This window comes from Euleptes europaea, chromosome 21 (genome assembly GCF_029931775.1).
Source record: "Euleptes europaea isolate rEulEur1 chromosome 21, rEulEur1.hap1, whole genome shotgun sequence".
In the NCBI taxonomy this organism is placed as follows: domain Eukaryota; kingdom Metazoa; phylum Chordata; class Lepidosauria; order Squamata; family Sphaerodactylidae; genus Euleptes; species Euleptes europaea.
In genome coordinates, this window is record NC_079332.1 from 7,236,517 (window position 1) to 7,307,180 (window position 70,664).

At 52.1% G+C, this 70,664-nt stretch overlaps 1 protein-coding gene across 1 annotated transcript; it reads right to left on the minus strand.

The window, feature by feature from the left end:
* Nucleotides 1–6,272: 6,272 nt before the first annotated feature.
* Nucleotides 6,273–59,074, minus strand: SEPTIN12 (septin 12). The gene is made up of 11 exons (XM_056866486.1): nt 58,919–59,074; nt 44,404–45,756; nt 22,721–22,909; nt 17,264–17,389; nt 16,050–16,131; nt 14,916–15,053; nt 10,833–10,950; nt 10,606–10,701; nt 9,434–9,530; nt 7,157–7,208; nt 6,273–6,461 (listed from the first exon to the last, which is right to left on the minus strand). Exons 1-11 carry the CDS (start codon nt 58,971–58,973, stop codon nt 6,317–6,319), a joined length of 2,451 nt encoding a protein of 816 aa, XP_056722464.1. The 5' UTR covers nt 58,974–59,074; the 3' UTR covers nt 6,273–6,316.
* Between the last annotated feature and the right edge of the window lie 11,590 nt (nt 59,075–70,664).

The following is a 70,664-nucleotide window of genomic DNA, read 5'->3' on the forward strand; positions in this document are numbered from 1 at the left end:
CCTGTATGGCATTATACCCCACTGACGTCCGTCCCCTCCCCAAACCCTACCTTCCTCAGGCTCTACCTCCCAAATCTCTGGGAATTTTCCAACCCAGAGCTGGCAACACTAGTTGTCAATCCTGGAGATCGCCAGGCCCCACCTGTACCGTACCAAAAGGGGGACTGATTCACGAACAGTCCCACCCCGCCGCTACAACCACTCAAGCCGAGTATTGGTTCCCCCCCACCCCAATTTCCTACCGGCTAGGCAACGGACTGTGGGTGTTTCTAATTTGGCAGGTGTGTGAATACCGATGGTATCAGCCCCTTGTAGACCTTGGCACAGGGCCATTCTCGATACAGTTCAGTCCAAAGGTATTTCAACCCATTGGCAACAAAGCCCGGCTGCCCTTCTTTAGGCAACCCAACCCAGGCCACAGTAATCCCATTCAGCAGTGACTGGAGAGGCCCAGGCCGGTTGCCCAAAGCCTCCTTTGTTTCCCTGAGCAAACAAGGTGGTTTGTGTAATCGCCAAATCTAGCAATGCCCAACGAAGATGGCGGCTTACTTGTGTTGCGGAGCCGTTTATTTAGGCCTGCCTTTCAGGTTTGTTTTGTTGTTAAAACTCAGCTCCAACGGCAGGCACCAAGCTTGCCTCCTCTCAGACCTTCTCTGCAGCATTTTTTTTTAAAAACCATTGACTTGGAAACTATACAGATTTGGTTCAAATCCTGTGCCCAAGGAAGCCAAATTTTGCAAACCGTGAACAATACACGCAGATTAGTTAAAATGTGCACTTTTAACAGCCAGTTTCCTCTTGGCATGGAGAAGTGCTTGTAGGAAAACATTGCAGAAGGGTGAATTTCTTTTCCAGAGCCAAAGTGGAGCAATCCTAAACAGGTCTGCTTGGAAGTAAGTCCCTCTTTAGACAATGGGGTTTACTTCCAGGAGCGTGTCCTTAGGATTGCAGCCAGATACTTGCTTCGTTTGCCTACATTATCCAACTTCTGGGTGCCCTGATTCAACTCTTCCTATTTTTTAGAAACCTTACTAAGCACTGTCTATTTTCAGTATAATTTCTGAAACCATAAGAGGGGGAGAACAGAGAAAGATTCTGAGGGGCATAGTACTGAATTTTGTCCCAACTAATAGACCCCAATCTTATTTTTGGTCACACAGTAGGTTTTAAACAGGGGTGCTAGCCTCCAAGTGGGGTTCTCCCAGAATTACAACTGATTTCTAGACTACAAAGATCAGTTCCCCTGGAAGAAGAAGAGTTGGTTTTTTATATGCCGACTTTCTCTCCTACTTAAGGGAGACTCAAACCGGCTTGCAATCACATTCCCTTCCCCTCCCTGCAACAGACACCCTGTGAGGTAGGTGGGGCTGAGAGAGCTCTAAGAGAGCTGTGATTAGCCCAAGGTCACCCAGCTGGCTTCATGTGGAGGAGTGGGGGAAAAATCCAGTTCACCAGATTAGCCTAAGAACATAAGAAAAGCCCTGCTGGATCAGACCAAGGCCCATCAAGTCCAACAGTCTGTTCACACAGTGGCCAACCAGGTGCCTCCGCCGCTCATGTGGAGGAGAGGGGAATCAAACCTGGTTCTCCAGATCAGACTTCACCGCTCCAAACCACTACACCACGCTGACATTAGCGTTGCCAGACCTCCAGGTGGGACCTGGTGATCTCCTGGAATTACAACTGATCCTCGAAGCTTTAGTCTCGATCTAATTTGCCCCACTAATACAACTCTTGTTTTTTAAAAAAAACAAAAACAAGCAAGCAAAACAATAGGAGATCTGATCACAGATCCCCAATGTCTGGTCCATGCTCAACACATATATGAAGGCACATCAAGTGTATCCATAAGAGTATACATAGGCAACATCGCTTCTGGACCCTGATTTAAGCTTCAAGCTATGGGAACATAAAACAACAGGAAGGTGACTTTATCGCTGGCTGACAGAACTGCAGAACGACTGGAAGACAGAAGGCGATACAACATTGAGATTACAAGTTAGGAACGTGAGCTAAGCTCTCGTACGTATGGACTCAGCTCCAGTGGAAACAAGGTCACGGAAAAGATCTTCTCAGGTGCATGTTTGCATTGGGCCAGAGTGGTTTTCAGAAGATGCTGTAACATTTTAAAAAGCCTAGCTAGGGGGAAAAATGGGAATGTGTTAATTAAAGGCAAAACTCTGTTTGGGTCCAAACCCAGCAAACCCATAAAGGAAGCGTTTCATGGTAACCATAAATTTCAGGCAAATCTGATCTCCATTAGCTGCATGTGTAAACTCTCCACAGGGCTGGGTTCATTTGCTTGAAAAAGGATTCTCCCCGCAACACGAGAACCAACAAAGTGCTAGCACGGTACGGTGCAGCCTTGGAGGTACATGCGAGAAACCGAAAGTCTTGAGCCGCTCGTCCGATGATAGATTGGGCGACGGTCACGAGAGTCCCACACTCCGTGGGAGCCATCGCAGAACCTCGGGCAGGCGACCAATAAGCAGGCAGCCGCAAAGGAGAAGGAGGTCTCAAGACGCCAGAAGATCCCCGGGGGGGAGAAATCAAATCGGGGACCCGGCATTTGGGAAAAGTGTTGGTAGGGCGTCTCCAGCACAGGGCTACTGCGGGTCTCTGTCAAATTGAGTTGAGGGGGAGCTTAGCCTGGCAGAGGACGAGCGGCTACAAGAAGGATAAGTTGAAAACGGAGCATGTGCGGTGCAGCGTTTGGGTGCTGGGCTGCCTTGGGAGAATCCCCAGCCTGAGTGGATATGGTTATTCTTCCTAGATGGAAGAACGCCCTGAAGACAATGCTGGAAAACAGGACTAATCCAATTCGCCAGGGACTTGGGCTGGATTCGGAGGAAGCAAACGAGAGATGACTCATGTGACGGGAATCAGTGGCCACCCTTCACATACAGTTTCTCCCTCTTGGCAGATAGACTTTTCCAACTCTCCCCACAAAACACACATTGAACCAGGAGCTTCTCTGCCCCTTGTATGTTGTGTACATTTTCTCCACAACCGCTGCATTAGAAAATGAGCCCTTCTTGTTCCCTTCGAAAACACAAAGCACTTAATGAACTGGATCTGGTGGTGACACTCATCTGCCGCAACGGCCCCGTACGATTGGTTACAAGAGCCCGTGACCTCACCCCGGTCAGAAGTACTCTTTTGATGTCACCCACAAAACTGCATTAGTCACCACGGTTAATCTGATTCAAGGACAGTGACAGAAAATGCGGTCAAGGGCAGTGAGGGCAAAGAAGAGGAACGGCGTGGTAAAAAAACGGCATCTGAAGTTTCGCAGGAGCGTTTGCGATGAGTGCTGAAAGTGGACACAAAACCAGATGTGCTTTTAGGTACTAAAAAACAAACAAACCCCAACACTAAAAGAGGTAAGTGGTTTCGTCTCGATGGTTTACTCTGAAAACTGCACCGACTTGGAGTTACTCTCTTGAAGCAGCGGCGATGAAGGGAAACGTGATTTTATCCAGAGCACCCACCTCTGAGGAGTTAAAGGTAAAGGTCCCCTTTGCAAGCACCGGGTCATCCCTGACCCATGGGGGTGACGTCACATCCCGACGTTTACTAGGCAGACTTGGTTTGTGGGGTGGTTTGCCAGTGCCTTCCCCAGTCATCTTCCCTTGACCCCCAGCTGGGGACTCATTTTACTGACCTTGGAAGGATGGAAGGCTGAGTCAACCTTGAGCCGGCTACCTGAAACTGACTTCTGTTGGGATCGAACTCAGGTCGTGAGCAGAGCTTGGACTGCAGTACTGCAGCTTACCACTCTGCGCCACGGGGCTCTGAGGAGTTACAGCTCCCAAAATACCAAGGGAAGCGTGAGGTTTATTAACCTGGTTACATCAAAAAGAGATTGGTCACGATAAACATTTGCAATGGATGGTTCTTGTGAGTTCTGTGGAACATACAGCGATATACATATGGGGGAAAGGCAGAGGGGCAGACAATCTGCCCCATTTCTCTTTTGAAAGGCTGGAGTGGGCCAATTTATACAGCCACTCTTAAAAATCAAATTCTGTGGGTTCTTTAGTCGGTCGCAGATTGGATACAACAAGTTGACATACCACCGAGGAATTAAAACGGACCCCCCTAAAGCTCTCGAGAGACTGCTGGGGGTAAAGCCAGCGCACGTGAGCGCTGCTGGAAGGGAGGTGTAAAAGCTGACCAAACAGGCCTCCATTTAAGGATTGTTTGTTTGTCTTTGATCTTTAAAATAAGAAGGGATCTCCGTTTATGGAGCTGGAGACGAGCATTTCCCAAAGCTGATTATCTCCTTGCCGGAGGCTGCTGTGCTTTTGGTCCAGATCCAGCAAGAATATAAATCACTGTGCTTCATCAAAACCCAGAGTTCAAGAGAAATCTTATCTGCTTACAATTAACTGCATCCAGAGACTGTTGATAGGGCCATGACGTCGGCTCTTCCCTTTCAACGGAAAGCAGTTTGCATTGAAAAAGGGCGCCTCCTCCCCACATTACAAACAATGAAACAATGAAACTACAAACTACTCACACAAAGTAGGGGAAGATACTTTTGAGTTAAGTACGAGCAATTAAAAGCCATCGAAATTTAAAAGCCATCGGCTTCTCCTCTGCAAGCCTCCCCGATTACTTCAGAGCATCCAAAGAAATATTTGATTACCAGAATGCACGAAGACAAAGTCTTGGCGGGGGGGGGGGGGGGATCAAACTAGGCAATGCCGAAGTGGAAGGGCCCCAATCGTGGAAAAAGGGATGGGTGAGGGATGTGATTTTGGAAGCAAAAACAATCAAAGGCCCTCGGTTGACCTCCCAACAGCCCGTTTCCCTCATAGTGCTTTTCGCTTAGCCCAGGTCGCTTCCAACATTGGAACTCCATGCACTCGGAGAGAAGAGGGGCAGAGAGATGTCATCCACAGGGGAAAGGGGATTTCTGCCCTCCCTCGTGGTATTAAAAATGCCCTTCTTCCCCTTCCTGTGTGACAGGATGGCGCCAATTTGGGGATATTAAAAAAAGGGGCTTGGCCCTGTCTGCACAGAAGGGTTTTTATCGAAAAGGCACATGGGGTAACACAAGGACAATCCTCCAGTCACCCACTAGTGGTCTTCCTGCTGCTTCTGTCCCCAACACTTTCCTCTCCCCTCCTCTGAGAAGCCCGGCTAGTAGGAAGGGGCTTGTGGGGAAGGCATCTGTCAGCAGGAAGAGGATTTGGCCACACCTCCGGGTTTCCGAGTTTCCATGCAACGCCTGCCCCATCTCTGAAGCGGTAATACCTGCATGGGAGCTCTCCCACACCTGAACAATGCAATTTCTGGGACAGTTTTGGCCACTGGGGTCCTCAGAGGTTGTTCCTGCTCGCCATGTTTAGAAGGGGTGCCCGCCCGCCCCCGCCATCGCGAAGGAGTGTACAGACACCAGGCGGAAAACCTCTAAGTCACCCTTTAATGTGTTAACTGGAGACGGAGAATCTGCCCGACAGCGACGGGATCACAGCAGGAACTCTTGGGAAGTTCTCTCATATTGCCGTCAACAAGGGGTCAGGCTGAGGGATGCCCCGCTCTCCCCTGGGACGAGAGGCGTCAGCGAGTAGCTGATGTGAATCGTTTGGCAGCGTTTGTCTCCGTCTTGGGAGGCTTTGCCAATCCACCCCCCCCCCAAATCCTTACGAGTCTCGGAGAGAAGTCCGAAGAACTGGTCCAAGTCCCAGAAGAACATCAGAGGCCGAGGAAATTGTCTCTGTGGCGGCACGGCCACTGTACAAACAGGACTGGGAAACAGTCGCCGGGAGCTCCAACCTTGCTCGAGGGGGCGATTTTGGGAATCGTATCGCACAGACCCTTCGGCCGCTCTTGGGTGTTCTCCAATGAGCATAAAAGGGGCCACCTCAAGCCCTCCAGCACTCAGCAAGAGGGACAAAGAGGACAAGATGGCGGGACAGTGTCAGGGGCCAGGGTAGGAAATGCTGACGGATGATATGGTGAAACTGGACAAGTACGGGCCAGACCAATTGTCCCCAGAAGGGGGTACTGGGAGGGGATATTCCTGGGGGGACCAGAGGCCAGGCAAAAGGATCAGGTGAGATGCCCAGGTGGCTGCACGGTCCCATCCTTCAAGGGCCCCTCTGACCAGAGGCATCTAACTGTAAGGAAGACGGGCGGAGGGGGAAGGTGTCCGGTACTTAGGCTGCCAGAGAGGCTACATACGCTCAGAGGGGGTAGGGGAAGGAGGGGCAGGGGGAATGTCTTGCAGAGTAAGTCCACGGGGCGGGGGGGGGGAAAGGGATACGAGGCAGCAGAGCGGGAAGGGAGGCGGCGCTGCCCCCGCAGTTCAAAGGTGGCTTTCCGGCTCCCCATTGACCGAGCTCAACTGCTCACCGCCCTTGGCCGGCTGGTTGCTCTCGTGGAGGCGGTACATGCGGTACTGCTCGTAATGCACATTGTGGGTGATGTCTTTGAGGTCCTGGAGGTGAGACCTGGCAACCAACAGAAGAGGTTAGAGCTGCTTAGCAAAGGAACACTCCCCACCCACCCCAATCTGGCTGCCTCCTCCCCATTTCCCTAGCAGGAGCTGCCAAACTAGAATTGGGAACCCGCAGATCCGTGGGCGCCGGCCTTATGGGGTGAGCCACCGGGGCTACAGCTTGGAGCGTTCCCTGTTCATTAAGGGGTCTTCAGAGTGACTGGGCCCATCCAGGCTGGAGGTTGCCTCCCCCTGACCTGGACGGACTGTAGAGCTGGGTTTTTAAAATTTGGGCACCCAATCTGACTCCTGTTTTCTGACGCTCGCCTTTTGACCACCCCCCTCCCAGCCTGCAACTCCTCTTGACAGCTGCCTATGAGCCTGCTCTGACATGCCTGCCTGCCTGCCCCAGCCCTTAGACGTTTTTCGATGATTATGCCACGCTCCTTTGCCATTAGAAAGCTTCCAGGAAGGAACGCCATCTTGGTGCCATCCTGGCTGCCGGGAGACGTGAGGGAAGGAGCGGCCGCCGTAGCACCAGGCCCCCTCCTTCTGGACACTGTTCTGCTTCGTCGGCAGGGCTCTCAGGGCTCGGAGGGAGCAGAAGAGCAACCATCCACGCTCCCTCTTCCCAGGGGTCAGTTTTTACAAGCTCCCCACCCAGTACAAATTGTTCAGCTCCTCTGGAGGGAAAGGTCAGCAGCTCACCGAATTAAGAGGTCCCGCAGCAAAGGAAACTCGCAGTGGGCGGGGTTCTCCACTGAAAGAGAAGAACACAGGGAAACAGCTGAGCCGCCATGGTGGGAATCAGCTGGAGAGCACCTCCCACTGGCAGCCGACGGGAAAAGCATCTGGAGGAATGGAAGGACCCAGCCCCAAGCCCCCCAGGACAGTTCCCCGTAAGCTCCCCTTATTACTTTGGAGATCCCAGACGGAGATCCGGCGGCAGGCCCTGGTCGCTGCCACAGTCTGCAAAGCTGAGACAGGGAGGGTGCGATTTGCAGCAGGGAAACAGCAAGTGGGAGAAAGGTTCTCACCTCCCCCCTTTTTTTGTACACATGACTCCCCCCGCCCCCAGAAAACCTCTCCGAGCTGGAATCCCAGATGCACGTTTGCCATGTTGCAGGGAAAACAAAATTCTGGGGAAGGGTGGGAAAGAAGCAGCCAGGGGGGAAATTAGCCACCCACACAGTTATTCCCACTGCCAATTCCATCTTACCACCCGTCCCCTGGGAACTGGGCTCCCAGTCCAATTTCTGCCGTCGAGCACCTTGCTTGGCTCTTGGGTCTAATCAAATCCAGAGCTTTGAAAGGATGAGGGGCTGAGAGAGCCAGGGGGGGGGCAGCAGTTGGACTACGACCGAGGAGACTCGGGTTCAGATTCAGTTCCCCTCTCAGTTGGGCCAGTCGCACTCTCTCGGCCTAACCCTACCGCACAGGGTCGTTGTGAGGACAAAACACTGCAGGGGGAGAACTGCACACGCAGCCCAGAGCTCCTTGGTTAAAAATGCAAATAAGAAAAATGTCGGGGGGGAGGAGGGAAAACGAGTCTGAAAGGAGCCTGCTGAACACGAGAGGGCAGCAGATTCCCACTTTCAGTGAGCACAGCACAGCTGGGGAACACACATTTAGGCCCCTTTCCTCCCATCAGCAATGTGCCTCTTTTAGCAATCTGAGACTAAAGCGATGCCCCCACTCCTCCACATGAAGCCAGCTGGGTGACCTTGGGCAAGTTACAGCTCTCTTAGAGCTCTGTCAGCCCCACCTACCTCACAAGGTGTCTGTTGTGGGGAGGGGAAGGGAAGGTGATTGTAAGCCGGTTTGAGTCTCCCTTAAGTGGTAGAGAAAGTTGGCATACAAAAACTAACTCTTCTTCTTCTGTATTCTGAAACCGCTCACTTCACAGAACTCTGAATTCCCCTGGAAAAATCCAGCTGTGTCCATCGCCATGGGTGAAATCCCACTCATACATTTACTGGGTAGTATAGTTGGTAAATGTTTTGTGTTGTTTCGGTTGGTCCTAAGGACAAGTACTGCCCGGCTTCTGCCTGGGCTTTTGCTTCCCACCAGTGTGGCCACCTGCAATCTGGAAAGTACCTCAACCTTCTGCCAAAGAGGCGGCTTCCTCCACTGGGCAACATTTACCCGGCAACAGACCGTCTTTACAAGCATCCTTGCTCCCATCCCTAAATAATATTGCCTATTTGGCTTCCACAGACTCCTCATTTAGTGCACCAATTAAAATCAATCTCCAGCTTTATTAATATGACTGCCACATTCCCCTTCTGTTGTCAGCTCTTTAATGAAGCTCTCTGTTCCATTTTAATATTTTTTTAATTAGCTTTCACCTTGAAGAAGAGTTTTGAGGAACTCCAAAGCTGGTACGTTTTGTGCCGTTGGGCTAGTTCTAAAGAAAAGCATTACACGGCTTTTGTTCAGCAAATCGCCTCTTTACGTTTCGCAACTTCCCTCTTTCCTTTCACGGTTTGACCGCTTCTGCTTCTTGACCTAGCAAACGACTTCTTGTGCACTCATATTGACTCCAGTATGCTATGAGAGCCATTATATTAGCAGCCTTGAGACGCTTTCCCTCTCTGCTAAGATAGCCTTGCTGTCTCGTTGGAAGCTCATCCCTGGAATAGCTCATCTACGGCAGGGGAGGGAAAAAAGCCTCCCGAATTCTGCCTGCCAGAGGCGCGCCCCCCACTGTGTGCTGCTCCCCAACCTCTGGCCAGCTGCCTTTTTCCAGGTGGGCATGGCAGAACTCTCCTGGCCCGGGGATGGAGGTCAGGAGCAGCTGTCAGTGTGGAATGCGGGGCGGGGTGCATGTGGAGGCCGGAGGACAGCAGCAAACAAATGGGCTCTTTGGGGAGCGCCTCTCTGTTTGTCTGTCTCCATTCCTAGTAGAGTGCCAAGCCACACTGGGGCGGAGGAGTAGGGAGGGGGTCTTGGAGGCCTCTGGCCAATGTCCCAGGGCAGAGTTACCTTCAACGATCCCCCACTTGGTCTTGCGGCCCAAGACTTTCTTCCCGTTCACCTGATGCTCCTTGTCCGCTCCCACCACGGCAAAAGGGATTTTCTCCTAGGATGGAAGGAGGAGAGAGGGTTATCCAGGATATTTCCCTACAGTAGTCAACCTCCAGATGGGGGCTTAAGAGATTTCCCTAAATTACAGCTGCTCTCCAGATGACAGAGATCAGTTCCCCTGGAGAAAACTGCTTTGGAGGATGGGCTCAATGGCATTGTACCCTGCGGAGGTTCGTCCCCTCCCCAGGCTCCACCCAATGTAGAGTTGGCAACCCTTGATGAGGGTCAGATTCCACTACTCTGATCCCATTGGTGGCTCCAGGTATTGCAAGGCCTTGGGAAAAGATGAACGTTCCTCTCCATGGGGATTTTTGCATGGTAATTAGTAGCGCGTTCCAGGCTGAATTGCCCCGCATATTTTTTTGAATTTTGCACGCTGAACCGTCATTTCTGGAAGTGACTGCAAAGCTAGCGCAGACATGCTTCGCATTACAAAAGAGCCCACTTAACCCGACCTTTGGTGTTTGCAGAGAAGAATCCCCCTCAAGGAACCATGCAAAACAACAGAGGCATGTTAGCTATGCATATGCTAATGGCTGTGCAAACAAGAACAAAGGAGCAGGCGAGTGGGGGGGAGTGGTACTTCTCCTTTTGCGTCGGGACCGCGAAAAGGCATTTTTAAAGTCGTGTTTTTAAAAAGAGCTTTGCGCGAGCATCAAAATTGACCATGCAAAAATGGCCCATGAGTGGGTTCCCCTTCCCTCAGTCTTTTCCGACGCTCTTTTCCTTATCTGCTCCTGTTTTGGTTCCACCCCGCTCCCTTCTGAATATCGCACCGTTTGGCTTTTCGGACCAGTTGCCCGGACAATCCCAGCAGGTCAGGGGTCAAATCCTGAAAAGGAGACTATCCTGATGGCATGCAGATGACTGGATTTGGCTTCTGAGGACAAGAGAATCCCAAAGCAGACTGACGTTTGCTGCCTTCCCATCACCTTGCCGGGGCGGAGCCTTTCAACGCCGCCCGAAGTTGTCCCAAAAAGAAAAGAGTGGGGAGTCCCTGTGGCTCGGGGCTACCTGCAGCTAAGCACAGCGCCTTCCCCCCTCCCCCTGCCCAGCTTGCCCTCACTTACCCGTATCTTGTCATTCAAAAGCCTGTCGTCGGAGTCGTTGTCAAAGTCCTCCTGGGGGTAAACGTGGATGCCGTGAGCCTTCAGGTCCTTTTGGATCTGCAGGGATAAAACGGCGGGTCGTCAAGAGCGGGACCGGAGAGGCCAGAAGTCTTCGCTTGGTACGGAAGGGCAGCCTTCGGTGCCGGCTGGGTGAGGGAGGAGCAGTACCCTGTGGGCAGTACCCTTACCCTTTGTTTGAACTCTGCCCGCTCCTCCAGGGTCAGGGTGTCCGCTTTGGCAATGACGGGGACCATGTTGGTGATCTTGTTCAGCCGCCTCATGAACTCCAGGTCCAAGGGACGCAGCCTGCAGGGGGGAGACAAGCAGCCACGGACAGGGTTTATGTCGAGGGAGCCGCACTCCCTCTTTGGTTTCCCTCCAATGTGCTCCCCATGAGCCAGTGTGGTGTAGTGGTTAAGAGCAGTGGTTTGGAGCGGTGGACTCTGATCTGGAGAACCGGGTTGGATCCCCCACTCCTCCTGGTGAACTGGATTTGTTTCCCCACTCCTACATGTGAAGCCAGCTGGGTGACCTTGGGCTAGCCGAACTCTCTCAGCCCCACCTACCTCACAGGGTGTCTGTTGTGGGGAGGGGGAGGTGACTGTAAGCCGGTTTGAGTCTCCCTTAAGTGGTAGAGAATGTCAGCATATAAAAAACAACTCTTCTTCTTCTTCTTTGCTAATCCGAAGTTAGATCAGTTGGAAAGAAATGCGACACACTTGCTGTTGGCACAAGCATCTGGACTCCTCCCCTTTGGCCGCATGTCCGTGTTATATTTGATACCCAAGGCCTGTGATGGCTTGACCTGGCCGCCCCAAATCTGACCTCCATTCAGAGCTTTCTAGAGAACCATCCCTAAAAGTTTATGGGAGACTGGGGATTTCTAACACATTTATTTACTTCCTTTCTTAATAGCTTGTCTCTCTCCTCAAAGGGGACCCAAAGCGGCTCACATCATTCTCGTCTCCTCTGTTTCATCCCTGTGAGATAGGTTAGGCTAAGAATATGTGACTGGCCCAAGGTCACCCCGTGAGCTTCCGTGGCAGAGTGGGGATCTGAGCCTGAGTTTCCCAGGTCCTAGCCCAACGCTTTAACCACGACACCACATTGGCTCTCCATACCAATTTCAACTTCCTCGTTCCTGCTAATTCGGCCCCCAAATGCCCATTTCATTTTTTGCTTCTCCTTTCTACAAACCAAATCATACAGAGGAGGGTGCCGAATTGTTTTCTGTTGCCCCAGAAGGTCAGACCAGAACCAACGGGTTGAAATTAAATCAAAAGAGTTTCCGTCTAGACATTAGGAAGAACTTTCTAACAGTTAGAGCGGTTCCTCGGGAGGTGGTGAGCTCTCCTTCCCTGGAGGTTTTTAAGAAGAGGCTAGATGGCCATCTGTCAGCAATGCTGATTCTGTGACCTTAGGCAGATGATGAGAGTGAGGGCATCTTGGCCATCTTCTGGGCATGGAGTAGGGGGTCACTGGGTGTGTGTGTGGGGGAGGTAGTTGTGAGTTTCCTGCATTGTGCAGGGGGTTGGACTAGATGACCCTGGAGGTCCCTTCCAACTCTATGATTCTATGATTCTACTGCAGGATCCAAGCCTCGATGTGTGCATGACATACAGTACACAGAATGTATAAACACCTTTTAAAAATCATGCAACCTACAAGACAAACAAATCTGCATCAGAAAGCAGAGAGCTGAAACAACAGCTGACAAAAAAAAATACAGATAAAGGAACGTCAAGAGGAAACAAACGAGGGAGAATTCCCTCCTCCCTACAAACGTGCACGGATCCATTGTTCGTTCTAATCAAAGCTTACTCAATGCCGGAGCCTGCGTAAGGCGCCGTTTGCTAAACCAGAGATTAGTTTAACCGTTTTTGCAAAATCCAATCTAAAGGCACAAAGACGGCTGGCACAGAAACAGGGGGATTTCCTGATAGGATCAATTAGGATTGATAGGAAAGATGCCTCACTCAAAGGCTGAAGGGGGGGTGTCATCTAAAGAGGATTTGGCCCACACTGGGCATGTCCTTCTCAGCTCTGGGCTGGCCAATCAAGAGGACCAGCTATCCATCATCCTCCGACTGGACTGGTTTTTGTACGGCCGGCTCACAAATGTCATTTTAACATGCAACCTCAGAGCTGACTCATGCGCCGCAAGCTCAGATATCTGGCTCCTGAAAGAAAGGGGTCTCCTCTGCATTATTGTCTTGCAAATTTGAAGAAGAGTTGGTTTTCATATGCCGACTTTCTCTACCACTTAAGGGAGACTCAAACCGGCTTACAATCACCTTCCCTTCCCCTCCCCACAACAGACACCCTGTGAGGTAGGTGGGGCTGAGAGAGCTCTTAATGGAACAGTAACTTGCCCAAGGTCACCCAGCTGGCTTCGTGTGGAGGAGCTTGGAAACAAATCCAGTTCATTAGATTAGCTTTTGCCGCTCATGTGGAGGAGTGGGGAATCAAACCTGGTTCTCCAGATCACACTCCACCGCTCCAACCAACCACTACACCACGCTGGCTCTCTATTTGCTGACAGTATCCCGAGTCTTTTGCCTTCTCCTGTCCCCTCACGCCATGAGGGGGTCAGGGGCCAGCTCTCCCCCCCACTAGCCCCTTAGTGCCCTCCTACTAGAGAAGCCCGCCTTGCTCCCTGAAAAGCCCCTTATTCGGCCAGGATTGCGGCAACTTTCTCCCACAGAAGCTGTGGGACACATGCTCAAAAACAGCAATAGGGCCAGCAGCACCCACACATCTCCCCATTGGGGGGGGGGGCTAGAGAGAAAGGAGAATGAACAGCCTGGCAGTTCCTTCGGAACGATGGAGGAGAAAGGTTCGTTTTAATTAAAAATGACAGAGATTCCTGGCAGGTACTGAGGTATGTGAGGCACGAGCCCTCTCGAGCAGCCCTGGCACGCCTCTCTGGGGAAACCTGAAGGCTCAGATGACTAGAAAGGTATGGGGTGGGGGAGCCTGCTGTGAAGAGGGGTTCCTGTCCAGGAGCCGAATGCCTGCAAGTATGTTTGGGGGCATACTTCAGTCTTGCCCTTCCTCCTTGGGGAGGGGCTGTGGCTCAGTGGAAGACCCTCCGCTCGGCATGCAGACGCTCCCAGGTTCAATCCCCGGCATCTCCAGCTAAAAGGATCAGGGGTTAGATGCTGTGAAAGACCGCTATCTGGGACCCAGGGGAGCAGCTGCCAGTCAGAGTAGACAATCCTGGCCTTGAAGGAGCAATGGTCTGATTCAGTATAAGGAAGCTTCATGAGTGTTCATGGGGCAGGCAATGAGGGTACAAGGATATCGCCCCTTGGTCTCCGTAAATCCCCACCTATCACCGTTTGTCCCGTCCTTCCTCCAGGGAGTTCTGGGTAGTGTAAATGGTTCTCTGTTCCTCACAACAACCCCGTGAGGTGGGGCAAGCCGGGGAGAGAGCGAGATCAAATGGCCCCAAGCTTAACAGCAAAACAGGGATTAAGACCAGGGTTTCCCAGATCCCAGTCCAACCCCCACGCCACTTCTGTATCCCAAGTGTTCTCGCTGCGAAGCATAACCAGCATCTCGTGTGGCTTGCGCAAGCTTTGAATTTGGGCTGGCAGCCTGAAATTATCCTTTTCACAAGGAACTGGCCCTTCATCTCTCTAAACACAGAGCAAAACATGAAATTGGTTTTTCTAGCCCTTACGGCTACAAAGAAACATGCAAACGTTTGTGAGTGAAATCTCCAGAGCCAAAAAGAGGAACCTCAAGAGAATTTATGGAGGTCAGAGGGAGGGACTTTAATGTCCCCCCTCCCCATGTCTTGCAGCTGTGCTATAATGTCACAATGCTCTGGTGCAGATGGCAGAGAAAGAAAAGCCCCAGAGTCACCCAGCACTGCCACATTCATAGAATCATAGATCACAGAATCATAGAGTTGGAAGGGACCACCAGGGTCATCTAGTCCAACCCCCTGCACAATGCAGGAAATTCACCACTACCCCCACACACACACCCAATGACCCCTACTCCATGCCCAGATGGCCAAGGTGACCTCCCTCTCATCATCTGCCTAAGGTCATAGAATCAGCAAGGCTGACAGATGGCCATCTAGCCTCTGCTTAAAAACCTCCAGGGAAGGAGAACTTACCACCTCCCAAGGAAGCCTGTACCACTAAGGAACCGCTTCAACCGTTAGAAAATTCTTCCTAATGTCTAGGCGGAAACTCTTTTGATTTAATTTCAACCTTAGACGAGGAAAGCAGACGAGTCCCCCCCCCCCGGGGACTTACCAGTGACCCGTGGGCGGCACGAAATACACGCAGGCGTGTACGCGAGTGTCGGGGATTTTCCTCTTGCGGTTGATGAGAATCTCTTCTCTCAAGTAGCGCTCATATTGCTCATTGATGTACTCAAGGATCGGCTCCCAGCTAGGGGACAGAGACAGAGAGGAAGAGAGAGTTTGCGTAAGGTCAGGGGAAGCGTGGGGCCTTGCTGGAGCATCGTTTCGGACACGCAGTCTGTCCTTCTTTCACAACAAGTCATAGAACCATAGAATCATAGAGTTGAAGGGACCACTTGGGTCATCTAGTCCAACCACCTACACAATCCAAGAAACTCACAACTACCTCCCCTCACCCACACACACAGTGACCCCTACTCCATGCCCAGAAGATGGCCAAGGTGCCCTCCTTCTCATCATCTGCCTAAGGTCATAGAATCAGCATTTCTGACAGATGGCCATCTAGCCTCTGCTTAAAAACCTCCAGGGAAGGAGAGCCCACCACCTCCTGAGGAAGCCTGTTCCACTGAGGAACCGCTCTAAACGGTTAGAAAATTTTACCTAGTGTCTAGACGGAAACTCTATTGATTTAATTTCAACCCATTGGTTCTGGTCCAACCTTCTGGGGCAACAGAAAACAACTCCGCACCATCCTCTATATGACAGCCCTTCAGGTACTTGAAGCTGGTTATCATATCCCCTCTCAGTCTTCTCGTCTTCAGGCTAAACATACCCAGCTCCTTCAACCTTTCCTCACAGGACTTGGTCTCCAGACCCCTCACCATCTTTGTTGCCCTCCTCTGGACCCGTTCCAGCTTGTCTACATCTTTCTTAAATTGCAGTGCCCAAAACTGAACACAGTACTCTAGGTGAGGTCTAACCACAGCAGAGTGATCCAGATGTCCTGGCCCAGAGTAGCAATTTCTGTCATTTTGTTTTGTTTTGTTATGGGGAAGTTGCATTTCCCCCAGCACTTAAATCCACAAAGTTTTTTGTCCCTGGCAGAATAAAGATCTCCAGCCACTCTCCTCGATAAAGTAATCCCTGCAGTTGCGTTGCGAAATTAAGACGCATGGCTTGAAATCTAACATGGGAAGAGCTGCCGCCTGGAGTCCAAGACTGTAGAAACCGAGCTCTTCCGTACCAGTTTTGATTGTTAATCTGATCCCCGAATCCTGGAGTGTCCGTCACCGTCAGCTTCAGCTTCACACCCTTCTCTTCGATGACTGCCCGGGACAGAGAGTGCACAGTTAGCCTCGAACAGCTTTCCCAGGCCCAGACCAAATCCGCCCTCTGCTTTATCCGGCTTACTTTTGGATTTAAGAGGCAGTGGCAACACCCGGGCCTAGCAGGGGCAGGCCACAACTCAGGGTTAAAACACCCGCAAGTGCATGTCGAAGGACTCGGGTTCAATCCCTGCCCCTGCCCAGTTAAAGGACCAGGTTGGCAGATAATGTGAAAAGACCTCACCCTGAAAACCCGGAGAACCACTGCCTGTCAGAGCAGCCCATGAGTCTGAGGTGGTTCAGGGAAGAGTCCTGTGTTGAGGCTAACGTGGGATGCTGCGGACACTGCAGGAGGTCTACGGGACCTCCAAATATGGGTCCAGGCTGGGAGACCCCCTCCGCCTTCCAGAACAACAGCAGCCGCTCCTAAGGCAGGCTTTGGCTTCCTCAGGACATAACCGCGGCAATATCCTAATGGGAGGATTGGAGGCTCACAGCACAGCCTTTGTTGACAGGAGCTCAGATTGATGCACCTGGTGAGTGAAGGGTGACCTCAAGGGAGGGGGGCAATGCAGGGCAATGGCAGTCCGTTCCAGGGACATAGCAGCTTGTTGCTCAAACCAGGAAGAAGGCACGGCAGATTTAAGGAGGAGGTGGGCAGTTCCGCCAGACTTGTGCCAGCCAATTTCCCTATTGGGCCTCCCAGAAACTTCCTTGGCCACTGACAGCTAGGGTTGCCAGGTCCCTCTTTGCCACCGGCGGGAGGTTTTTGGGGCAGAGCTTGAGGAGGGCGGAGTTTGGGGAGGGGAGGGACTTCAATGCCATAGAGTCCAATAGCCAAAGCGGCCGTTTTCTCCAGGGGAACTGATCTCTATCGGCTGGAGATCACTTGTAAGAGGAGGAGATCTCCAGCTAGTACCTGGAGGTTGGCAACCCTACTGACAGCCCAGCCAGTTCAGGACCCAATACGGGCCCTGGCGCAAGTGAGAGAGGGGGAGGCAGCTGGACCTGGAGTAGAACAGTCATACCAGGGGAGTAATATTGGGCTTGGTGCTGATCAGAATGGGGAGAAAGGGGAGGGGGCCTTCCTTCAGATGGCAAAACCATAAGAAGGTTCTCCCCGATTCCTTACCGTGGGTGACAGAGAGGAGCTGCACCGTCTTCGGGATGCGTTCCTCGTAACCCGGGCAGGACTTGCGGCTCACCTTGGATTTGAAGAGAGTGTTCACCATGGTCGACTTGCCCAGGCCGCTCTGTCCTGGGGCGGGGAAAAGGGAAGAGGACCGTGTGAGACCCCCCTGACGTCTGAAGAGGCGGTAGGCTTAAGAACCTTTTGTATGCAGGAAGGCTTGCCGGTGAAACGAAGGATCGGCTCGGATCGGTTCACAACATACCAGGTGAAATGCTGGTTCTGTCCGAGGTGCTAAAAAGGCCGTTCATGCACACAAAGGAGTTGAACCTTTGAATGTATGAATGGGGGACGGACCCAGCAGGGCCCCGTAAGGAGGCAAACTGCAAACCAACCCTATTGGTCGGTGTAAATTAGAACTGGCGCTATCCCCTGCCAAACACTGAAAGAAAAACGTATTTAACCGTGGAACGACATACAACATGGGGCCCTCTGCCTGTGGGTTGAAAAAATAAATCACATATATGAGAAGAAGAAGAGTTGGTTTTTATATGCCGACTTTCTCTACCACTTAAGGAAGAATGAAACTGGATTACAATCGCCTTCCCTTCCCCTCCCCACAACAGACATCCTGTGAGGTAGGTGGGGCTGAGAGAGTGTGACTAGCCCAAGGTCACCCAACTGGCTTCATGTGGAGGAGTGGGGAAACAAATCCAGTTCCCCAGATTAGCCTCCTGGGGGAGGAGTGGGGGATCAGACTCCACCGCTCCAAGCCACTGCTCTTAACCACTACACCACGCTGACTCTGATACGAATCACGGCTGTGGGCATCAAATCGTGTGGCCCAGTGCTCCTTCAAACAACAAAGAAAACCTAATGGAAAAGTCAGGAAGAGTTCCCGCCCGGCGTTCGTCCTGACACTCTAGCTTCCCAAGCGCAAGGAAGGTTTTAACCCTCCTCTCCCCCAGCCCCCCGTGCAATTTTCTTGACCTCCCATTGGCCCCATGGGGAGGAAAACATGTAGGATTCTCCTTCCGTGTAGCAAACAGTAGCTCCAGGGTGGGAACTGAGGTAGGCGACATTATGTAGGGAAGAAAGGTAAGCCTGTCCTCCCCCCGCGGCCCTGATCTGAATTAAGGCCGAAGTATTAAAAACAATCACAGGAGATGAGTTCATGGATATCCCACGATCTGTTAACATTTCTCCAAGAAGTGAGGGCTTTCTTCCAAAAAGTAAAGACATTGGGCAGAAGAAAAAAGGAGGACAATCTTGGTCGGAGTCTTCTTCCTCTTTCATCTGCCCGCGGAAGGCTTCCATTAAACACAGAAACGTGCGTAATTCTACGCCATATTTCCCCCGATGAAGGTTGTTGTGAAATCCAGAACTTCGCATATTATGGCCGACACATAATTTTATCTGCCTGTTAGGTCAAAGGGCATCTCTTTTCCTTTGGGATGAACGTGGAAAACTGAGCATACTTTCCCCCCATCTCCAGCAGCCTTTATCTTATGCGCATGAATCAAACAGTGTCAGTTTTTGTAAAAGTATAAATATATATTGGGGGGGGCTCTCCTTGCTGGTTGGGCCCCCTTCCCCTCTTGCTTGCTTTCCAGGCGCTTTCCCCAAAGAGGGCTTATCTGGCTTCGAGGGGTTTTCCTCTCCCTGTCACAGGCCGCTCCGCTCTCCCCACCCTCTCCGCACGCATACCCCCTTCTAAGTTCAAAAACGTCAAACTTGTCCACATATGGAGAAGGGGGTGGGGGGAAAAAAAAGAATTTCCCAGGATTGATCGAAACCAGATGTGCAGCCTCCAGTAAGAGGTCGGCGGAGCCACAGCTGGAACGGCTTTCGGCTTTCCTGCTCTTGGCTCCTAACTGGCCAGCGCCGCCCCCCGATGGCTTCGGCACCGCACGGAGGGAGGTTGTACCGGGGGCAGGAGTGCCTGGCTGGCATCCCAGTAGGGGAAACGATGGGGCAGGCCCAGGGAAGGCAGAAGCTTCCCTTTTGGCTGGAGGCGGCAGGAATATCCTGGTTCTAACAGCAACGCCTGGCAGGGCTTGTTCGTGGCCGGATCCGAAACGCCTCTACTCAGACGTCTGCCCTACAGAGCTCAGGGAGCTTCGCTGCTCAGCTTACCTGTGCAGCGAGGACTAGAACCTTGATTTGTTTTTGGCGGGAGAGGTTGGAAGGAAGCCACGTGCGGCAGCTTTTGTGGCCAGCTGAGAGCCAGTGTGGTGCAGTGGTGGTTAAGAGTGTCGGACTACAGTGTCTGGGAGACCCAGGTTCGAATCCCCGCTCTGCCATGGAAGCTCACTGAGTGACCTTAGGCCTTGGGCCAGTCACACACTCTCAGCCTAACCTATCTCTAGGGTTGCCAACCTTTAGGTAGTAAGCAACCAAAATTAGCACCACTGTACTGCTACCACAGGTTAGGAAATTAGCACAGGACTGGCTGAAATAACTACTGGATAACAATCTAGTAAACAAGTGTATTAAAGTGCATAAAGTGAAATAAATAAATATATACAACAATATCTTAGACAGTCCAAATGGTACTATTTTCAAATATTCAATGTAGATCAAGCTGGTTGTGAAGAGGGACCTGGCAACCCTACCTCCCTCACAGGGTTGTTGTGAGGATAAAATGGAGGAGCTGAGAATGATGCAAGCCGCTTTGGGTCCACGTTGGGGAGAAACGCAGGGTATAAATCACAGAAATAAATATTAACTTTGCTTTTTAATCCCGTCCGTCTGCAGAAACGAGCTCAGGGTGACATTCGTGGTCCCCCCCACCTTACAACAACCCAGTGAGGTAGGTTCTTCAAAATGACAGCGACTGGAGCACAGGCGTCCAGCGGGCTCCCTTGATCAAGTGGGGATCTGAGCCCAGGACCCTCTAGTCCTAGATGGAAACGCCAACCCCATAGAGAAGCACAGGGTTTTGGGGGATATTTCAGCAATGAACGAGCTCCTTTTCTTATCAGGCCGTGTGGATATAGGACCTGCCTGCTCTTCCAAAGGCAGAGCATCTCTCCGGACCCCCTTCTTCTCCACCAGGGCTGCCACATCCCGGCTCCTCAGCCCCGTCTCTGTAGCAGGAACGCAAACAGCCCAGCTGAGCTGTGCCGCAGCTCCAGGCCTCCTGGGAAAATCCCGGGAGTCTGTCGTTTTGCACCTGTCGTCTGGGCTCTTTGCGGGCCGGGAAGCTCACGGAGAGGATTTATCGGGCTCCTTGCGTGCTCCTGACTCTGCAGAGCTCTTAGAAAAGGTTATCCCTATAATCCCCTCCTCTCCAGAGGATGCTGCAGGCCCCAAACAAAATCATCCTTCTTACTTGGGATTACTTTCTGGCATCTCCAGGCCGGGCCCCCCAACTTTTGATCTGGGGATATTTATGGCTGAATTGATCAGAGGGCCGGGTGGCTTTGGAAAGGAGAGCCGCACAAAGACTTGGCCGCTGTTCTGGGCTCAGGAGAAGGGATTTGAGGGGAGCCGGGCGGTGGGAAAAGGCAGGAGGTGGCTAGGAAAGGTTCAGAGCGCTCTCACGGCTCGGTACCGGCCCAAGGACGCAGCAGGGTGGCGGTTGGGACTGTAACCCCAACCAGCCTCACAAGGTTGTTGTGAGAATCAAGGGGGAATGAGGGACCGTGCATGCCTATTGGAGATCCTTGGAGGAAAGGCTGACAAATTGTATGAGTGGATGGTGAAGGGAGAGATCTGGTCTGTAGTCCCTGGGAATGCTGAGAAGACGAAGGTGATAGTGGCAGATGTGGGGATGGTGGAAAAAATTAAGCCGTAATATAGGATGCATACCCCTTCCTCGTCCCCCAGAGCTGGGAGGCTTCAACCGACACATGTTGCCGCCCCTTCCTCCACTGATATGTGACAAGGAAAGGAACGAGGAAAGGCAAGGATCCCCCGAAGACTTTTGTGATATCAGCACAAAGGGATCCTAGTCCCAGAGAAGACACTGGGAAGCAACATTAACTGGGCCCGCCTGCCCTTGCAGGAAGCGTGCCTGCCCGCTGTTGAGCTGGTTGAGAAAATAACTTTTGATGCTTTTGACAGGAAGCGTGCCACCAACTTTAAACCAGAAGAAAAAGGCAACTGTGCTCCAGGAACTGGGAAACACAATTCTGGTGATTCCAGGTGCAGAGAAAACACCCAGTTTGAGCTCCCATGTGCTTCTTCTCCCCAACCCCACTCTGACGGATTGCTATGCACCAACAGGTCTTTTCCTGCATTCATACATTAAAACATGAGCACAGCTTTCTGGATGCTGGCAAAAAAGCTCTCTGCCCTCTGCCCAGCTGCCGATTCTCCAGGGAGGCCGGTGTTTTGCAGAGTCAACAGATTTGCTGGCCTGCACCGGGGAGGCCTGCAGGATCTCAAGTGAAACGGGCAGAGGAGAGACGGGCTCGTGGCTTCCTGTGTGGCAGAAGCCGCCTGTAAGTGGAGACTTCCAAGCTCCCGGCCCTGTTGGCCCTCCAAAAGGCACCAAAAGGCAAACAATCCTTCCAGTGTCAAGTTGGTCCCAATGGTGTCTGGCCATGTGTCTGGCTTCTGACAACAGGGCCTTCCCCTGCCACCTCCTCTCCAGGGCCGATGTGTGCACTAAAAATAAGCCCCTCAATTCCTGTTCTCGAGGAGAACCCGCATCTGCAGCACCGCCTGCATTCTCTGCAGTAGAACTCACAACGCTCGTGCGCCGTTACGTGCTTTTCGGTTGGCCTGGTTAAACAGCACGGTGTGGCTTTGTCTTTACAGGCAGTCCCCACATGCCAGGGACTGGAAGCAAAAGGGTTTCCCGGCTGGAAACAGTTCCTCCAAAAAGGGATTTGAGCCTAGAGTTTGTCCAGGAATTAAGCACACTCTCCCGCATTCCCATTGCATCCATTCCGCCCCAGAGGTGTTTTATAGCACAGAATCGTAGAATCATAGAGTTGGAAGGGACTACCAGGGTCATCTAGTCCAACCCCCTGCACTGTGCAGGAAATTCACAACTACCTCCCTCCCCCACACACCCTCAGTGACCCCTACGTGCCCAGAAGATGCCCAAGATGCCCTCCCTCTCATCATCTGCCTAAGGTCATAGAATCAACATTGCTGACAGATGGCCCTCTAGCCTCTGCTTAGAAACCTCCAGGGAAGGAGAGCTCCCCACCTCCCGAGGAAGCCTGTTCCACTGAGGAACCGCTCTAACAGTTAGGAAATTCTTCCTAATGTCTAGACAGAAACTCTTTTGATTTAATTTCAACCTGCTGGTTCTGGTCCGACCTTCTGGGGCACCAGAAAACAACTCGGCACCATCCTCTATATGACAGCCCTTCGTCCTTGAAGATGGTTATCTTCTCCCCTCTCAGTCTTCTCCTCTCCAGGCTAAACATATCCAGCTCCTTCAACCTTTCCTCATAGGACTTGGTCTCCTAGTGGCAAGCACGCGTGTGTGAGGGGGCTCACCTACGACCATGATGTTGAACTCAAACCCCGTCTTCATGGTCTTGATCCGCATCTGGTCCAGGACTGCCTCGATCCCCACATAGCCAAACAGCTCCCGGTCCCCAGCTCCAGGGGCAGGGGCGTCCCGGGGTGGCGTCCCTCGAGCCGGCTGGTCTTCCATGCTAATCCACAAAGGCTCCAGGCTGCTGTCTGAAAGGGGAAGAGAAAGGGAGACTCTTGAGCCAGGTATTCGGCTTCCTCCGAAGGGACTTTCTCTTCTGCTTGCTTCCTTATTGCGCTTCTGCAATGAGTAAGGTTGCCAGCTCTAGGCTACGAAATACCTGGAGTCCTCAAAACCCATGAGTAAAACTAACCGAGCCCATCCTGACTTTTCCTGAAGGCGTGGGAAATTCCTGGAGATTTGAGGGCATTGCCTGGGTGGGGACAGGATGCCGCAGAAACAACTCTCCAAAGCAGCTGCTTTCTCCGGGGGAACCGACCTCTGCCCCCTGGAGATCATCTGTATTTTTGGGAGATCTCCAGGGGACAGAATCCTCCTTCCAAAGGCTGGCAACCCTGGGTTGCTCAACACACACCCGGCCCATTCTAACAGGCCAGCCTGATCCTGCACAGTCAGTCCTGTCCCGCCCTGCACACGCTACCCTGTGGAAGCAGTAAACAGGCTGTAACCATTAACCATAATTAATAATGGGCTTTGAACACATGACGCTGCCTTCTGCTGACTCAGACCCTTGGTCCATCCAAGTCAGTATTGTCTACTCAGACCGGCAGCAGCTCTCCAGGGTCAGGTGGAGGTCTTTAACATCACCTACTTGCCTAGTCCCTTTAACTGGAGATGCTGGGGACCTTCTGTATGCCAAGCGGATGCTCTACCGCTGAGCCACAGCTTCCTTCATTGTCACTCCGGTAAAGCATCCAAAGCCATCCCCAGGTAGTGAGGGCACCAGCAACGGGTTTGTCTTTAAACGGGAGGAGAAGTGAGTGTGGGGAACTCAAGGAATGTACTGGAAGAGCACACCAGCAGCAAAAGAGGTCAGAGAGAAAGCAGCCCCCCCCCCCACCTTGCCGGCTGCATTCAGCCTGGCCTCACACAAGACGGGACTGTGCTCCCTGGGAGAGCCGTAAAACAAAAAGGAGAAGTGGATGAAGATACGCAACACACACACACACACACGCACAACCTCCCTGGCAACTTTTCTGACAGGGAAAGCACAGCGCGGCCAACAGATCTGAATATGCAGCCCCCCTGGGGGCAGTCTCTAAGGGTCTACGCAGAGGGGCTTGGCCGTGTGCCCGGGACTGGGGGAAGCTTTGCTGAAGCGCTACATTTTCCCAGGACTGAAGAGGCCTCCAGGCTGCCTGACCCACTGACAGAGCCTGCGTGATTTGCAGGAAACGGGCTGGGGGCTGGGGACATAAGTCTGAGAGTAAGTATTTGTTAGACTATGCCGACGTGCAACGTACGCCCCTCAGAAAAGGAAACAGAAGGGTCGACCAGGTGTTACATAGCAGATCTGTGACTGGATTCGCAGGTACACTGCCGCTGAACATGGAGGGTCCACTCAGCCTTCACGGCTAAAAGTCCTCTCCTATACAATACGCTGCACATGGCGCAGCACATGGCGCATCACCCACACACACACACAGTGCTGGTGAAAAATGCATACAGAACCTCCACCCACACTGGAGCCCACGGTCCCTTTTTGACCCATAATTCCTCCTTGGTGCCCCAGTTTCTGGCACAAAGGACTGAATGTCTCATTAAGGAAGAAGGTCCCTATCGTTGGTTGGCTGGGCAGCCCTCTTCCATTACTCCAAGGCTTTTCTTTCACAAGAAAGTTGCGCCATGACGCCCGTTCAATTGGCAGACACTTTGCCAATTTTTTTCACCAGGCAGACTTCCAAATTATCTTGGAGGCTCCCTTGCAATAATGGACGGGAAGTTCCAAATGTCGCCAGATGACGTTGGGACTGCAACGAGCTTAGGCAACTCTAAAAGGGGATGAGGCAAATTTCATGGGAGAGGCATTTGTAATGCAAATGAGCCTTTTTGCCAACCTATTAGGAATCCAACTGGGGGGCGGGGGGAAGCACAACTGCTTTAAATCTCATTCTTTGTGTGCAGGGGAAACCCAGCTTGATAACTGTTTTGCCCTGTGCAGAAGTGAAAGTTTGCTCTCGTTTTCAGGTTCGGGATCTCTTTTCTCAGGACGTTACATCACACAGGTTGGGATATGCAAAGGCACAAGTTTGTTACAAGCTGGAACACCCCCTCCCCCATTCACACACTGCCTCCCCACCTTAAAACAGGATCGTGTCTTACTGTGCCACAGCCTGCCTCGGCTGTGTGGGGTTCCGACGCAGGGCGTGCCTTACGGAAATGCGGCAGAGCAGTTCCCCTTTCTTAAGAAATGAAGCCACGTCCCCCTTAGCGCTGCTTGAGAGCGCTCAACCTTGCAAGAATACTTGATGGGCTGTCATATGGAGGAGGGTGCTAAGTTGTTTTCTGTTGCCCCAGAAGGTCGGAGCAGAACCAACGGGCTGAAATTAAATCTGAAGCGTTTCCGTCTAGAGTCTAGACATTAGGAAGAATTTGCTAACAGAGCGGTTCCTCAGTGGGACAGGCTTCCTTGGGAGGTGGTAAGGGCTCCTTCCCTGGAGGTTTTTAGGAAGAGGTTAGATGGCCATCTGTCAGCAATGCTGATTCTATGACCTTAGGCAGTTCATGAGAGGGAGGGCATCTTGGCCATCTTCTGGGCACTGGGTGTGTGGTGGGGAGGTAGTTGTGAATTTCCTGCTTTGTGCAGGGGGTTGGACTAGATGACCCTGGTGGTCCCTTCCAACTCTATGATCCTATGATTCTAGATCTGGCAATACTTTAGATAGGACCGCTGCACCCCAAACAACCTGACCCGGGTTGGATAAGCAGGGGAGGGTGGGGGAGCAGAGGGGTTCACAGCTCAAAGGCAGACCACATCCTTTGCATCCAGAAAGTCCCAGGCGTCTCCTGCTAAAAGTTACTCAAGTTGCACGGAAAGACCTTTGCTCCAGAGTGCAGAGACCCACTTTGGACAGGCAGAGCAGTCCGTGTGCCATAGAGATTTAGAGCGCTAGACAAGGAGAGCTGGGTTCAAGTCCCCACTGGGCTATGAAGCTCCCGGACTGCTCTGGGGCCGGCCCTCAGTCTAACCTACCTCCCAGAGCTGTCATGAGTCAGGATAACAAAAAAGGTAAAGGTCCCCTTTGCAAGCACCAGGTCATTCCTGACCCATGGGGTGACGTCACATCCCAACGTTTACTAGGCAGACTTTGTTTACGGGGTGGTTTGCCAGTGCCTTCCCCAGTCATCTACCCCCAGCAAGCTGGGGTCCTCATTTTACCGACCTCGGAAGGATGGAAGGCAGAGTCAACCTTGAGTCGGCTACCTGAAACCGACTTCCGTCGGGATCGAACTCAGGTCATGAATCAGGATAAGGACATAAGAAAAACCCTCCTCGATCAGACCTGTGGTCCATCTTTTCCCGCATCCTGTCTCACACAGTGGCCAACAACAGGGCATATATGTGGCCTCTTGGCACTGGGATATAGAGGCTGACTGCCCCTGAATATGGAGGTTCCCTTTATTCACCATGGCTAGTAGCCACGGATAGACCTCTCCTCCGTAAATCTGTCTAACCCCCTTTTAAAGCCGTCTGTGCCTGCAGCCATCGCTACATCCTCTGGCAGCAAATTCCAATCACTCGCTGTGTAAAGAAGTATTTCCTTTTGTCCACCCTGAATCTACCGCCCAGCAGCTTCATTGGATGCCCTCGACTTCTAGTACTTTGGGAGAGAAAACGTTCCCTTTGGCCACTCTCTCCATCCAGTGCACAATTTTATAAACCTCTACCTATCATGTCCTCACCCTGACCTGGATGGCCCAGGCTAGCCGGATCTCACAAAATCACAGAAGCTAAGCAGGGCCGGCCCTGGTTAGTACTTGGATGGGAGGCCACCCAGGAAGCCAGGTTTGCGACGCAGAGGCAGGCAAAGTCAAACCACCGCTGGTCTCTCTTGCCTTGAAACGCCCCCCCCCCCCCTAGGTCGGCTACAAATTGACGACACCTTCTACCACCACATCATGTTCCCTCTTAGCCGCCTCCTTTTCCTCTCCCCAGTGTGGTGTAGTGGTTAAGAGCGGTGGTTTGGAGCAGTGGACTCTGATCTGGAGAACCGGGTTTGATTCCCCACTCCTCCACATGAGCGGCAGAGGCTAATCTGGAGAACCAGGTTGGTTTCCCCACTCCTCCACATGAAGCCTGCTGGGTGACCTTGGGATAGTCACAGCTCTCTTAGAGCTCTCTCAGCTCTACCTACCTCACAGGGTGTCCGTTGTGGGGAGGGGAAGGGAAGATGATTGTAAGCTGGTTTGAGTCTCCCTTAAGTGGGAGAGAAAGTCGGCATATAAAAACCAACTCTTCTCTTCGTCTTCTCTTCATCTCACTTGGACACGTCACCTTTAAGCCCACGGACTGCAACTTGGGTACATGCAAGCACATTATTTAAAAAGGCAACCCCCAGAAGGAAAACCAGGGGCCGGTCCCTAAAAAACCAGAACTGTCCGTCCCTGGTAAGCAGGGACAGTTGGAAGTGAAGCAACAGTTCCTGAAGGCATGGGACACCCATGTCCTCCTGAAAAGAGAGTTGGAAGCGGCCGGCTCTCCGGCGGCCAGAGACAAGGGCAGCTCACAGGCAGTTTCCCCAGTCCCGCACGACCTGTTTCCACAGCAGCAGACGGCCGGGCTCAATCCACCCTGTCTGGTCTGTGCGGGCAAGAAACCTCGGGAGCATGTAGAAGGGGGGGACCACGCAGCTCCATAGCCACACAGAGATGGCAAGGAGCAACTCCTCCCTGCCTCTTGACAAGTTTCTGCAAACGCCAGGGTCAGATACCGTGACCCCAAATGCCAACGGCAGCTGGTTCATTTGAACAGGCAGGCGGGGAGCCAGGATGTCATCGTTTCAAAGGGGAGGAAGGAGAGATGCCATAAGCGGGAGCCTTGTGGCAAATGATCTAGCCAGGAGGCCCTTCACCCTTAATCCTAAGCGTGTGGGGAAGCTGTTTGTGGTTTGTTAGTGGGTGGGGGAAGGATCTTGAGCGCCTTCCAAAGTTTCCTCTGCAATTTTCTGAGTGCTGGAAGAGGCAGAGAGCACTGAATCCTCCCAAGATAAACTGTTTGTACTATATGGGCAAACTGTCCACAATGTTTTTGTCTTGCGGTTCCTCTAAGGATCTCATAGTGGGACACAATTCCCTTTTCTCCGCAAAAGTCTCCGTGGGACTTCATGGCTAAGTGGGGGATCCAGTCCTGGGTCATCCCAGTCTGAGCCTAACACTGTCTAAATGCACACTGGCTCTCCCACACCGGCTACTTACTCATGCCATGCTTTCATCGAGCACTGCTGAACCTGGGATACTCTGAGACATTTTCCTCCCTGTCCCGTAAAGCTAGAACTCGGGATGGCCTGGTCAAATCAGATCAGCCGAGATTCTGACAAGAGACCTGGTTTTCACTGAGGTAGGCAACCTGTGGCAGGGTGAACCGCTTCCAGCTGCAGGCTGGGGACTCACGGGGCCATACACTCCTCCATATAAAAATGTCCCCCGCACACAGAAAGGTAGCTTCTCAGGAAAGGGGTGTGTCTATCGTTCTCTCTGACACCCTACTTTTCTTTGGGCAAGGAACATTTTTGTGAGTGTGGGCGCTGAACCCCTTGCCACTGGACGTGATGGAGGCCAGCCGCAGGCTGACCCCTGGGGCCGACAACCTGGGCTTTTGAGGTGCAATCCTTAGGAGAGTTATTTCAGTGGGCTTAGCCCGGATCGCACGTCTTGGTCCATGTCCTCCACCGTGGATTCTCTGTGCAGCAAATTCAAACAACCGACTCTCTCTCAGCCCTGACTCCCCCAACTCTATGGTCAGAACAAGGACTTGCTATTCGCCAGCACTGCTGCGAGCCTGAACGACGTAACTCTTAAATTAATGAAGGACTTTCTAAATCACCAGCAGTCCCTGGCATTAACTACAGTCCTGCCTGTCCAGCAGGGCAGGCCGAGATGCAGTCATGTGCCTAACACACCGATAGCCGAACAGAAGGACCGGTTCCCCAGCCGGTCGGTACACCGACCCATGCTGACGGGGGTGGGGGCAGATGTCTTTTCCAGGTTAAAAACATTACGAATGGAAAAAATACGTCCACCTACCGGGGCTCCGCACAGCGGGGATGAAGGGCACCTCGAAAACCAGAGACGTGCGCCTCGAGCGAGGGCCCCCGTGCAACCTGACCAGCCCCTCTCAATGTGCCGGAGCGCCGCCGTGCATGCCCCGCTCTGGCACCTCGCCCCTCCGAGGATGCTGCTGAGAATCACCGCCCCACCCACTAAGCGCCCCATTCCGTGAGGGCCCCTCTTGCCTGGAGGGGAGGGACCACCTTCCCGAAATGGAGGACAAAGAGGAAGCAGGAAAGATGCTGCAGTGAAGACAGAAGCACTGGCTCCCCCCTTCAGCTCTTTGTCAGCCAGCTTCCAGCCTGCCCCTCCTTCTTGGGGAGGGTGGGGCTCCACACACACCCCTCACCCGGGTCCTACCTCTTCTCTCAGCCAGCAAAGGGGTACCCCCAGCTCCCCAATTCCATGTGCAGGGCGCCCGCAAGCTCCCGGTCCTCACATCTTACAGTGCGAGAGGAAGAGGAGTCCCTCCCCTCTGCAAGCTCCCCTATTGGGATCAAACAAGAGAAACAGTAAGACCGGCTGCCTCGAACACATGACCAGAATGGTAATCGTCTTCCCTGCCCCCTCTCCCCCTCCCTTTTCCTGGGATCCCCCCCCCCCGCATCCTTCAGGAACACAAGTCCCATTCAAGAGGTTGGCCCAATTGCAGAGGGCAGCACCCTCAGCAAGCTGCCTCTCCGCATGTTCAGCGGCTTTGGAGGGGGGAAACCTTGCATGGGATGTCAGGGGCTGGTTTCCCCGCCTCCTCTGCTGTGGGTTCTCAGTGCAGCTAGAAGAGGTTTGAAGACACAGGTGCATTCGGGGCACCTTACAGATAATCATGCTTTTGGTCTCGTACAAGCGGTCGTGGGCTACAGCCTATTCTGTAGCACACCGGTAGACAGATGAGATTAAGAAAAATAAAGTCGTATGCTGGAGGGTCATGGACGTTCGGGGTCAGACCCAGGGTCCCCGGGGCCCTTAGGAATTAAGTTCTGAGTAAGGAACTCCCACGGGGTTGCCAGCCTCCAGAGGGTGGCTGGAGATCTCCTGCTATTACATCTGATCTTCAGGTTACGGGAATGCGTTCCTCTGCTGGAGAAAACGGCTGCTTTGGAAGGTGGACTCAATAGCGCTATACCCCACTGAGGTCCCTCCCTTCCCCAAACCCCGCCCTCCTCAGGTTCCACCCCCAAAATCTCCAGGAATTTCCCACTCCAGAGCTGGCAAACCTAGCCACAACCCTTGGGAAGCTGCTCCTAAGCCATGGGCTCCGGCAGCGGTCCCAACTATTATTAAAAATATTAATTGGCCAGCTGCTCAGTTGCATTTTAGGAAACTGCAAGAAAAACCCCAAAACATTTTCATTAGACGTTTGCTATAAAAGGTTTGTCATTTTCACTAAACGTTTGTCAATAAAGGAGAAACAATGTATCATCAACATTAAAAATGAAAGTAACGTTTGAACATAAATTGGGCATTTGAACATAAATAGCATGACAAGGTTTTCAAAAAGAGTTTGGAAATGTGCAGCAATCTTTTTGAAGAAATTACTTTCTGCAACGCGCCTGCTTCCAGGCTACCTGGAGATAGAATCATAGACAGGGTTGCCAGCCTCCAGGTAATAGCTGGAGATCTCCTGTTATTACAACTGATCTCCAGCCAATAGAGATCAGTTCCCCTGGAGAAAATGGCCACTTTGGCAATTGGACTCTATGGTGTTGAAGCCCCTCCCCTCCCCAAACCCCGCCCTCCTCAGGCTCCACCCCAAAAATCTCCCGCCGGTGGCAAAGAGGGATTTGGCCACCCAAAGCATAGAACTGGAAGGGACCACCAGGGTCATCTAGTCCAACCCCTGCACAATGCAGGAAATTCACAACCCGCCCCCCCAACACGCACACCCAGTGACCCCTACTCCATGCCCAGGTAGTTAACAAACGAACAAGAGGATCCTGCCCTTCTTGATCTGTACGTTACACGGCATCCTCAGATCCTTACACCTTTTGTGAAGATCCCTCCCGGCCAAAACTCACTTCTTCTCTCACAAGAACTCACTAACTTTTTTTTCTTTGCAGACTCTTAGTAGAGAATGGCTAAGAAAGCCCACGAACATCCCACGGCATCACCGCAGCTCCGCCAACAGCTAAAGCGACCTTTGCAAGGAAACAAGCAGGTTTGGTTTGGTTTTTAAATCACAAAAGATTTCTTTCCCTTGTGCCATGGAAGGAGCCAGCATTTCGGGCGGACTGGGAATATGGCCACTGCTCTCAATTATGTGAGAACAGATTTGGGATTGGGGTGGGGGGGGAGGGATGGGGAGGAGGGATTTCTAAAGGATCTTGGCTCGAGAACAGAACAGGCCCATACTGCTCTGAGACGCTCTCCGGGGACTGGTTTACAATATAGAGGGCCCCCTCCCAATCTGGCAGAGTGACAGCCCCTTGAACATCCATGGCCAATAAAGGGCAAATGAGCAGTTTGGGATATGTAAAGGAAGATCTAGGATAGGGTTGCCAATCTCCAGGTGGCACCTGGCGATCTCCCGCAGTTACAACTGATCTCCAGGAGACACAGACGGGAAGCCTCTATGGCATTATACTCTGCTAAGGTCCCTCCCCTTCCCAAACCCTGCCCTCCCCAGGCTCCACCCCCCCCCAAATCTCCTGGTATTTCCCAATTAGGGTTGCCAGGTCCCTCTTCGTCACCGGCGGGAGGCTTATGGGGCGGAGCCTGGGGAGGGCAGAGTTTGGGGAGGGGAGGGACCTCTGCAGGGTACAGCGCCGTACAGCCCACCTTCCAAAGCAGCCATTTCCTCCAGGGGAACTGATCTCTACCATCTGGAGATCAGCTGCAATGCTGGGAGGTCTCCAGGCCCCACAGGGAGGCTGGCGACGCTACCGCTAGCCCACCGGCCTCCCTTTGCCTCCAGGACAGGCGAGCTGCACCCCCTCTGCAGGCAGAGGTGGTTGCTAATCCCGGATCTACAAAGTCTTCATGCTTGTGGTGCAGGAAGGAGCTGTCAAAAGCCTCGCAGCGGGGATGTGGGTCACCGCAGGAGCCACACACAAGCACGAGCCCATTCCCCCCCCCCCCGCAGTACCCAGGGGATGCCAGAGAGACCCCGCAGAAGCGGCGACGGCCCCAAAGATATTTACCTCTCGTGAAGTGACAAAGCAGCCTTCAATGCGGGCACCTGAGCAGGCCTGGAGAAATCCAGAGCCGGAGGTGTGGGCGCCTGGCTTCCCCGGGGCCACCGAGGGGCTGGCACAGTTGGCACTTCCTGCCCGGTGGCTTCTTCTTCCTACCAAGAGTGCTGAGCTGTTCGTTGTCGGGAAAGCGCGAGACCGCAGTGGCAGCCAGGGTAGTGTGTGTGTTGGTTTGAAGCTGCCCCCTGCGCCAGCGGGGACGGGTGGGGAGGCATGGGGTCATGCCGGGGCCAGGAGCGGCTCAGCCGCTTCTGCCGTCCTTCCTAGAGGTTCTCCAAAACAGTGGGGCGGCACCCGCCAGGGACAGAGGTATGTTTGGGCCCACGCACCTCAGGAAGCAGCTGCAAGTGGGTCACAAGTTCAGGCGCTCCTGCAGTGGACATGGGCAGCTGCCTTATACTTAGGGTTCCCAACCTCCAGGTACTAGCTGGAGATCTCCTACTATTACAACTGATCTCCAGCCGATAAGAGATCAGTTCCCCTGGAGGAAATGGCCGCTTTGGCCACTGGACTCCCCTCCCCAAACCCCACCTCCCTCAGGCTCCGCCCAAAAAACTTCCCGCCGGTGGCAAAGAGGGACCTGGCAACCCTACTTATACTGAATCAGGCCGCGGGTTCCTCAAGGTTAGTACGGTCTATTCAGACTGGCAGGCGGCTCTCCAGGGTCTCAGGCTGAGGTCTTTCACATCGCCTACTTGCCTAGACCCTTTAACTGGAGATGCCGGGGATTGAACCAGGGACCTTCTGCATGCTAAGCAGATTCTCTACCATTGACAGAGATAAGCCTCACTATGTTCTAACATTATGGCCTTTTATGCACGGGCTGGCCCCTGACTACTTCGGGGCTTTGTTTTAATTACGCATGTATTTTCTGACCTTCTGAAGTCACCTCGCCCTTCCCTGGCATTTCCCCTGCATTTTCAGGATGGTGTTTGCCTTGATCCCAAACGGAAAGCTGGTCCTGTGCATACTTGAAACTTCAGGTTTTTCTCCCCATGCCCTTTCTCGCCCATGTCTAGGGTTGCCAACTTCCAGATACTAGCTGGAGATCTCCTGCTATTAAAACCCACCTCCAGCCGATAGAGATCAGTTCCCCTGTTCACATAGGTACCCCAGCGGGTACCCAACCTGCAAAATGCCACAAAGCTCAGGAAAAACTTGGGAAACCAACGGCCATGCTTTTGGGCAGCAAAATCAAGAGCATGAAAATAACATTGTGGCGGCTTCCAGGCTCCATGGTGGCAAATAAGTTGTGCAACCTTTCGCTTGTTTGTGTCACACTGCTCGCCCCCTTGCAGATGGCACGCAGGCACCCCCGCCCTCCATCTGACACGATGGCTCCCTTGCAAGGGCCTTCCTTTGCCAGGGAACACCTGCTTCCTGTTAACAGACGGGCACAGTGGGCAGAGGGACCCTCCCGCCTCAGGCACCTCTTCTCTCCAGGCTCAAGAAGATCTTACTTGCTTTCCTGTTCCCTAGTAAAGACCGAAATCACAGCAAAGCCCACAGTAAAGCTGGCTTCATCCCGGAAATGGAAGGCAGCCTCAGTCGTGGCTGGGGTTGCCAAGTCCGGCCTGGGAAATTCCTGGAGGTTTGGAGGCAGTGGATGTGAATGGGGGGGGAATCTGAAGAGAGGTTGCACGTAGAGTCTGCGGTTATACCACGGTGTTTGTCCTGTGAAGGAAGGGGTGATATCTGTAGTCTGGATATCACCCCTTTCTCCAGAGGAAGGGGTGATATCTGTAGTCTGGAGATGAGCTGTAATTCTAGGAAAATTCCAGCAAGCCTCATCATCCCTATGTTGCCCAGTCCCTTGTGACAGCAATCATGCCCTTAAATTGTCAAAGCGCTTAGAATCACAGAGTTGGAAGGGACCACCAGGGTCATCTAGTCCAACCCCCTGCACAATGCAGGAAATTCACAACTACCTCCCACCCCACACCCCCAGTGACCCCTACTCCATGCCCAGAGGACGGCCAAGATGCCCTCCCTCTCACGATTTGCCTAAGGTATAGAATCAGCATTGCTGACAGTAGAAAAGAGCAAGAGTCCAGTAGCACCTTAAAGACTAACAAAAATGTTTTCTGGCAGGGTATGAGCATTCGTGAGCCACAGCTCACTTCTTCAGATACCGAAGCTCATATCCAGCTGTGGCTCACAAAAGCTCATACCCTGCCAGAAAATATTTTTGTTAGTCTTTAAGGTGCTACTGGACTCTTGATCTTTTCTACTACTGCAGACAGACTAACACGGCTACCCACTGAGCACTGCTGACAGATGGCCATCTAGCCTCTGCTTAAAAACCTCCAGGGAAGGAGAGCCCATCACCTCCCGAGGAAGCCTATTCCGCTGAGGGACTGCTCTGTTAGTAAATTCTTCCTAATGTCTAGATGGAAACTCTTCTAATTTAATTTCAACCCACTGGTTCTGGTCTGACCTTCTGGGACTTCTTTTTGTTACATTTTTATCCCACCCATCTTCCAAGAACTCAGGACAGTACACGTGGTTCTCCCCACCTTCAAAAAAACCCCCACAACAACCCTGCGAGGCAGGTTTGGCTGAGTGTGTGTAGGCCCGGGCCAAGGTCGCCCATGGCAGAGTAGGGATTCGAATTTGGGTCTCCTAGATAGTAGTTTGACACTCTAAGCACTACACCACACTTCCCCCTTTAACTCAGCAGCCCAAGCATCAAAACGAAGGAGCATAGGAAATTTATTTATTTTAATTATTTCTACCCGGCCTTTCTCCCCAACGGGCACCCAAAACGGCTTACATCGTTCTCCTCTCCTCCATTTGACCCTCACAACAGCCCTGTGAGGCAGGTTAGACTGAAAGAGTGTGCCTGGCCCAAGGTCACCCAGCGAGCTTCCAGGGCACGAGTGGGGATTCGAACCCAGGTCTCCCAGATGCTAGTTCGGCACGCTAACCACCACATTGTGCTGGCACCAACACGTCTGACCGTTATGATTAAGAATATATAGGGTGCTATCAGAAGGGGTCGCCATAAGTTGGCTGCGACTTGACGGCACTTCACACACACACATCAGAAGGAGGCTGAGACTGGGAAGGGCAGCCATGAAGGAGCTAGAAAATATTCTGAAGTGTAAGGATGTGTCACTGGCCGCCAAGATTAAGTTAATTCATGCCATCGTATTCCCTATTACTATGTATGGGTGTGAAAGCTGGACATTGAAGAAAGCTGATAGGAAGTAGATTCCTTTGAAATGTGGTGTTGGGGGAAAGTGTTACGGAAACCATGGACTGCCAAAAAAAAAAAAAATCAGTGGGTTATAGATCAAATCAAGCCTGAACTGACCCTAGAAGCTAAAATGACTAAACTGATGCTGTCGTATTTTGGTCACGTCATGAGACGACAAGCGTCACTGGAAAAGACAGTCATGCTAGGAAAAGTTGAGGGCAGCAGGAAAAGAGGAAGACCCAACAAGAGATGGATGGACTCAATAAAGGAAGCTGAAGCCCTCAATTTGCAAGATCTGAGCAAGGCTGTCAAAGATAGGAGATTTTGGAGGACATTGCTCCATAGGGTCGCCATGAGTCGGAAGCGACTTGATGGCACTTAACACACACATCATTTTTCAGTGGCTTTTTACAGAACACAAGTCCTGGTCCCTGCCCCAAGGTACTTACAATCTAAAACTTGCCTTAAGGGAGACAACAACGAGAAGTGAAGCAAAGAGGGGTATAAACAGGAGAGGAAAACGTGTGTTCATTGTGCGGAAGTGAAGCCACGGCAGGTCCCAAGCCTCCCCTATGGCTGCTATAGGCACGCCCCACACTTCCTCTCCAAAAAATCTGCAGGGCCCCATAGGGACTGGGTTAAACTAACGGGCATTAACTGATTGACCTTGCATGTGTAGCCCAGAGCAAAGATGTTCGTCTGTTTACCTGCTGCCTCTTACCTTTTCTCCCTTCTCTCTAGGGCCGCCCTAACACTAGTCATCGGACTCAGCCTTCCCATCCGTTGCCAACTGAACTCGAGAGGAAAGGACCGGTAGAGAGATGGTTGCCGAGGAAAGATCAAAGCCCAGATGATGATGCGACGGTTGCTAGGCAGCGATGATGTCACAAAGGGGGGTCCTCTTAAAGGGAGACTGCCCAGCCCAGAGGAGCCCGGAACACCTTTCGGGAACGGGAGGGATGAAACAGAACCACCGAGTTGGCTCCTCGGGAGATCTGTTGGCACCTAGCGGGTGTTGCCTTCCGAAGGTCAAAGGCGGCCCAGCTGGGTGTTTTCCGCCCCAGACGGTTAAAAAGCCAGACAAGCACGGGTGGAGCCGTGACTCTCGAAGATGCCCCATTCCTCTGCTCTGTGTGCATGTAGGGAGTTCCTTGCGGTATGATGTGAAACAAGGGGCCCAGAAGGCAGAATTGTCGAGATTAATGGCGTGTGGGTGTCTCTCTTGTCATGTGGAAATGTGACCAGAAATGGGCATGGCTCTCCCCTCCTCTGCGTTGTCCTCTTAACAACCTTGTGGGGTATGTCAGGCGGAGAGACACAGAGAGAGAGAAGGCGCCCCCCCCCCCGGCCCTAAGCCACACAAGTGAGCTTCATGATTAGGGTTGCCAGGCCCCTCTTCACCACAAGCGGGAGGTTTTTGGGGCGGAGACTGAGGAGGGCGGGGTTTGGGGAGGGGAGGGACTTCAATGCCATAGAGTCCAATTGCCAAAGAAGCCATTTTCTCCAGGGGAACTGATCTCTAGTGGCTGGAGACCAGCTGTAATAGCAGGAGATCTGCTAGTACCTGGAGGTTGGCAACCCTATTCATGATCGAGCGTGGACTTGAACCCAAGTTTTAGTCCACCATCCTTCACCTCTAAGTTGCACTTGTAAAAGCAACTTGGGGGGCAATGGGGAGGGAAAGGGCGAAGGTCGATGGTTTCCCTCCCTCCCCACGCTCTCCTCCTCCTTGACAAAGCATTTGCAAAAGAAACTGTAACAGAAAATAAATCCAGGAGGTTACCATGATGCGCAGCTAAGCCTTTGTTTCATTTCTTGAAAAAGTCCCTTGTCTCTGCTTGGGAAGCCACGCCCCCCGCTATGCTGGAAGCAAAAACCTAAAGGCTAGGGTTGCCAGGTCCCTCTTTGCCACCGGCGGGAGGTTTTTGGGGCGGAGCCTGAGGAGGGTGGGGTTTGTGGAGGGAAGAGGCTTCAATGCCATAGAGTCCAACTGCCAAAGCAGCTATTTTCTCCAGGCGAACTGATCCCTGTCGGCTGGAGATCAGTTGTAATAGCAGGAGATCTCCTGCTAATACCTGGTAACTAGTACAGTGGTGTATTTTTCCTTTCCAATACCTGGTGGTTGGCAACCCTACTAAAGGCGCTCTGCAGATGCTCAGAAACTATTTCCCTTCCGACTGCTTTGCAGGCGAGCTCAGAGGCTTCCCGCAGCCTCTGGGAGCTCTCATGATGCGTTCAGAGACACAGGCGTCAATCTATATCCTTGAAAAGGTGGCCCAGCCTCCTCCGCAGGCCTGGGGCAAAAACATCGGCCTGTCTGTCAAGCGCCAAAACACGCACCCGAATTCACAGGTCATGTTCCTTTATGTTTATCATTCTAGAAAATCGCTATCGTGTACTTATGGCCTCTCGTTCTGAGGAATGATGATTAACGGGTGACTTGTGAAATCCCACAGGGTACAGGGTTTACAAGTGTTGGCCGCCACAGCCTCCGAATCTATCAATCACATCTTTCCGTGTCCTCCTCGAAGCAAAATTGCTGACAGCCGCATCAAACCACCAAGTTCTCTGCAGCTGACTGGGGGGTGTGGGGGGGATCACCAATACTCCACTGTTGCCATTATGTTTATTTTGTTTAATTTAATTTCATTCATACTCACTCCGAGTTGGGAAATACCTGGAGATTTTGAAGGTGGAGCCTGAGGAGGGTGGGGTTTGGGGAGGGACTTCAATGGGGTTAATGCCATAGAGTCCACCTTCCAAAGCGGCCATTTTCTCCAGGTGAACTGATCTCTGTCGCCTGGAGATCAGTTGCAAACCCAGGAGATGTCCAGCTACCACCCGGAGGTTGCAAACAAAGGAACAGCACCCAAATATTGGCTACAAAAAAGTGCTATATTACAAGAGTGAAGTTACAAAATCAGTGCAAACATGAAAAACATACAAAACACCTACATGGTACAAACAGACAAACAAATCAAACCTGTTAAGTATCTAAGCAAACAATTAACAAAGGTCAATAAACGTCAATTTCAATTCATAAGGCAAATGCCCTTAGAGCAGTCCATGGAGACGTGATGCCATTCAATGGAAAGGAATCGATCCAGGGTTGATGTCGTAGGAATCTTTGGTACGTGTTATCGAGATCAATTTGGCGCGTTTCGCTTTTGGCTTCATCAGCCCGTGTCGCAATATAAGAAATTTACGAAACCATAGTAGGACAAAGATAAGGGGACCAAGAAGGTTCCAAGCAGATCTCTGAAGCGGATCATCCGTCTCCATGGACTGCTCTAAGGGCATTTGCCTTATGAATTGAAATTGACGTCCATTGACGTTCTTTGTTAACTGTTTGCTTAGATACTTACCAGGTTTGAATCGTTTGTCTGTACCATGTAGGTGTTTTGTATGTTTTTCATGTTTGCACTGATTTTGTAACTTCGCTCTTGTAATATAGCACTTTTTTGTAGCCAATATTTGGGTACTGTTCCTTTGTTTGCAATTACCCTACAGTATCCTGCCCTTCTCTCGTTTGGACCACCTGGAGGTTGGCAACCCTAGTTGGGGGAGGGACTTCAGAAGGGTATAATGTCTAGGGTTGCCAACCTCCAGGTACTAGCTGGAGATCTCCTGCTGTTACAACTGATCTCCAGCCGATAGAGATCAGTTCCCCTGGAGAAAAAGGGCCGCTTTGGCAATTGGACTCCATGGCATTGGAGTCCCTCCCCTCCCCATTGAGTTGGAAGAGGCCACCAGGCTCATCTAGTCCAACCCCCTGCACAATGCAGGAAATTCACAACTACCTCCCCCGCACATCCCCAGTGACCCCAACCCTCCCCCCGCAATGCAGGATCCTACAATCAAAGCGCTCCTCACAGATGGCCATCCAGCCTCTGCTTAAAGACCTCCAAAGATGGGGACTCCACCACCCTCCGAGCCAGCACATTCCACCATCGAAGAAAATCTCCAGGTTATTTCCCAACTCAGAGTTGGCAACCCTAGAGAAAACAGTCTACAGAGGGTGAGGCCCAGATTTTAATGGTCCCTTTTGCAGCGGGAGGGAAGGATTCCTCCCCAGATCTTCCCAAGGAACGTGTCTGGAGAACACCATTGTTAAGAGGGGGGGGGACTGCCCCTCCTGCCCCTTGAGTGATTATACAGCTGTTCCCTCCAATGCTTAGGTAGGTGTTAAAGATCTTAAAGAACATCCTGGCCCCTTGCCACCTCCCTCTTTTTGCAGGGAGGAATGGGGGGGGGGAGGACTGGGGAAGGGATCAGACAGTGCCAAGAGACTTCAGAACTTGTCCCCAAGCCAAGGAAATGAGGGAAGTAAAGAACAGGGTGGGAGGGAGGAAGGGGGAAGAAAAGCCAACATCGCAGCTGGCAGGGATACAAAATCATTGTGTTATGCTCAAAAACTACGGCCCTGCCCCAGGATCTGCTAATGGAAATACATTTGTCCTAGCCTGCCTTTGCTTGGTGGGGGAAAAAACACAATTACAGTAAAGGCCTCTTCTGGGTGTGAAGGCAGCAATCCTCGATTTTTAATTTTTTTTGCAAAGAGAAAAGGTGATTTGAAAGAGCAGCGGCATTTGTCGTGAGGATGCTTAATTTTGGGGAGGTAAATAGGTTGTGCGAGCTTTTTTTGGCAGTGTTTCAAAAACCGAACAGGAGAAGGAGGAGAAGGAGGAGAAGGAAAAGGAGAAGGAGAAGAAGAAGAAGAAGAAGAAGAAGGAGGAGGAGGAGGAGGAGGAGGAGGAGGAAGAGGAAGAGGAAGAGGAAGAGGAAGAGGAGGAGGAGGACTTTCTCCAACACTTAAAGAAGAATGAAACCGGCTTACAATTACCTTCCCTTCCCCTCCCCACAACAGACACCCTGTGAGGTAGGTAGGGCTGAGAGAGCTGTGACTATCCCAAGGTCACCCAGCTGGCTTCATGTGTAGGAGTGGGGGAACCAACCCAGTTCACCAGATTAGCCTCTGCCGCTCATGTGGAGGAGTGGGAATTGAACCCGGTTCTCCAGATCAGAGTCCACCGCTCCAAACCACTGCTCTTAACGAGTACACCACGCTGTGGACAAAACAGAGGCGGAGAGAATGAGGTAAGCTGCTTTGGGCCCCCACTGGGGGAGAAAGGCAGGGCATAAATGATGCAAGTAAATAGGTTTACTCTCTCCCTCTGGGCCCGATCCCGCCCTGCCACCCAAACAGAGAGGGAGAGGTGATTGGCTTGGAGTTAGCTGGAAAGCAGACGTGACAGCAGAGAGGAGAAGCAGGCAGGTGAGAGGGTACGGGTTGGGTTGCAAACCTCCAGGTAGTAGCTGGAGATCTCCCGCTATTACAAGTGATCTCCAGCCGATAGGGATCAGTTCACCTGGAGAAAATGGCCGCTTTGGCAATCGGACTCTGCGGCATTGAAGTCCCTCCCCTCCCCAAACCCCACCCTCTCCAGGCTCCACCCCCAAACCCTCCCGCCGGTGACGAAGAGGGACCTGGCAACCCTAGGCACCGGGGTGTGGGCAGAGGTCTCTGTGCTGGGTTTGGGGTTTGGCTGCTGACACGGGTTCCCACTCATAACGTCAAATGCAGTGTACAATTTCCCTTGCACGCTCCAAACATTTAAGGTGTGTGTGTGTGTGGGGGGGGAATTATCTTTTTACCGCTCCTGAATAGCTTCCCTGATTTTAAATCCTCTAGAATGATGACAGGTCTTTCAGCAGGAACTAATTTGCGGCACCCTTGCGTGAGTTATCTCGAGAGCTTCTCGGTGTGGCCACCGCTGCACAAACCAGTCGTCTAAAACCCCCCCTCCATGGGAGTGGCAACAGCACGATCCAAATCCCAACCCGGAGAAGACAGACGGCACGGCCGGACGTGACGGGGAAGCGAGACCGAAAACAGAGAACCGCTTTGTTATCCTCTGCCTCGGTTATGAGGAAGTTCTGCAAAGCACGTGGCCCAGTGTCGCCAGTTGCTGAGTGAGATCTCTCTCGCTGGGAAGCTATGAGGAGCAACTGTGGCTGACCCCGGGGGGGGGGGAAGAATCGGCCATGGCAGGCATAGCGAGTGCATGCAAGGAACGTCCCAGCCCCTACACACAGAGACACACTGCAAACTCAGCCCACGTCCTCTGAAGAGAAAGGCCGCCAGTAGGAAGGGTGTGGTGGGTGCTTGGGGAAGTAATGACAGGCCGCAGGGAAGACCGACACTCTGGTGCACTCTTCCACACACACACACAGGGTCTCTCTCGCTGAGCGGGAACATGCAACATGGATAGCCCAGCTGAACGGCTCCTTCCTGCAGAGGAAACAGCTGGGCTTGGGGGTTTGGAAGCAGCATGTTTTCCATAGTATGCCCTGGAAACCCCTTTGCCTAGCTGCTGCAGGAGTCCCTGGGGCTGGCTGTAGAGGCCTGCATGCAGCAGGGGATTCTGGGCCGCATCACAGGGGGGACCCTCTCTGTTTGATGGGTCTGACGGTCCCCCTTGCAATGCCAATTTCAGGCCATGCTGCAAAAAAGAAGTTGGAGGGAGCCCTGTGGATCAGGACCACAGTGCGACGGAAGGGGGGGATAGTTCACTCTTCCCTGCATACTGTTTTCGTAAACAAAATGCCATACACACCCCGGCTGCCTTAAGCCCAAACCACGCAAAAATGGGTACCGCAAGAGACTCTGACCTTTCCCCCTACTGTAAGGTAACAGGAAAGGGGGTAGATTCTTGATCAGGAAAACCGCTCAGGCTCCCCCAGCCCCAACCTGTATGATTACGTTTTACAGCTTAATTTATACACCTGAGGATCTGAACTCAGATCTCCACTGACCCGTGTAGCTTGTACCAAAGCATGTGACAGCCTGTGTCGTCTAGCGGGTAAGAGCGTTAGAGTAAGTCCCGGGAGACTGGGTTCAAATCTCCACACGGCCGTGACGCTCGCTGGGTGATCTGGGCCAATCCCTCTCTCTCAGCCTATCCTACCTCGCAGGGTTGTTGCGAGGATAAAAGGAAGGAGGGGAGAGCCGTGTATGCTGCTTTGAAGAAGGGTGGAGGAAAAAACAGTCCCTGGATAGATAATTCACCCTATCTTCTGTCTCCCCTTCACAATGTTTTGGATGGGGGTCTGCTTTTCATTTTTCAAAGGCAGCATACAGATTTAGTAATACAAAGCTTACATTTGCCCATGTGTTTTAACGGGACCGGCTGACAAACTGCAAATACGGTCACCGTTTCCGGATGGCGTGCGCCCAAGATTTCCGCTCCATTCATGCTCGCCGTCCAGTTTTTAGAGGCCCGGGAGCTGCGCCAGGAAAAATAAACGGCGGTGACTTTGTGCACCCTTGGCAGAGGACGGATCCTGGGTGAAACAGCCCCGTCTACCCTCAAGACCTCGGGGATTAAGCCTCTTCGCAGCCTGAAGGCGCCGGCTCTCTAGCTACACTGCTGGGCTCCCGCCAGAAGCCAAGATGGCAGGAGATTGATGTCATCCCTGGAGAGGGCGGTTCGTGCAGCTTTCTTGCCACACCTGCTGCAAGGAGAGGAACAGACGGTGACGGGACGGAGGCTGGGAATTCGAGGAAATGCCTATGACTGTTTCCCTCTTTGGGCAGGGTTCACGCCAAGTGTATCTTTCAAAGGTGTTGCAAGATGGGAGCTTTTTCCCCCTTCCCCTACGCTGTTCAACATGCCCGCAATTAAAAACTGACCGCCTAGGGCAAGGTAGGATGTTAGAAAGCAAAACTAGTCTTGCCTAGTTTTGATTTGGGAGGCGGACTGAGCCACAGTTACAAGCAGGAAGGAAAGTGTCTCTGAGCGTGTCCTGGGTGCTTTCCTCTCACTGTCAGGAAACCCCATCCCCCTGCTTCTCTCGAGCACAATGTTATCTCGCCCTTCCGCCAAGGATCCAGACATGGCTCTTTTTTATCTTCATTTTATCCTTTCATCCTTTTAACAGCCCTGTGGTGTAGCTGAGGCTGAGGCGGGCACAGAAAGAAAAAGGCTGGCCCGAGATCAGTCACTGAGTCGAAATTCGAACCCAGATCTCCTAGGTCCTACTCCAGTTCTCTAATCACTGCACCACATAGGTTGCCCAAGCAGCTGCGCTGCATTTGGAAATAAAGTTTCTGGCAAAAATTATTGTAAAACAATAGTTAAGAGACTGGCCTGCCATAAGCTTACTTAATGACCATGATGGAGTTTGCTGGGGACTCCTGAGCTGGTCACTCACTCCGTCTAGCCTACCTTGCAGGGGTGCTATGAGGATACAATGGGGAATATACCACCCTGAGCTCCTTGGAGGATTGGCGGGAAAGAAAATGTTCTACATAGAAAGAGAAAGCATGAAAAATCTGTTAGTCAGCAGCCTTGCTTCTAGTTTGGCCCTGAAAATATAGTATAAATCATACAATCAGAAATCAGAAAAACCGGTGTATGGAAAAGCCATATATCGTACAGGTATGCTCCTCAGTAGCAAAGATTAGCTGCAGCTCTCTGTTGAAAGACAAGTTTTGCTTCCACATAAAGTGCAGAATAATCCTAAACATCTATTTTTTTCCCAAGGGAGGGGAAAGGAACTGGACATTGAAAGGCATCTGCCAAAGGGCACATTGAGCCCTTTGCTATACAAAGGAAGACCTACTTGGGAGATGAGCAATAACCTCCTAAGAAGGGTGGCTAGTTGTTAGTGATACCCTTTTAGCTTCTTTTGAAAACCTGCCAACGGGCAATGGGGACGCAGTGTGTTGTGGTGGCGAACATTTCAGAATGGGACCGAAGAGAACCGAGTTCAAACCCCTGCTCAAGCCACGCGAAGCTCGCTGACTGATCTGGGCCCACTCAACTTTTCTCACAAGGAAAAGGAGGGGAGGAACGAGGACCCCCCAGACCTCAGCGGGAGGGCAGGAGAAAAATGCCATCGGTAGAGTGGAAAAAAATGTAGCTCCTATCCCAACCTCATTCTGCACCTCCCCAAACTCCTCCAAAAGTTTAGCTGAGGAGCAGGCCTTCATTTCAGATTTTGCTTTGATTTTATTAGAACCTACCTTCCTTCAACAAGGCCTTCCCTTGCGATCCCTTCTTCTCAGAAGAGGCCTCCAGAGATCTGTTTGCCCATGCGAGGGGATCTTCCTTAGCACAAGAAGCGGGTGCTGTAGTCCGACGTCGGGACCCCTCTTGGCTGGGGATGGAGTCGATCCTCTTAGCCGTGGCGCTGCCGTGTTCTCTTGGGCCGGCTGTGGCTGGGGTCCCTTGAGTAGGCCAGATTGGTGGGGGCCCGAGAAAGGACGGCTGGCAAGCCACTTGCCCTACCTGAGGTGGCGGGACGAGTTGGAAGAGAGTCGCCTGAGGAGAGGATGCCGAACTTGCTGTTCCCAGAAAACGTCCCGAAGAGGGTGATGGGAAACCAGCACCCATGAGAACAGCTCTATCCTCCTTGGTTATCTCTGCCGGTTGCCGGGACAAGCCAGGGCTGGCACTGAGGTTGACGTGGATCTGTGCCCTCGGCAAAGGCTTGGGTGCCGAGTCGGGCACGGGTGCCAGAATGGAGCCCTCGGGCATCTTCTCAATCAAGCCATCCAAGCTGATGGGGAACTTCTGCAACTTGGCCGTCTGCCTGGCGGCCGGGGCAGGAGGGGTCACGTGTGCCAACTGGCCGATCTCCAAGGGTGGGGTGGGGGAATCCTTCGTCGCAAACGTGTTGGTCTTTGACAGAGGGGCAATGCAGTTTTGGTCACCGGAGCTCTGCTTGGCAGCCGGGTCAGTGCTCGGGGTCGGGCAGAGGGCGGGGTCTTCGGCAATGTGCAGGTCAAGTGATGGCAACGAGCCGCGATTGGGGGTCGCCCTGGAGACTGGCTGGACGGGCAGGTCTGCCTCAGTGTGGAAGACGCTGCCGTGCGAGAAGAACTTCTTCAGCGTGGGACTGGGGAGCTGGGAGACTCCGATGCCAGGGGACTCGGACGGCGGGGTGGCGTTCGGAAGGCCTTTGACGGGCGTCGGGCACTCCAAGCTGGAGGAAGAGCTGTGGAGGCTCTCGTTGTCGCTGCCCGGCCCCAAGGACGAGGAGAACCCATTGGGGTTCAGGCGGGTTTGGAATGAGGAGACCCGGGTGAGGTGGCTCCCGTTGGCCCGAGCCAGGTGGACGGTGCCTCGGTTGAACGAGAGACTGCTGCTGATCCTGGTCTTGAGGACGGGGCTCTGAGCCGGGCTGGGGTCGGAGCTGAGGCTGAGGAGGGACTGGTAGCCGGGCTGGATGGGGCCGCCCCCTCGCCTCCCTTCCCCGTTGCCGGCAGCTAGGATGACGCCGGGCAGGCTGGGACCGAGAGGGGACCGGGGCGGGGAGGAAGGAGAGAATGCCGGGACGTCTTCCGCATCTTCCATATCAAACGACCTCTTTAGGGCTGTAGAAGAAAGCGGAGGAACAAAGAAAGAATAGGGTTAGAATTAGAAAAACGTGGGTTCAAATAAACCCTGCGTAATTCCAAGGCTGATAAAGCAAACCTAGAGGCAAGACTGAACAAAAGACATTTATTTAATTCATCTACTTCATTTATAGCCCGCCCTTCTCACTAGGACTTAAGAAAATGTATTCCAGCAGAAGCTTTCATGAGTCAGAGCTCACTTCATCAGGTGCGCCGTAGCGCAAGTCCATCCGGCCGATTTATATACTCCACAGAAATGTGAGGTGGAGGGGATGTTACAAAGAGAGATCGGCATGAAGCCGGATCCAGTTGAAAAAGTAATCAGCAAGTGTGTGAGACACTCTCAAGATAGGCAAAACACAAAACCTTATGCAGAATGAATAGTTACCTTCCAATGGCTGACAAGCAACAGGAGGTGGGGGGAGTGATGCCATGGTGGCAGCATGACATCACTTCTAGTGATAGGGCTGCCAACCTCCAGGTACTAGCTGGAGATCTCCTGCTATTACAACTGATCTCCAGCTGACAGAGATCAGTTCACCTGGAGGAAATGGCCGCTTTGGCCATTGGACTCTATGGCATTGAAGTCCCTCCCCTCCCCAAACCCCGCCTTCCTCAGGGTCTGCCCAAAAAAACCTCCCGCCGGTGGCGAAGAGGGACCTGGCAACCCTATTTAGTGAATATCCGGAAGTGGCATCACGTCACCCAGTGCTGCTCTAGCATTTGGTCGAAACTCTATGGTTACCATGCAGATATTTGCTAGAAGTTATATTGTGCCGCTGACACGGTGCCATTTTTTAAAAAAAACTGTGGGAGGGGCCGTGGCTCAGTTTAACAGCATCTGCTTGGCATGCAGAAGATCCCAGGTTCAATCCCCAGCATTTCCAGTAAGAAGGAGGTGATGAAAGGAGTAGGAACCCTCTTGGAATGCCGCTTGTACGAGGAACTTCGATCAAGTTATATCTCTCCCCTTTTAACATATCGATCTAATGCCTCTGTGTCTGACATAATGCCTTTTTTTTACCAAGTGACAGGGATCCCAAGGCTACGTTGTCAGTGGCAGGATTTGCTTCAGTCCTTATATCCCTCAAACATTAGATATATGCTGCTCAAGATCAGTGGATCAAGGAGCTTCTAAGGGAGAAAGGGGAGGGAAGGGAAGGGTGTCAGCGAGGGCATCCAGTCGGGCACTGAAGTCTGACAAAGGGAAGGGAAGGAAAGGGAAGGGAAGGGAGGAGTAAGAAGTGATGAGAAAGACTCTGGAGATCCTTCTTCAAGATGAAGGCGACATCGCAGAGCCGGCTGTAGTGGACGAGAAACACCAGGATAGAGGGTTGGTCTGCAGTAGAACAGCCAGGTTTCGAGTCCAGTAGCACCACCAAGATTTTCGGGGTATAAGCTTTCGAGCGTCAAAAGCTCCGTTCATCAGATCTGACAAAAGGGAGCTTTGATTCTCGAAAGGGTATGCCTCAAAAATCTTGTTTCTATGGCGCTACTGAACTCGAATCTAGCAGGGGAAACCCGGGGGATTCTCTAAAGGGTGCGGATGGGTTTACACCGCTGGAATCCGCCACTGTGGAAGGCCCCTTTCGAAACCTTTGAGGGTGGTAGCTCAAAGCAAGCGTCTCTTTTCCTGTTTTGGAATTGGGTGCAAAAAAAAAAAAAATGGGGAAGAAAGGAAGACACCGCTTGGCTCGCACTCCCTGCCTCCGCAGAAGGGAGGTTTTTTTGTTGGCGGCTCCCCCTGGGGAAACCAGAGTCGGCTCTTGGATCTGCTCCTGAGGCCTCCAATCTCCCACATCTAATTGTTTGGCGTGTTTTATCTCTTGGAGATACGGTATCCATGTCATCTGCTTCAAACGGTTCCCCCTGGGGGGGGGGGGACGGGGACGGGACAAAACAGTAACCACTTTATCCCCCTCCAGCCGCGGAGTGTAAAGGGATCCCTCCGGAGGCATCCCCGAGTAATCGGATCCTGCCCCCTGGACCGCTTTCCCCCTCCCTCCGCGCCTGCTACAGTTTAACCGGGGCTTCGAGGGCGAAGGAAAGTTCGTGAGAGAGGAGAGGCCAGGAATGCAGGTTGGGACGGGCTCAGGGTTCTGGCTCATCCATCTATCTAACCGCCCTACTCCCACTCCACTCCGCCCTCCCGTCTAAATCCTCTTTCCCCCCTAAAATTAATCTTCAGGGTTGCGAAGATAAGGACGACCACTTTCTCCCACCCCGTACTTCTGCTCTTGGCCTTACAAGGAAAGCGTGGGTTTCGAGCCGTGCCAGAGAATGAGCTGCGTGCTTCCAGAGTATTGTTCAATTAACTCTATAAGACTGTAAGACTCCAGTAATGACCCCCCCCCCCGGTCTCCTTTTCCTGCAAATTATTCCACATTATTCAGATTCTAGCAAGGGTGCCAGAAGCAGACAGCAAGAAAGAGCAAAGCACACTGCTCCAGATACACTTACAGCAGGCAAAGGAAAGGATAGGAAATCTATCCATATATTGCTCAAACAAGTGAGCTAAGCTGCGCAGTAAAAAGAGAAGCAAACTGCACAGGGGTCCCCAGCACAGAGCCAGTGGGCAACCATACCCCCTGCCAATGGATTTCTTGGTGCCCGTTGGCTTTTACCTCCATTTAACTGAAGTAGTGGGTGTTCACTGAAGTGGGAGGGGCTGTGGCTCAGTGGTAGAGCATCTGCTTGGCATGCAGAAGGCCCCAGGTTCAATCCCCGGCATCTCCACTTAAAGGGACTAGGCAAGTAGGTGGTATATGAAAGGCCTCTGCCTGAGACCCCGAAGAGCCGCTGCCGGTCTGTGTAGACAGTACTGACTTTGATGGACCGAGGGTCTGGTTCAGTAGAAAGCAGCTTCGTGTGTTCATGTGTTCAGAAGAACCCGCTGTGCCTGCAGGGAGCACCCGCTCCTCCATGGTAAGAGGGTGCTGTGGCTCGCAACCGCCCAAGATTTTCTGGTGTGGGCTCAAGTACCCCCGGCAGCCATTTCGTGGTGGTGCCCACAGTCGGCTCTCAAAATCCCAGAAGTGCCCACAGGCTGGGGCTCCTCAAATAGCCTCTAACCGGATAACTGGGCTTAAGAGATGGTCCAAACTCCAGATGATCCAAACTCTGTCGGGCACAAATGGCACCTTACATTTTCTTTTCCCAGTCATTGCGCTGGATCTTTTTCTTTCGCGTTTCCAAATGTAACTATCGGGGTCGCTTTGCCAAGGGGGAGAACAGCGTGGCAGGAGAGAGGGGATTTTGGACCTTCCCTCCGGCCTTTTGCCCCACTCAAAAAGGTACCCCTAAAGCTGCTGGCACTAGCCCAAGGTCACCCAGCAGGCTTCATGTGGAGGAGCGGGGAAACCAACCTGGTTCACCAGATTAGCCTCTGCCGTGCATGTGGAGGAGTGGGGAATCAAACCCAGTTCTCCGGATCAGAGTCCACCGCTCCAAACCACAGCTCTTAACCACTACACCAATGGTGTCAGCGGGAACTATGGCTCCTATGGGCGCTACATTGGGATCCCTGCGCTAGACATTTCCCTGGGGCAGTGCTTGAAAAGCCTCAACAGGCTGGCGGTGTCCAGAGATGCCAGCAGCCATCACTCGACCCCAGTGACACCTCTGAAACATGATGCTTTGAAATCGCCTTCTGCCCAGGCCGACCAAACTCCATGTGAGGCTGGGATGGGAATGCTGCCGGACGGTTTTAGACAGAAGGTGTGCATGTCAGGAGCCTAAAGGTCGGTATGAGAAAACAGGATCAAAGTGTAATCATTAAGCCATCAAAGGAGGACCCTTGGAGTAAAAATCACGGCACTTTCCCACTGGAAAGTAGAGACCTTGGCAACGTTCGCCCTGCAGCTCGGTTCAGACGTGATCCCAAAGTTTAATTGAAAGTCACCTTTGTAATCCACCTTCAAGCACATTGTGGAGAGGTGGGAGAGCAACATTTTAAAGAAATAAAATAAACGTATAACTAGTGTGAGCACGACTGTCTGAACGCAGGTCATTCCACTAGTAATGGTTAGCTTTTTTTTGGGGGGGGGGTTGCCATCAAGGCATAGCTGACTTATGGCAACCCTGTAGGGTTTCAAGGCAAGAGACGTTCAGAGGTGGCAAAGTTTCCAGAAGAGAAGGAGGAAGAGGAAGAGGAGCAGGAAGAAGAAGAAGAAGAAGAAGAGGAGGAGGAAGAAGAGTTGCTTTTTATATGCCGACTTCCTCTTACCATTTAAGGGAGACTCAAACTGGCTTACAATCACCTTCCCTTCCCCTCCCCACAACAGACACCCTGTGAGGTAGGTGGGGCTGAGAGAGCTGTGACTAGCCCAAGGTCACCCAGCTGGCTTTGTGTGGAGGAGTGGGGAAACAAATCCAGTTTGCCAGATTAGCCTCCGCCACTCATGTGGAGGAGTGGGGAATCGAACCCGGCTCTCCAAATCAGACTCCACCGCTCCAAACCACCGCTCTTAACCGCTACACCACGCTGGCTACAATATATTTTTTTGCAGCCTACCACGTAGGCTTCTGATTCCTGATACGCTTTTGGGCGTGAAGCTCTCTGTATTCCTGCCCTAGAGAATGCCCCTTTTAATGACCACCCCCTGGGTTAACTGTTGGAGGGATTTAAGAGCTAACAGGTTTGTGATGGTCAAAGAGATACAGGGAGGTGTTGCTGGGTTTTTTTTGCAACCGATTCTTTCCCTGTGGCTCTTGGGAGATGAAAGTGGATCTCCCGAGTAGCTAGAAAACAAGATGAGATTACACCTGGAAGGAAGGACTTAGAAGAGACGTTTCCTAGGGAAACCAAACAGGCAGGAGAATCTGTCCCAACAAGCTTCCTCTCGTCCAATTACCACTCGTGGGCCTGGAATGCGTGCCGCCCCCCACCTGGAAGCCACCGACTGTGCCGGGGACAGAAAGGGGCAAGCGAGATTCTCCGATTCCATCACACCTGCCTCGCGTTGAAATTTTCTCTGGTTTCCTCCCTCGTTGCCTAACTAAACTTAACTTTGCTCAAAACAAACAGGCGCCAGAAGGCAAAGCAAGCAAAGCACCCCCTCCGACAGATATTAGCGGATCGTGACCTAAGAAGCGCAACGAACGTTTGCACAGCTCGCCTGCCTGCTCACCTGGAGACGATTCTTGCTTTGCCACAGGTTGAACGGGCGAGTGGCTATTTATAAACCTAGACTACGGTGTGCACAGTGGCTTCAAACAGCCGGCCAGATGCTGCTGGGGTTAGAGAATCTCGGGCACTGAATCACATAAAACAGAGATTGTTAGGATTTGTTGGAAAAACGAAGCGTCTCTTTGCCCCCCCTCCTCTTCCTCAAGAACAAAGAGCCGTGCGCTGTCTAATGGCTGACCTCCACTGAAAAATACTGACCGGCACAATTCTCTTGCCCCAGTGGCATTTCTTCACTGTCAAAGGAGACTCCCCTGAGATAAAGTTTTAGAGATAACGAATTGGGTCGTGTTGCAGGTGTAGAAGAGGGCCCTCGTAATCTTGTTCTGGTCTCTTTTGATATCCACAGGGAGTCGATCAAGCGGACCTCGAGCTTATGGCCCAGGCACAGGTGGGCAGGTGGAAAAGGTCAAGGACATAAGGGAGCAGAAGGCGTGATTTCGGCAAACTTCTCTCTCTCAGAGCGGCTGGACAGAGGAGACAATGTTGTCTCCAGAGTTCCAGTCACCTGCCCCAAATGCGATTTGACCCTGCACAGACCTGGAAGGGCTGCGGCGGATGTGATGTTGAATCTCTCTTCAGCTATTACCGATGTCACCCGCTGCCCAGCCACTCTGGGATCAAGCTTGGGGTTTACATGGTGCTTTCCAAGCGCCCAAAGCAGGGGAGGCTCTGCCATTAAAACAAGCTGAGCTGTGGTCCCAGTAAGGGCCGCACAAACTGTTCCCAACCTGAGATGATGCCTGTTGTCATTTCCAGTGTCACAGCCAATGGCTCCTGGGGTTGGGCCAGCCCTGCTGGCTTCGTATGTAGGAGTGGGAAAACAAATCCAGGCATGTGCATAGGTTGTAAAATCTATTCCCAATTACTCAAACATCTGGTCAGATAGGTTCTAGTTGTAATACTGGTTAGTATATGTCTCTCATAGACTATGTGTGCAGGTATCAACCTAGTAAAGCAGACCAATTTTAAAACCTATGCACATGCCTGGTTGGGTTTGAACTGTTTGTATATGTATTTATTAATTTATTTCTGTAAATGTGTGCAGACTTAACAAGGGTTTTAATTAACTACTGATGAAGGCCCTATAGGCCGAAACGCGATTGGTATGTGGTTACAGTTATCAACCTCAGGAAATGCCATTGAGCTATTTTAATGTTTTTAAATAATTTTAACCTTTAGAGCTTCTAATAAATTATATTTTCAGTATTTATTTCCCCCCACCCAACCTTGGGTACCTCATTTCCCCAGATAACTCCATCTCTCTCTGGCCAATGCCCTGGCTTTGTTTTAAATATCTCATGGGAGAATCTGTCCTCAATGGGCCCTTTGAATCTCTCCCTGTTTGCTCGCATGATAAGCACACAGAAGAAGTCAACTCTGCATATCAATTACAGGTATCAAATATTCATTGAATTTAGCAATCACTGGATCTGGAGTAAAAGGTTGGACATCCATTTCACTGAGGGAAATGTGTAGAGCAAAATCATTCCATGGTGAACACAAGCAAGTCTCCTCTCAGCCAGAACCAGTTTTGCCCGGTCCGGGACGTTGCCCCTACCTTGAGACCCTTCCTGTTTCTTCCCCTCTCTCTGCCAGCTCCTTCCCTTTCCCCCTCCCGAGCCCAAAAGTGTCCATCACAGACGGTATCATTTACAGCCTCGCCCCAGGGCTGAACGAGGAATTCATTCCTGCCCTCTGCCCCTCGTGCCCTCAGAGGTGCAACCCCCAGCAACTCCGCTGCTGACCCCTGAACTAGGCAGAGCGGCCGACACCCGGCCCTCCATCACTGTCAGCTGGGAATCCAAGCCTGGCCCAAGGGGAAGAAGGGATGCTCGCAGCTGGACAGACCCAACAAGACACCCTTTCCACCTGCAGCTCCAGCAATAAGGCTGTTGACAAAACAGATTTTTAAATTAAACCGCAGGCTGGCTTTTAAAGCCAACCGTTCCATTCAGATCAGTAGCGCCACGTCTTTACTAAGGTGAACTTTGAAAGAAAGGCACAAGAACAGACTCGCCACTTAAAGCATTTCCAGACCCCGCTGCCGCCACCAGTATGAAGAGTCTTGGCAAGTGTTGTATTCCTAGTCTCAGCTGCAAAATGGCAGGGGGTGCTCGATTAGGACCATGGAGACTTGAGTTCAAATCCATACACCCTGTCACGAAGCTCACTGGGGGAGCTTGGGCCGCCCCCTCCTCTCCCACCCTAATCTACCTCGCATGGCTGTTGCGGAGGTCAGATAAGATAATGCTGCATGCATCATCCAGAGCTCCTTGGCAGAACGAGGGAATGCCAACAAAGGAAATAAAAACAAGCTGGCTTGTTGCCAGTTTTAGCGGTCGCTGAAGCATACATAGCATGTTGGCAAAACCTTGGTTTAAGTTGCCCAGTGATGCCAAAAGACTGGCAGCATGGGTTCACACTTCCAAGGTACAGCCTCAAGTACCCGGGGATGGCCAAGAGGGATTGCATGAAGAAGAAGTGGGGGGGGGGGGAAAGGAACAGCCTAGCCATTTTTTTCTCTGTGCTCTCCTTCACCCCAGGGACATAAACAGAGAACATGACCATGGATCCACAGATACGCTTTGGCTACCATTTCAGCAATCGAAGCGGGACGATCCGGCCGTACAAAAATGGCCACGACCCCAAACAGACGCCGCCCTCCCTCCTCCGCCACCAGAAGCGAGTCCTGGTTTTTGCCTCACTGCGACCCAACCTTGCCGGCGCAACCCAGGAGCATTCCAATTCCTCCTCTCGCCCGCCAGCCGAAAGGTGAACGTCCATAATTACAGAGGGTGCGCGCATTCCTCGGTGTGCAATAAGAGAATGCCCGCCCTCCCCTTCCTTGCTCACCTTTGGCTCCCTTGAAAACTGTTCCCACCGCCAATTTACGGCAGCCCAGAAAGAGGGGAGAAAGGCAATCCGACCCACCTCTGCCAACAGGGGCTCCCCACTTCCCAGAAACTTAGGAGACAACGCATCCATGTTCTAGCCTGCTTCCTGAGAAGGGAGAGGAAGCCATAAGGACACTCAACACTTCTATGCACGGTCGTGGGTACGCCATGACTTTGCTGGAAGGACGGCTGCAAGAGCAGGAGGAGGCGAGAATGGAGTTCTCCCAGAATATCTGCTTTCATTTGAGTGGGGAAAGGGGGAAAAAAGAGACAGGTTTCTACTCCTCCTGGCCATGAAGATCTTATTGAACTTGTGTGTTTCGGAGGGTAGTCGTCCCTGCCTGCCGTAGGGCAGCTAGATTCAGGTCCAGTAGCACCTTAAGGGGCCAACAAGCCATTTGGGGTAGAAGCTTTCGAGAGTCAAAGCAGATGAAGGGAGCTTATATGTAAAGATGCCAGCTTATATATCTCAAAAGCTTATATGTCAGATGGGAGATGGGGTGGGTGGGTAGAGCTGCCAGATCCAGGTTGGGAAAGTCCTTGAGATTTGGGGATGGAGCCTGGGGAGGACAGGGACCTCAGTGGGGTACAAGGCCACCCTCCCAAGCAGCCATTCCCTCCAGGGGGACTGATCTCTGCAGTCTGGAGATGAGCTGTAATTCCGGGGGGGGGGGGTCCCTAGGTCCCACCTGGAGGTTGGCATCCCTACCTGCTCCCTGGGAGCCTTTAACTGGAGACAAAAGCTGGGAACTTCGGCATGAAAAGCTGAGGCTCTGCCACCCAGCTGCGGCCTTCAGGTCCAGCAACCTCGTGGAATCCCCTTTCGATAGGGTTGCCAGGTCCCTCTTCGCCACCAGTGGGAGGTTTTTGGGGTGGAGCCTGAGGAGGGTGGGGTTTGGAGAGGGGAGGGACTTCAATGCCATAGAGTCCAATGGCCAAAGCGGCCCATTTTCTCCAGGGGAACTGATCTATGTCGGCTGGAGATCAGCTGTAATAGCAGGAGATCTCCAGCTAGTACCTGGAAGTTGGGACCCTACCTTTTGACATGTTCCACCAAACAATGCCTGCAGTGGGTCTGCCCCCACCCCCAGCACAGACTTTGGGCCCCGCTCTCAGAAAGAGGCTTGTTCTCTGCCTTTGCTGGGTAGGGCAGTTCCCTGGAAACCCCAGCACGGCCCCAGCCTGGCCTGCAAGGGTCTCCGCCAGCATGTCTCTCTCGCCCTGCACCAAAACTTTCCTTAATTACAATCTGTGAAATGCTGAAGTGGAGATCCTGCCACACCAACAGCTGGTCATTGAAAGCTCCCCCCCCCTCTCTCTCTCTCCCCCCCTTCCTGTCTTCACAGAGACAAGCTGGCGATTGTCAGCGCTCCACCCCACCCCGCCCCCTGTGGCTGCCTCCTTTTGCTCTTGCAGCCTCTCCCGGATAAAGCTATACTTTAATGCTATGGTGGGGCTGGAGGAACTACCTGCATTGCAGCCCAACGTGTGTCCAGACAGCTGCTCTCCCAAGTGGCCCCCTGCCAAAGCCGCCAGTTTCCCTAGCTGCTGACAAGCCAGCCCGGGCTTAGCGGGAAACCCCTCTGCTCGTCCCAGTAAGCTCTCATCTCCCTGCAACCTTTCCACCTTCCATGAGCAAAACGTCCGCCCTGCCAGAGAGCACGGGAGCATGGACTCGTGGAGCTGCCTTCTACTGAATCAGACCCGTGGTCCATCCAAGTCAATACTGTCTACTCAGACTGGGGGCAGCTCTCCAGGGTCTCAGGCAGGGGTCTTTCACATCACCTACTTGTCTGGTCCCTTTAACTGGAGATGCTGGGGATTGAACATGGGATGCTTCTGCATGCCAAGAATACTCTACCACTGAGCCACACCCCTCCCCACAAAGCCAATAAGTGGGACAGTTTTAATATATATTGAGCTTGTCCACTTTTCTCCCCTATGGGGACTCAAGAGTGGCTTAAAATTATTCTTCTCTTTTCCATTTTACCTTCACAACAACCCAGTATGGTACATTAGGCCACCCAGCAAGCTTTTCATGGCAGACTGGGGATTCAAACCAGGGTCTCCCAGATCCTAGTCCAACACTCTAACCGCTACACCACACCAGCTCTCCTTTTTAAGAACGCACACCGAAGCAGGTCAAACATCCAACAAGTTCAAAATCCTGCCCACCTCCTCTCTGCAGTGACACTGGGGCTGGGAAACCGGGCGTGAAGGTGAGAGCTTTCCCCGGCTGTTTTCTCCCCACCGAGAGGGTGGTATGCAAAGGTACATTGCCTCCGAACCTGGAGGTTCTATTAATTCTCAAGACAGCATGCTGAGAGCGTCCCTACTGCTCCTTGCAAGCCATGTGGGAACTCCGCTACACCTGCCCGTTTGTCCCATCAGGCATGGAAGAAGAGGAAGAGGAAGAGGAAAAAGAAGAGTTGGTTTTTATATGCCGACTTTCTCTACCACTTAAGGAAGAATCAAACTGGCTTACAATCGCCTTCCCTTCCCCTCCCCACAACAAACATCCTGTGAAGTAGGGGGGGCTGAGAGGAAGAGGAAGAAGAAGAAGAGTTGGTTTTTATAGGCCCATTTTCATTTATACTTTTTTTTTTTAATTCCCATGAGCTGCTTTGGAAGCCGGTGTTGCCTGTATAAGCGTGCTGAAAAGGTAACCAAGCCTCAGGTGTTCCAGTGGGGCTTGCCTCTATAGACCTCTATAGCAAAGGTGTTTGTTCGCTTTCACACTACAGAGCACAGAGCCCCCTTGGCTTAAAGCAAGAAGGCTGATTCCCCTTAGTCAGACAAGGACTGGTGAGAAGGAGAACTTTTGAGAGAAACATATACTTTGACCCAGAGGTAGGCCAAAGGCACTGAGAAAGCTCCGCGGGGGGTGCCATTTCAGAGTGCAGGCAGGGAGACTGAATGCCGAACTCCTCCCCACCAATGTAGAAGATGGCCTGCAGGTAGAAAGTGAGCGTCTCTGGTGCTAGGCAAACGTGGCTCAGTTTCCATGTGCAGGGAGTTTGCCAACAGGCAGAACTGCAACCTTAGGCAACTGTCCCGCTCATGGAAATCTAGCCTGCCGGCGGGAGATGTTTCAACCTGACATTTGCCTTGAGATGCTTGTTTTCTGCATGCAGGGAATCTTCAACGTGGCTCACGGGGGAGAAATTCCGGGTGGATTGCACCCTGCCAATGTGTTTGGGAAGACACCGTTTTGGCATTACTGGGGTGGAGGGGAGGGGAGAGAATTCTGCAGTTTGAGTCTCCAGAGCCTACCGGAGCCAGGAGAGAGATGACTGCATTTTGTTAGGAATGGTAAAAGAAAGGGTATGTGTGTCATTTTGAGTTCACTTCACACCACGACGGCCACCTCCAATCCCACCTTTAAAAGTACACATTCAAAGGGCCCTTGGCGTACCGAAAGACCCCCCACCCCTCACACCACTTACACAAACAGATTAAAGTACACAGAGCCACACAGGTACAGTAGAAACGCTCCTTCCTATCTGTCCCTGCGCACCACCCCACTATATACACACACGGCAGGGTGGCAGATTTGAGGCCTCCTGTGTGGCCTTGGACACACCCAAAGCGAAGGGTCCCACGCTGATAAAAGCGGTGATCTAATCGGAGACGGAATCTACTTGAGATTAGCATCTTGGACTTATCGTTCACAGGCTGGGTTCTGCAGAGGAGCCGGGCTAGCGTGGCACTTTCCGGCAGCCCTGTGGAGCCTTCCGCCACCTCAAAGGAGCTGGCGGAAGGCTGTGCCGCTAGCGGAGCTCACCCACGGGATTCGGCCCCTATGTTAGCCATGGATCGTATGAACCGATAATTAAGTATGAAAAGCTAAATCCCGTTCTCCGACTGGAGCACCTTGGCCCGGATCTCTCTCGTCGCACAGCCTTTATTCCGAAAACGTCCACTGCTTCACAGCGAAGAAGAGAGCTTTGACTCTGGAAAGCTTACACCCTGAAACTCTGGTTGTTTCAGGGTCTTTCTAGAGCCTTCTTTTTAGCTAGAATGCAAACCCCTCTATGGTTATACAGGGTAGGATTTTGAACATACCATACCCAGACAGGACCTGTCCTTGCTCTTCTGGCTCTGTTGATTCATTAGCTCACGCCCTCTTGGAATACCGCTTTTATGAGGAACTTCGATCACATTATATCTCTCCCCTTTTAACATATCAATCTAATGCCTCTGTGTCTGACATAATGCCTTTTTTATTAAGTGACAGGGATTCCAAGGCTACGTTGTCAGTGGCAAGATTTATTTCAGTCCTTATATCCCTCAAACGTTAAATTTATGCTGCTCAAGATCAATGGATCAAGGCGCTACGAAGGGAGAAACTCTGGTTGGTCTCTGAGGTGCCAACCAGATGCCAATCTAGCTCCTTTACTGCAGACCAACACGGGCAACACTCTGAAACTGTCTTTGCTCCTTTGCATAATCTGTGCTGATTTTTGCAAGCCAGGGGAGGGACCCTAAGGCCGTTGGGGCCCTGCAGTCCCACAACCATTAGAAGCCCCTTTCAGAACTCCTGGATTCCTCATGCCTTCCTCACAGACTGTCAAACGTATCTGTGCCTCTGTGAGGACTAGAAACTTGTGCATCCGTGAGGACTAGAAATTTGCCCTTGGAGCATCATAGGGACTTGAATCCAGTGCCCATTTCCACAGGCCCCATGCTCAGCCCCTGACGTGAGTTTCCAGGCAGGGGTCCTCCACGTTCCTCTTTGTTTAGAAACCGAGCAGGCAAATCGACCCCTTTTATCCTGGAAACACAGGCTCCAGCGTGTCGGGAGTTCATTAATTTCTCAGATCCAAGGCTACAGGCTGACGCAGCCCATCCACCCTGTAAGGTCTGGGTGTCTCTCCTTCATGTCAAAGTTTGTACAAGAGCCACCCCTTCCCTATGGCGCTGAGCCCAGGCCTGTTTAGCAAGGCGCTGGGCGCCTTTTAAACGAGAAGTGAAGCAAATCGCATGCGGAGAAGCGACAGCGACTCATGGGGGGGAAGGGAAACTTGCCCCTCCAAAAGCCCAATGCCCATTTGCTCACCTTCAAAGTCAGAGAGAATCCCGTCCAGATGTTCCTTGACAGACAGCTGGGACATCTTGGCTGGGGGAGGGGCTGCCCTTCGGGACCAGGGGGTCGGGTGGGGTGGCTCAGCTTAGCGTTGCCAGATCTGCTTCCCTCTCTCTGGATCTTCAGTTGCTTCTGCAGAAAGAAAGAAAAAGAACAGGGGTGGGATGGGATCAGGATGTGAACAAAGGAGCAAAAACAAAGCCCCCCAAAAGTTTTATTTCTCCCCCTCCTCTTTAAAAAGTCACGGTGGCACCCGCCCTCACCTCCAGCCCCTGTGCTTCTGCCTGGAGAGGAGGAAAGAGACTGGCTTCCCTTCCTCTCCCCCCCCCCCACCATAAACAACAAGAAACCCCCCACTCCCCCAGCTAAGCCCTTGCAAGAATCACATTGGCTGAACCGGCTTGCCTGTCCTTTCCTTGTGGGGAAAGAGGAGACAAGGGGAGGAGAGAGAAAGTGGAGAAGAGAGAGGGAGGGGACAGGGTGGGGTAGGGGGGAACTCACAGCCGAAAATCAAAGCAGCTTTTGGCAGGCAGGGGAGGGGCGGGGGAGGCCTGCCAGGGTCCGCGACAACTGGTGTGTGTGTGTGTGTGGGAGCTTCCTGTGATTCCTTCCTGCAAAGTTGTCATCCCGGTTTCCCAGCTCCAAGCCCACGGCCACACAAAGATTGCCATTTCTTTTACTGGCTCGGCTCTTCTGCTTCCAAGAGCTGCCTGTGTTCAGACCCCAAGTGGGCAAAGCTTTTCCCCGGGGGTTGCCAGTCTCCAGGTGGGCCCTGGAGTTCTCCTGGAATTACAGCCCATCTCAAGACTGCAGCGTTCCTTTCCCCTAGATGCAGCAGCTGGGTCCCTAGATTTAACCCCTGGAGAAAACCGGCCGCTTCAGAGGGCGAAGTCTGGCATGCCGGAGATTCTGGGGGAAATCTCTTCCCAAATTCCCCCTTCCACGGGCACCGCCCCCAAATCTCCAGGGATTTCTCATGCCCAGGTTGGTGACCTGCTTCACCGCTTGAATTTCTACACCCGGCTCAATGAATCTCACCAAACAATTAGGACGTCTGCGGAACAAGCCAGAAATAACGTCTTGAGGGCCGCTGGCCTGCAAAGCTGTGTTTTAAACTGGAATCCAACCATTGGGCCGATACTCTTTAATGTTTGACGCCCCTGGCAAGATGAGAGCACCTTTCCCCCAGGCCACCCACCTTCCTGATAAGAAATCCAACCCCAGGCTTCTTTTAAGCCCTAGGAGAAAAAAAAGAAAGCCAGACATAATTTGGGCATCTGCCTTTCCCCCCTCCTGGGTCTAAAAGCCACCCAAAGGGGCCACACCACCTCCCAAATAAGGCCAGGGAGATGCCTTCTCCTAAGGCTGCAGGCTCCATGTTCGGAAATGCCTGGAGATTGGGGGGTGGAGCCTGGGGAGGGGAGGGTTTGGGGAAGGGGGGGACCTCAGTGGGGTACAAGGCCACACAGCCCACCCTTCAAAGCAGCCATTTCCCCTGGGGGACCCGATCTTTGTAGTGTAGAGACCAACTGTAACTTTAGGAGATCTCCAGCCCCCAGCTGGAGGTTGGCAACCCTAGCAGTGCTCCTGCTCTCTGTGAGAAAATCACGTACAGCTGGAGAGCCAAGCCGGGTGTCTTACCTTTCCATCTAGATTGCATACGGAGAAACATGTCTTTAAAGACGCCCATGATTGTTCACATCACAACCTAGGACCAAAGATACAATAGCATAAACACTATGAGGTTTTGCCCAGCCATGCCAAAGTCTTAATCACATCCATCTGGCTTCCCGCTGGTCTCTTCCTCTCTTGTTTTCTCATTCTTCTTTTCTCCTTTAAACAAAAAACAAAAAAACCCTAATACTTCCTTTCTTCTGTATAATTCTTTCCCCGCGATTCCCTTCCCCAGTTGCTTTCGATACGGGTTTTTAAACAATACAATAAAATATCAACAGCCAAACAGCTGGAGCCCCCCCCCCCCCGCCCGTTGACTGTGGCAGGATGGGGGAGAGAGGTCGACATCTGGCCACTCTTGATGGCTCAGAGATGAACGGGGACTCTGCAGAGAGGGTAGAGACACAGAGGTGACCCTCGGACTTGGAAATGTTTGGCCGGCCGGATGTCTCTTGACACTCGCAACGAAGGTGTGGAAACCAACAGCTCGGCCTCGACCCCGTTCCCACCATTTGTCCAGCAGCAGAGCCCAAGAGACGTTCCCGGTTTTAGTCTCCCGTTAAAGGATCCCAGGAAGCAGGTGATGGGGTGGACCCTGGTTTCTGCTGAGACCCTGGACTGCTGCAGGTGCTACTGAGCTAGGTGGACTTAGGCTCTGACTCAGTGGCGCTGGTGGGAAGGGCCGTCAAGTCACAGCCAACTTAGGGCCTCCTCTCATGGGATTTTCAAGGCAAGAGAAGTTCATAGGTGGTTTGCCGTTGCCTGCCTCTGCGTCATGACCTCGGACACCCTTTGTGGTCTCCCACCCAAGCATTAGCCATGGCTGACCCTGCTTAGCTTCTGAGATCTGACGAGATCGGGCTGGCCTGGGCCATCCAGGTCAGGGCTGTAGACTACCTTCTCTAAATGTGGTTTTCAGGCTTTGTTGTAGCTCTCACCTTCCACCGGAGTCATGGGGGGTGGGGAGAGACAAGTAAATGTGAATGTGATGCTGCATGGTTATGCTGCAAATAGGGTTGCCAACCTCAAGGTGCTAGCTGGTGATCTCCTGCTATTACCACTGATCTCCAGCCAATAGAGATCAGTTCACCTGGAGAAAATGGCCGCTTTGGCCATTGGACTCTATGGCATTGAAGTCCCTCCCCTCCCCAAACCACACCTTCCTGAGGCTCCACCCCCAAAACCTCCTGCCCTTGGTGAATAGGGACCTGGCAACCCTAGCCGCAAACTGAGGAAGGCCAGATTCCCTTTGGAAGGCGTTTGGGGCTACACGTGACTTTCAACTAACCAATTTTTAAAAAGCATAGCTCTCAACCCTCCTTGTACCCCCCAGACCCCTGCCGATTTAATAACAGTAACTACCTACCCCAAAAAATTTTTTACTACACGAACCCCATAAGCAATTTATGACAGCTATGTAAATTTAACCAACAATCCTCTCATGTTCCCCGACCAATTTAAAACCATCAGGAACGATTATATGCACAACCACACGGTTATCTCTGGATCTCTGTGTTTTTATCCTGCTTTTCCGCTAAGGCGTAGGTGGGCTCTCCCTTTTCACCACTTTATCTGTGCAACAACCCTGCGAGGTCGGCTGGGCTGAGAAGGTGCGACTGGATCAGAGCCGCCCAGCAAAGTTCACGACGGAGGAGGGACCGGAACCCGGGCCTCCTGAATCCTAGTCCAATACTCCAACCATTACCAATTTTTTAAAAAAAGGTTATGCTTCTCCTGAGCAGCTATTCAAGCCAGCCTTCTAGGATCCTCCTCCCTGGGTCACCTCCTCGCAGGAAGGAGCTTGGAGGGTGGGGATGTGTGCTGTTAAGCTCTGTGGTGTTTACCTTCAGCGCGAGGGATAGGTGAAAAGGTGTCAAGAGAACAGAGGGGAGGAAAAGGGGGAGTTTTCTTCCAGAAGGGGTTTTTACACCTCCCCCCCCTCCCCACATCTGTCACCAACACCCTGACAGCTGGTCGGGCGCCAGACCGAACGAGTGGGAGAGTTAACCCCCTCTCCGCTGGAGAGGAATCACGTCTTGTCCCCCCACCCTGGGTCTCCCATTCTTCGCCTCCACTTGGGACTTTGCTGAGACGCCCCGGGGTTTTCTGCTGCGCCCCTTCGCCTTCCCTCCACTGCTGCTGGCATTGCAGAACTGGAAGAAGCCCAAGAGCTTGAAGAGGTTGCCAGCCTAGGCCCTCTGGGGAAGAGGGAAAGCGGAAGAACACATCTCTGTGTGTGTTTGCAAGGAGGGGGATCTGCAGGAAGTTGGCGAGGGTTGCCAACTTCTGGGACATCTGGGGTGGAGTCTGGCGAGGGCAGGCTTTGGGGAGGGGAGGGATCTCAGCGGGGCCTAAAGCCATAGAGCCCACCCTCCAGGGGAACTGCCATCTGGAAACGCAGCTGGGATTGAGAGAGATCTCCAGGCCCTCCAGGTTGGCAACCCTACTGCTGCCCCTGCTTTACCACAAAACAAAATTAAAACATTAGATCCTTGCCCCACAGAGCTTACAGTCTAAATCTTACCAGTGAGAGGGGCAGATGCGAGGGTAGGGTTTTTGGGGCGGAGCCTGAGGAGGGCGGGGTTAGGGGAGGGGAGGGACCTCAGTGCCATAGAGCCCAATTGCCAAAGCGGCCACTTTCTCCAGGTGAACTGATCTCTATTGGCTGGAGATCAGTTGCAATAGGAGATCTCCAGCTAGTACCTGAAGGTTAGTAATCCAAAATAGACACCTCTGTGTACATGCATAGTTATTCAAAACCTGACACAATCTATACACTTAGTATAGCTAAACAGACTGTATTGCGGAGTACCTGGAGGTTGGCAACCCTCCAGGCTGGCAACCCTATTCTGAGATCTGACAAGATCGGGCTAGCCTAGGCTATCCAGGTCAGACTCTGTGATATACCACAGAGTCCATCCTCCGAAGCTGCAATTTTCAGAGAAATTGCACCTTGTAGTTTGGAGATCAGGCATAATTCTGGAAGTTGGCAACCCTAGCCCTGAGCAGCCATCACAGAAAAAGGGAGAGGGGTGAAAGGAAGCCCCTGCAGCTGAGCATTTAAACTCTGCCTCTCAGTCTCCAATAATAAAAATATAAATAAAAATAAACACCAGAAATTCATCCTCCGCCAGGTCTAGTCTGGCCTCTGCACTAGGCCTGAATCCACACTGACCCCCAGGGTCTTGCAGGTACCGGGTGCGACAGCACTTCTGGATTTAAGGCACGGACAGTCCGAGGGTGTGATCCTGCTTACGTGGCCTCCAAACACCACCCTCCTCCTGTCGCTTCCAAAGGGGGGTCTTGGCTCACTCGCTCACACGCACAGTATACTTTGCTTAATTACATCTTGCTGCGAAAGGTGACTTTTGCCTGCCTGCCACTGTAGCGCTTTTCCGCAGAGCCGCTCACGGAAAACCCCGTCGCCACCTAAATAGGAGGCAGATTGGCCGGGACAGCCAGCCTTCGCATCCCCTCCTGAAGTTCAGGACCACCCAGCAGCTACAGCCGGAGAGACGACAGGATGGAGGGCCGCGACGTCCTTCCCCCACCTGGATCTCAGAGCCGCTCCTTCTACACCTCTGCTTCTTGCAATAGCTGCATCTCTTTAGACCTCCCCATGTTGTCTTTCTCCTCCCCTCCCCAGGCCGAGGGATCATCCTAGGTAGGGTTAGTCCCATGGCAGGACAGCGTTTAAAACCTCTGGAGGGAAATCTCCCGGTTCCCATGTTTTTATGTACCGTGGCAGCTGGAAACTGGCTCACTTCCCTAAATTAGAGGGCTCTTCTCAAAATCCTTTCCTGATGTATAAGGTTGCCAGGACTCTCTTTGCCACCGGCGGGAGGTTTTTGGGGAGCAGCCTGAGAAGGGCAGGTTTTGTGGAGGGGAAAGACTTCACTGCCATAGAGTCCCATTGCCAAAGCAGCCATTTTCTCCAGGGGAACTGATCTCTATCGGCTGGAGATCAGTTGTAATAGCAGGAGATCTGAGGGTTGGCAACCTTACTGATGTATGAGAAGAACTTTGAACAATGGGAAGAGCTGGGAAATGTCTGGGCCAAATATTCATGGAGTAGATAATCTGTGACCGCATTGCTTTTATTTTAAGGAACGGGCTGAGGGGAGGGGGCTGTGAATGTGGATCAGGGCGGCTTCCAACAATAAATACAAAAAACACAGAAACATATAAATAATAGTATTTAAAACATACAATTAAGGCTGAAAACTAACCCATCATTAATAGACTCCTCTCTATATGACCAGCCCCTATGGAATATCCTTGCCAGGGGAGCTTTGCCAGATCTTAATCAGAAAGGCCATTCACCTCCAAGGCCCACCAGCTCAAGCCGGAGAAGACACCGACAGCCTAGCAATGCAAGGAACACGACCACTGCCTAATGCCTTGCAGATCAAGCAGCCCTTCATAGAATCATAGAGTTGGAAGGGACCACCAGGGTCATCTAGTCCAACCCCCTGCACAATGCACAAAATTCATAACTACCTCCCTCGCACAATCCCAGTGACCCCTACTCCATGCCCAGAAGATGGCCAAGGTGCCCTCCCTCTCATCATCTGCCTAAGGTCACAGAATCAGCGTTACTGACAGATGGCCATCTGGCCTCTGCTTAAAAACCTCCAGGGAAGGAGAGCTCACCACCTCCCAAGGAAGCCTGTTCCACTGAGGAACCGCTCCAACCGCTGGAGAATTCTTCCTAATGTCTAGGCGGACATTAGGAAGGACAAGCACATGAGGAGAAAGAAACGTTGGCAACCCTCACCGCCAGCCCAAGCGGCTAATTGAACTGGGTGTGCAGCTCCGGCCTGGTTCATCTCCCATTTTTTTCCCTTACATTTTTCAATAAAACAAAAAAAACCCTGCCTGTTAGTCTTGCAAGGAAAGTTTCCAATTCCCTCCTTGGTCTACTTCAACCTCGCTGAGAACAGCCTTAATTTAAGATCAATTTTGAAAAGCGACCAAGAAAAAAGCCAGCGAGTGGTGCTGAGGAGCGATTTCTTAGCTTATGCTGCCATCTGGTGGGAAAAGGGAATATCACCATTCCAGGACCAGAGATGCCATCAATTAGGATCCTACTCCATTCCAAACCATACGTTAAACAGAAGATTCGTCCCATTTCTAGCATTTCCGTTAATAATATGTTGAATGTTGTTGAGATTTGTGCTGGTCTATGACCGTATTAATAAAAATGTGTGTTTGCTCTTTTAAATATATATTTTAAGAAGCAGCTCTTTAAAAATTGCACCTGCTTTCCCCTCCCCGCCCCTAATGCAGAACATTGGTTCCAGGTGTGGAGTGGAGACAGGGAGTGTTTCCTGAGCTTATGCTGCCCTCTTGTGGGAGAGGTGAATACTGTCATTCCAGGACCAGTAATATAATTAATTCGGATCTACCTAAGAACACAAGAAAGGCCCTGCTGGATCAGACCGAGGCCCGTCAAATCCAGCAGTCTGTTCCCACAGTGGCCAACCAGGTGCCTCTAGAAAGCGCACAAACAAGACTGCAGCAGCACCATCCTGCCTGTGTTCCACAGCACCTCATATATCCGACATGCTCCTCTGATACTAGAGAGAATAGGTATGCATCATGACTAGTAGCCATTTTAACTAGTAGCCATGGACACCCCTCTCCTCCATGAACATGTCCACCCCCCTCTTAAAGCCTTCCAAGTTGGAAATAGAAGATTCATCACATTTCTAATTTTTTTCTTTAATTTTTTTTTAAGTTGCTGTTTAAAAATTGTACTGATTTCCCCCGTGTTGTAGTTAATATTAGATCCAGGTGTGGGATCCCCATCATAGGTCTAGTAGAAATACCCACACACACACACACAGCTGCTTTCTAATGTGAAAGAAATCACTGGAAAATCGGATCACAGATTTACCACACAACACATAGTTTACACACACATACACACACACCATCACAAAGTTACAACTATTTTGTATGTAGTAGGGGTCACTGGGGGTTTGGGGGGGAGGCAGTTCGGAATTTCCTGCATTGTGCAGGGGGTTGGACTAGATGACCCTGGTGGTCTCTTCCAACTCTATGATTCTATGAACCAGATCTCCAGTTACTACTGGGCAAAAGCCCTTTCTGGACCCACCACCTTTCTAAAATCACTTTATTTTAATCAAGAAAGGTGTTGGTGGGTTCCATGATGCCCATGGACACCATATTGGGGACCCCTGAGTTGGAGTGTTGGACTAAGATCTGGGAGAACCAGGATCCGCAAACTGCCATAAGAGGGTCCTTAGGCCAGTCTTTTTTTTCTGAGCCTACCTCACAGGGTCCTTGTGAGGATAAAACGGGGAAGGGAGGAACCACATCCGCTTCCTGGAGTTCTTTGGCTTTCATGTAGTATGCTGGTGAAACTGCTTAAGGGCTCTACCCCACTGTTTCAGCTCAGAGATTCCCGGTGCTCTTTTATCTTTTTCCTTTTCATGAATCCCGGTTTTATTTTCATGCTGTTGTTTGTTTCCTCGCACCACATCTTTAAATGTTTAAACGCTGCTGACGCGCCCGTTGCTTATCAAAGGCACATGGGTGGCGCGGATGGGGGGGCGGGGGCGTCAAACGGACTGGGATCGCCGGCCAACAGGGGTGGGAGAAACTCAAACTAGAAGAAACAGAGGAGGGCCTGTTCGTGCGTCGCTACCCCTGCAGATGAAGACGATCGTGCGAGAATCGTCCCCCTCAAAGGCGAGACTGTAAGGAAAGTGGTTATTTCCAGCATCTCTGGCCCTGAACTGCGGCAACCTCCACACAAATTGGCTGCTCAACTCACGCAGAAATTGCCCTGCCTTTTGTTTGCTGCAACACTGCTGGACTGAGAAGCACGGACTCTCTGACCCTATTACATGTTAGCGGGAATCAATGCTCTCCGTCATGACCAGCGGTTAAGTAATCAGAGCGGTTTTTATTTTTAAAGAGAGAGAGAGAGAGAGATGGGGACCACTCTTTTTAAAAAGCTGAAATTACCAGCAGGTTCCCAATTAATGGAGACGTCTATCGGCGCTCGCCCGTAGCGAGGGTTGCCTTGTCAACAACAGCCAGTTTTTTGACACAGTGACGCCTTGGCCTGGATCTCGGACAGTGAGAACGAAAATGACACCGTGCGGGAAAAGGTGTTCCTCGCACGGCTCGAGATTGCCTCCAGAAAATGGACTGGAGCTATGAGCCCCGGAGCAAAAACCCACAGGCAGGAAAGGCACACAAGCGGGGGTCACTAAATGTTGAGGCGGCTGCAGCCGTTTTGCTTGCAATATTTTAAGTTTAGTTAATGAAGTAACTTGACGTCTGAAGTGGTTCCCCACTTCCCCAAGAGATGAGAAGTGGCAGGGGGTGCCTTTTTCTACTTTTCTCGTAATTACCTTTTTTTTTCATTTCTCCTTGCTTTAGGTGCCGCCATCTGAGGCTAGACAGGCAGTGGCCAGAGAAAGGGCCTTCTCGGTAGTGGCACCAAAACTTTCTAACTCTGTTCCCAGGGAGATTCGTCAGTCTCCCTCTATTGGTGTCTTCTGTGAAGACTTTTTTGCTCCATTCAGCGTACCCCCAAAACAGTTATTGGCCTCCTCCCTGGTTATGGTGTGGTTTGCGTATGCATTTTTATTTAATTATTGTATAATTTTAAATGTCGCCTCTCTGTCGCCTGGAGATCAACTCTAATCCCAGGAGATCTCCAGGCACCACCTGGAGGTTGGGAGTGCTAAGCCTCAGGAGATCACCTGTGTAGCTCTCCAGAGTTGTGGGGGGAGCCCCTTCCTCTAAGAGCTTCCCGGAAAATCTCACCCCTCCTTTCTCTGAATCTTGAGTGTATTTCTTTTTTAAACGTCACACTTCAGATGGATTCTTAAGGGGTTTTAGCCAAATTTACCAAATGTGCTTGACAGGCATGTGTCAAAGGGCATACTCCTAACAAATAAAAGTCTCAGATATTATTGCAAACTGCCCCCCCCCCCATTTATTTAGGACATTTGAAGCCCTCTCTTCTGTTAAAACGGCTGGGTTTCAGTCCATGTTTGCTCTCGGCCAGGGTCAGTCTGAGGCCCAAACTGGGCCTCTGGAAACCACAATCCACATCCCGACCTCTTTCCAATGATACCTTAGCAAGATGCAGAGGAAGAGCCCTATCAGTGTTGGGCTAGGATCTGGGAGACGTGGGTTCAGATCCTCCCTCTGCCACGAAATTCGCTAGCGACCTGGGGTCAGGGTTGCTCTCTCCTTCCCTTTCTCTGCCAAACCACCTTCTCAGGGTTGTTGTGAGAAGAAAACCGGGGGAAGAGACAAGCACGAGCACGCACCCTGAGCTCCTTGGAACAAGGACGCACCCAGCAGGTAGCCTTTAATCTGAGTCGGCAAGCGCTAGGGTGGGAGGAGAGATGTCAATTATTCCAGGGTGGGCTTTTGTGAACATAGCAAGTGGTGCCCTGGGAATCCAGGCTGGGAGCTGACAGCTGGCTGAGATTGTTCCAAGTGGGCACACAGGGTGTGATTTCGTGGGTGTGGCGTCGGTGGCCGCATGCCACAGATGTGTGAGGCACCTGTCCCACAGCCAGGGTGGGGAGAGAGGCAAGGGGGAGGAGATGTCTGAGTGGAACCTGACAGAAAGAGGAGGAGGAGGAGAAGGAGGAGCAAACAGGACCAGGGGCTTCGGCAAGAGCCACGGAGCACAGCAGAGAGAAAAGAGAAGCAGCCGGCATCAGGCAGGGACAGACGGAGTGGGTGATGCTCCAGCGCAGGGCTCTGGCGTGCTTGCCCAGAACCGAGACCCCGGGCAAGGGGGAGCCGTGAGCTGAGGAAGAGGAGCCGCCCCACGCCCTAGGAAAAGGTGAGTCTGTGCCGGGGAGGCGTGTTCCACCTGAGTTGTAAAAGAGGGATGCCTCGCTCTCCAGGAGAGATGGGCACCGGGGAGTGGTCGGAACGAAGTTGCCGCTGTTTTGAACTGGGCCTGCTCTCGTGCCTTGGACAGTCGTTTGCTATAGGGAAAAAAACAACAATGCAGTTTTCACCAAGGGAGGGTGAAATTTACCCACCGAGGGAGGGTAAATTTCTCCCCCTCAAGGCCTAGGATACAGCTAGTAAAAGCAAGTGCTGACCCTAGACCAGAGATGGAGGGGCCAGAATGCTCCCCATTTGGAGTGGCTGCTTAATTTCTGAAATGAAAAGCTCTGAGGGCTGGAGGGGCTGTGGCTCAGTGGCAGAGCATCTGCTTGGCATGCAGAAGGGCCCAGTTTCAATCCCCGGCATCTCCAGTTAAAGGGACTTGGCAAGTAGGTGATGTGAAAGACCTCCGCCTGAGACCCTGGAGAGCCATGGACAGGGTCTGTGGCTCAGTGGTTGAGCATTTGCTTGGCATGCAGAAGGTCCCAGGTTCAATCCCCGGCATCTCCAGTTAAAGGGACTGGGGGCAAGTAGGTGATGGGAAAGACCTCTGCCTGAGACCCCGGAGAGCCACTGTTGGTTTGAGTAGACAATACTGACTTTGATGGACCGAGGGTCTGATTCAGTATAAGGCAGCTTCATGTGTTCATGTGCCTTGTCCTGGAAGCTGGTTTGGAAACCTTTCTCCCTGATTTTAAACAGGAGGAGACGACTGTGGTGGTTGGTGGGGTGGAAAGACACCCTGCACCTCCTCAGAGGAGTCCCTTCCTTTATTAAAGGGAAAGCCTGGGCCTGAGAATACATTCTGTGGCGGTGCCCCAACGACCGTCTGGGTGAAATCAAGCCCTGCAAGTCACCAGTGAAAGGAGGGATCTCGCAGAAACCTTGGTGAAACCCTCAATTGCTCTTCTGTACAATGGGTACAATGGCCATTCCTCTAAAACAGAATATTTCATAAAGCGCTCTGGAAATAACATCTTCTGAACTAGCTGTTTGGACTACTTCTTCTACCTGCCACAGCATCTAGATTTGAGTCCAACAAGATTTTGGGGGTATGAGCTTTGGAGGTGATTTTAGTGTAGGTGGACTTAAGTTGTGGGAACGACACCTCATTGAGAAAACTGTCCTGTACTATTCTATTTGGCTA

Excerpts from the sequence above, each read along its gene's own strand:
- SEPTIN12 (XM_056866486.1), bottom strand. The coding sequence starts at position 58,973 with ATGTCCCAGCTGTCTGTCAAGGAACATCTGGACGGGATTCTCTCTGAC. Across the intron at positions 16,132-17,263 it reads GCTCCTCTCTGTCACCCACG|TCATCGAAGAGAAGGGTGTG; the intron begins GTAAGGAATCGG and ends TGTCCCGGGCAG. Across the intron at positions 6,462-7,156 it reads CTGCGGGACCTCTTAATTCG|GTCTCACCTCCAGGACCTCA; the intron begins GTGAGCTGCTGA and ends GTTGGTTGCCAG.